The sequence below is a fragment of the Salmo trutta genome, chromosome 9 (assembly GCF_901001165.1).
Source record: "Salmo trutta chromosome 9, fSalTru1.1, whole genome shotgun sequence".
In the NCBI taxonomy this organism is placed as follows: domain Eukaryota; kingdom Metazoa; phylum Chordata; class Actinopteri; order Salmoniformes; family Salmonidae; genus Salmo; species Salmo trutta.
Window position 1 is genome coordinate 32,621,177 of NC_042965.1, and position 72,089 is coordinate 32,693,265.

At 44.1% G+C, this 72,089-nt stretch overlaps 2 protein-coding genes across 6 annotated transcripts; one reads left to right on the forward strand and one right to left on the reverse strand.

The window, feature by feature from the left end:
- Window positions 1-10,624: 10,624 nt before the first annotated feature.
- On the forward strand, window positions 10,625-22,737 carry pold2 (polymerase (DNA directed), delta 2, regulatory subunit). Of its 2 annotated transcripts, none has more exons than XM_029763497.1 (11): window positions 10,625-10,763; window positions 11,096-11,336; window positions 11,435-11,556; window positions 11,672-11,795; window positions 11,942-12,056; window positions 12,358-12,556; window positions 12,736-12,816; window positions 12,939-13,096; window positions 13,370-13,497; window positions 15,162-15,263; window positions 22,032-22,737. In XM_029763497.1, the coding sequence occupies exons 2-11, from the start codon at window positions 11,102-11,104 to the stop codon at window positions 22,190-22,192; spliced, it is 1,425 nt and encodes a 474-aa protein (XP_029619357.1). In that variant the 5' UTR covers window positions 10,625-10,763; window positions 11,096-11,101; the 3' UTR covers window positions 22,193-22,737. The 2 variants fall into 2 exon arrangements, with proteins under 2 accessions (XP_029619357.1, XP_029619358.1); XM_029763498.1 differs by having other exon boundaries at window positions 11,441-11,556.
- LOC115200423 (inactive carboxypeptidase-like protein X2) lies at window positions 22,557-53,035 on the reverse strand. Of its 4 annotated transcripts, none has more exons than XM_029763495.1 (24): window positions 52,193-53,035; window positions 41,837-42,037; window positions 41,245-41,292; window positions 40,918-41,090; window positions 40,476-40,632; window positions 34,613-34,696; window positions 33,148-33,225; window positions 32,463-32,528; window positions 30,428-30,505; window positions 30,115-30,224; window positions 27,858-27,997; window positions 27,683-27,767; window positions 27,320-27,464; window positions 27,082-27,173; window positions 26,788-26,911; window positions 26,495-26,691; window positions 26,018-26,194; window positions 25,664-25,836; window positions 24,956-25,501; window positions 24,735-24,865; window positions 24,357-24,496; window positions 24,158-24,257; window positions 23,762-23,928; window positions 22,557-23,666 (listed from the first exon to the last, which is right to left on the reverse strand). In XM_029763495.1, the coding sequence occupies exons 1-24, from the start codon at window positions 52,443-52,445 to the stop codon at window positions 23,295-23,297; spliced, it is 3,837 nt and encodes a 1,278-aa protein (XP_029619355.1). In that variant the 5' UTR covers window positions 52,446-53,035; the 3' UTR covers window positions 22,557-23,294. The 4 variants fall into 4 exon arrangements, with proteins under 4 accessions (XP_029619355.1, XP_029619353.1, XP_029619352.1 ...); XM_029763493.1 differs by having other exon boundaries at window positions 24,956-25,374; window positions 25,411-25,501; window positions 40,476-41,090; XM_029763492.1 differs by having other exon boundaries at window positions 40,476-41,090.
- Window positions 53,036-72,089: the final 19,054 nt, after the last annotated feature.

The window sequence follows — 72,089 nt, forward strand, 5'->3', positions numbered from 1 at the left end:
CGATGACATCATGAGGTAGGAAAATTATGTGGATATATTGAAGCAACATCTCAAGACATCAGTCAGGAAGTTAAAGCTTGGTCACAAATGGGTCTTCCAAATGGACAATGACCCCAAGCAAACTTCCACAGTTGTTGCAAAATGGCATAAGGACAACAAAGTCAAGGTATTGGAGCGGCCATCACAAAGCCCTGACCTCAATCCTATAGAAAATGTGTGGGCTGAACTGAAAAAAGCGTGTGCGAGCAAGGAGGCCTACAAACCTGACTCAGTTACACCAGCTCTGTCAGGAGGAATGTGCCAAAATTCACCCAACTTATTGTGGGAAGCTTGTGGAAGGCTACCTGAAACGTTTGACCCAAGTTAAACAATTTCAAGGCAATGCTGCCAAATACTAATTGAGTGTATGTAAACTTCTGACCCACTGGGAATGCGATCAAAGAAATAAAAGCTGAAAGAAATAATTCTCTCTACTATTATTCTGACATTTCACATTCTTAAAATAAAGTGGTGATCCTTTAACCAAGATGGCATAGCAGTGCAGACGTGGTTTGTCGTCCTCTCGTGTACTTTTGTATTTTTCGTCTTTTTTTGAGGTCAGGGCTTTGTGATGGCCACTCCAATACCTTGAATCTATTCTACCACGCCCAGAAATCTGCTCCTTTTATTCTCTGTCCCCAACACACTAGACGACCTGTTTTGATAGCCTTTCGCCGTACCCTCATCCTACTCCTCATCTATTCCTCGGGTGATGTGGTTAACCCAGGCCCTGCGTGTCCCCAGGCACTCTCATTTGTTGACTTCTGTAACCGAAAAAGCCTTGGTTTCATGGATGTTAAGATCAGAAGCCTCCTCCCTAAGTTTGATTTACTCACTGCTTTAGCACACTCCGCCAACCCTGATGTCCTTGCCATGTCTGAATCCTGGCTAAGGAAGGCCACCAAAAATTCTGAGATTTCCATCCCCAACTACAACATTTTCAGGGTCAAGATAGAACTGCCATAGGGGGAGAAGTTGCAATCTACTGCAGAGATAGCCTGCAAAGTTCTGTCATACTTTCCAGGTCTATGCCCAAACAGTTCGAGCTTCTAATTTTAAAAATGAATTTCTCCAGAAATAAGTCTCTCACTGTTGCCGCCTGTTATAGACCCCCCTCAGCTCCCAGCTGTGCCCTGGGCACCATATGTGAAATGATTGCACCCCATCTATCTTCAGAGTTCGTTCTGCTAGGTGACTTAAACTGGGATATGCTTAACACCCCGGCAATCCTACAATCTAAGCTAGATGCCCTCAATCTCACAGAAATTATCAAGGAACCCACCAGGTACAACCCTAAATCCGTAAACATGGGCACCCTCATAGATATTATCCTGACCAACTTGCCCTCCAAATACACCGCTGCTGTTTTCAATCAGGATCTCAGCGAGCACTGTCTCATTGCCTGCATCCGATATGGGTCCACGGACAAACGACCACCTCTCATCACTGTCAAACGCTCCCTAAAACACTTCTGCGAGCAGGCCTTTCTAATCGACCTGGCCTGTGTATCCTGGAAGGATATTGACCTCATCCTGTCAGTCGAGGATGCCTGGTTGTAATTTCCTCACCATCTTAAATAAGCATGCACCTTTCAAAAAAATGTAGAACTAAGAACAGATATAGCCCTTGGTTCACTCCAGACCTGACTGCCCTCGACCGGCACAAAAACATCCTGTGGCGGACCGCACTAGCATTGAATAGTCCCCATGATATGCAACTTTTCAGGGAAATAAAGAACCAATACACGCAGTCAGTCAGGAAAGCAAAGGCTAGCTTTTTCAAACAGAAATTTGCATCCTGTAGCTCTAACTCCAAAAAGTTTTGGGACACTGTAAAGTCTATGGAGAATAAGAGCACCTGCTCCCAGCTGCCCACTGCACTGAGGCTAGGGAACACTGTCACCACCGATAAATCCACGATAATTGAGAGTTTCAATAAGCATTTCTCTACTGCTGGCCATGCTTTCCTCCTAGCTACCCCAACCCCGGCCAACAGCTCCGCACCTCCCGCAGCTACTTGCACAAGCCTCCCCAGCTTCTTCTTCACCCAAATCCAGATAGCAGATGTTCTGAAAGAGATGCAAAACCTGGACCCATACAAATCAGCTGGGCTAGACAATCTGGACCCTCTCTTTCTAAAACTATCTGCCGCCATTGTTGCAACCCCTTTTACCAGTCTGTTCAACCTCTTTTCCTATCGTCCAAGATCCCTAAAGATTGGAAAGCTGCCGCGGTCATCCCCCTCTTCAAAGGGGGTGACACTAGACCCAATCTGTTATAGACCTATATCCATCCTGCCCTGCCTTTCTAAAGTCTTCGAAAGCCAAGTTAATAAACAGATCACTGACCATTTCGAATCCCACCGTACCTTCTCCGCTGTGCAATCCGGTTTCAGAGATGGTCACGGGTGCACCTCAGCCACACTCAAGGTACTAAACGATTTCATAACCGCCATCGATAAAAGACAGTACTGTGGAGCCGTCTTCATCGACCTTGCCAAGGCTTTCGACACTGTCAAACATCGTATTCTTATCGGCAGACTCAACAGCCTTGGTTTCTCACATGACTGCCTCACCTGGTTCACCAACATCTTCTCAGACAGTGTTCAGTGTGTCAAATCGGAGGGCCTGTTGTCCGGACCTCTGGCAGTGTCTACGGGGGTACCACAGGTTTCAATTCCCGGGCCGACTCTTTTCTCTGTATATATCAACGATGTCGCTCTTGCTGCGGGTGATTCCCTGATCCACCCCTACGTAGACGACACCATTCTGTATACATCTGGCCCTTCTTTGGACACTGTGTTAACTTCTTATGGGCAGGTGGGACTCTACCAACATCCGGTGAAATTGCAGAGCGCGAAATTCAAACTACAGAATTATAAATATTTAACTTTCATAAAATCACAAGTGTAATACATCAAAATAAAGCTTAACTTCTTGTTAATCCAGCCGCTGTGTCAGATTTCAAAAAGGCTTTAAGGCGAAAGCACACCATGCGATTATCTGAGGACAGCGCCCCGCATACAAAACCATGAAAAACATATTTCAACCAGGCAGGTGCGACACAAAAGTCAGAAATAGCGATATAAAAAATGCCTTACCTTTGATGATCTTCTTCTGTTGGTACTCAAAAAGGTCCCAGTTACATCACAAATGGTCCTTTTGTTCGATAATGTCCTTCTTTATATGCATAAAAACTCAGTTTAGCTGGCGCACTTCAGTCAATAATCCACCCAGTTTCCCTCCATCAAAATGCATACAAAATGAATCCCAAACGTTACTAATACATTTTTCCAAACAAGTCAAACAATGTTTATAATCAAACCTTAGGTACCCTAATATGTAAACAAACGTTAAAATTTAAGACGGAGTATCGTTATTTTCTTTACCGGAGAAAAATACCAAAGAACGCGTTCTCATTCACACGCTTGGAAACACTACAGCCAAAAATGGGAGCCACCTAGAAAAACTACAATTTCTGGCTAATTTTTCCAAAAACCAGCCTGAAACTCTTTCTAAAGACTTGACATCTAGTGGAAGCCCTAGGAACTGCAATCTGTAAGGACATCGCCTTATAATAAAAGTGACAGCCATTGAAAAAAGTGGTAGGCTGGGATGGTTTGTCCTCGGGGTTCGCCTGCCATATCAGTTCTGTTATACCCACAGACATTATTTTTAACAGTTTTAGAAACTTTAGAGTGTTTTCCATCCAAATCTTCTAATTACATGCATATCCTAGCTTCTGGGCCTGAGTAACAGGCAGTTTACCTTGGGCACGCTTTTCATCCGGACATGAAAATACTGCCCCGTACCCAAGAGAGGTTAACTAACCTCCAAACGAGCTTCAATGCCATACAACACTCCTTCCGTGGCCTCCAACTGTTCTTAAACGCTAGTAAAACCAAATGCATGCTTTTCATCCATTCGCTGCCCGCGCCCGCCCGCCCGCCCGACTAGCATCACTACTCTGGATGGTTCTGACTTAGAATATGTGGACAACTACAAATACCTAGGTGTCTGGCTAGACTGTAAACTCTCCTTCCAGCCTCATATTAAACATCTTCAATCCAAAATTAAATCTATAATCGGCTTCCTATTTCGCAACAAAGCCTCCTTCACTCACGGCCCCAAACATACCCTCGTAAAACTGAATATCCTACCGATCCTCGACTTCGGCGATGTCATTTACAAAATAGCTTCCAACACTCTACTCAGCAAACTGGATGCAGTCTATCACAGTGCCATCCGTTTTGTCACCAAAGCCCCTTATACCACCCACCACTGCAACCTGTATGCTCTAGTCGGCTGGTCCTCGCTACATATTTGTCGCCAGACCCACTGGCTCCAGGTAATCTATAATCAAATAAAATGTTATTTGTCACATACACATGGTTAGCAGATGTTAATGCGAGTTTAGCGAAATGCTTCTAGTTCTGACCATGCAGTAATATCTAACAAGTAATCTAACAATTTCACAACAACTACCTTATACACACAAGTGTAAAGGAATGAACAAGAATATGTACATAAAAATATATGGATGAGCGATGGCCTAGTCTATGCTAGGTAAAGCTCCACATTATCTCAGCTCACTGGTCACAATAACACCCACGCACTCCAGCAGGTATATCTCACTGGTCGTCCCCAAAGCCAACACTTCCTTTGGCCGCCTTTCCTTCCAGTTCTTTGCTGCCAATGACTGGAACGAATTGCAAAAATCGCTGAAGCTGGAGACTTATATTTCCCTCACTAACTTTAAACATCAGTTATCTGAGCAGCTAACCGATCGCTGCAGCTGTACATAGCCAATCTGTAAATAGACCACCCAATCTACCTACCTCATCCCCATATTGTTTTTATTTACTTTTCTGCTCTTTTGCACAACAGTATTTCTACTGCACATCATCATCTGCTCATCTATCACTCCAGTGTTAATTTGCTAAACTGTAATTACTTCGCTAATATGGCCTTTTTATTGCCTTACCTCCTCACGCCATTTGCACACACTGTATATAGACTTTCTTTTTTTCTATTGTGTTATTGACTGTACGCTTGTTTATTCCACGTGTAACTCTGTGTTGTTGTTTGTGTTGCACTGCTTTGCCTTTTCTTGGCCAGGTCGCAGTTGTAAATGAGAACTTGTTCTCAACTAGCTTACCTGGTTAAATAAAGGTGAAGTAAAATAAAAAATCCTAACTGATCTAAGACAGGGAATTTTTACTAGGATTAAATGTCAGGAATTGTGAAAAACTGAGTTTAAATGTATTTGGCTAAGGTGTATGTAAACTTGCGACTTCAACTGTATTACTGCTCTGTTGGAGCTAGGAACGCAAGTATTTTGCTACAACCACAATAACATCTGCTAAACGTGTATGGACCAATAACATCTGCTAAACATGTGTATGGACCAATAACATCTGCTAAACATGTGTATGGACCAATAACATCTTCTAAACATGTGTATGTGACCAATAACATCTACTAAACATGTGTATGGACCAATAACATCTACTAAACATGTGTATGGACCAATAACATCTACTAAACATGTGTATGGACCAATAACATCTGCTAAAAATGTGTATGTGACCAACAATCTTCCATTCCCCCAGTCACAAGGGGATTTATGGCTGACTTAAGAAGAAATCACCAACCCTGTTACTTTGACACTTAATTAGGCATTTACTATAGTCATTTTTTTAATCAAACCTCTTGATGGGAAAACTTGTTTTTTATGAAGTTGAACATGTGCTCTTTATGACAGAATGTTAACACCTCTCGAAAGGCGCCGAGTTGGTGGAACGACCCGAATACCATCACCTAAACAGTATCAATATGAAACACTCATTAGGTGCGAAATAGTTCAATTAAATAAACATTATCATTCTACAAACACGTCATACAAGAACTAGCCGCTACACACTAGCTCAGCACGGTGATTAAAACTAGTTTAGTTTCATGTCAAGTCAAACAGCAGTTACCTAGCCAAAGCCATCTAATGTACTACAGTCATCTTTACCTCTGCACTGTTTTGAGAAAAAGTTTTGGGTGTTCCCTGCAACTGCGCTCTCCATAAAGCCAGCCCATTGAGCCCAATACTGTGCGATTGCGACCCGCAATTTTTATTGCATTAGTTATCATACTATATCTCTCTACCCTCTCTTCTCCATATTCTGTGTGACAGCTTTTGTCTTAGTTGGCAGGAGGAAGTGACAGGATGATTTCTGTATTGCAAATGAAGTGTGGTTCCTATTGAGAAATGTCTAACAAATATGCTAACATATTAGTAATGTTATACTATTAGAATTGTTGTATGTGTCAGTGAAATAATCATTATTGACTGAGGTGAATGAAGCTACAGCACAGGAGGTTGGTGGCACCTTAATTGGGTGGGATGGGCTCGTGGTAATGGCTGGAGTGGAATAGGTGGTTTGATACCATTCCATTTACTCCGTCCCAGACAGTATTATGAGCCATCCTCCCCTCAGCAGCCTCCACTGAGCTACAGCAGTAAAGTGATAATGGCTGGAATAAATGTGGCTTGTTTTTGCTGTTCTCCAAATAGCATTAGAGTTTTTAAATTGAGTAGAAATGCATTAAATTAGCATCAATTTTATAAAGATTCCTCCCCCCTGGTCACTTTGCAATATTAAAGGTTTAGCTGAGATGATGCCCCTGAATATGTTTCTCAACTCCCCATATCTTATCTGGTGCTAGATATTGCAGTTGTGTCTGTTGCGGTGTTCAGTACCACCTTTCTTGAATAAGGGGACATTGCCACTAGAGCAATAAATAAAGATCACCACATATAACTCAACTTATAGAATCATACAGTGCATTTGAAGCTGATTTTCAGTCTCTCAGTCCCAGCTATGATGCACCTGTACTGACATCGCCTTCTGGATGATAGCGGGCTGAACAGGCGGTGGCTCAGATGATTGTTGTCCTTGATAATATTTTTGGCCTTCCTGTGACATCGGGTGCTGTAGGTGTCCTGGAGGGCAGGTAGTGTGCCCTCAGTGATGCGTTGTGCAGACCGCACCACCTTCTGGAGAGCCCTGCGGTTGTGGGAGGTGCAGTTGCCATACCCGGCGGTGATACAGCCTGACAGGATGCTCTCAATTGTGCATCTGTAAAGGTTTGTGAGGGTTTTAGGTGACAAGCCAAATTTCTTCAGTCTCTTGAGGTTGAAGAGGCGTTGTTGCACCTTCTTCACCACACTGTCTGTGTGGGTGGACCAGTTCAGTTTGTCAGTGATGCGTACGCGGAGGAACTTAAAACGTTACATCTTCTCCAATGCTGTCCTGTCAATGTGGATAGGGGGTTCTCCCTCTGCTGTTTCCTGAAGTCCACGATCATCTCCTTTGTTTTGTTGACGTTGAGTGAGAGGTTATTTTCCTGGCACCACACTCCCAGAGCCCTCACCTCCTCCCTGTAGGCCGTCTCGTCGTTGATGGTAATCAAGTCTACTACTGTTGTGTCGTCAGCAAACTTAATGATTGAGTTGGAGGCATGGGTGAACAGGGAGTACATGGGTGAACAGGGAGTACATGGGTGAACAGGGAGTACTCCAAGCAGTTAGAGCATTGGGCCAGTAACCGAAACGTTGCTGGATCGAATCCCTGAGTGGACAAGGTACAAATCTGTCGTTCTGCCCTTGAACAAGGCAGTTAACCCACTGTTCCCCAGTAGGCCATCATTGTAAATAAGAATTTGTTCTTAACTAACTTGCCTAGTTAAATATAGGTTAAATTTAAAAAAGTATAGCAGGGGGCTGACCGCGCACCCTTGTGGGGCCTCAGTGTTGAGGATCAGCGAAGAGGAGGTGTGGTTTCCCACCTTCCCCACCTGGGGTCGGCCCGTCAGGAAGTCCAGGCCCCAATTGCACAGGGCGGGGTTCAGCCCAGGGCCTTGAACTTAATGATGAGCTTGGAGGGTACTATGGTGTTGAATGCTGAGCTGTAGTCAATGAACATCATTCTTACATAGGTATTCCTCTCGTCTAGATGGGATAGGGCAGTATCCAGTGGATTGTCTGTGGACCTATTGTAAGCAAATTGAAGTGAGTCTAGGGTGACAGGTAAGGTGGAGGTGATATGATCCTTGACAAGTCTCTCAAAGCACTTAGTCATGTAATGAGTACTGTATTGTAAGGTCAGGGGAGGCATGATGGTAGAGATATCTCTGCTATGCACATAGTATCTCTGTGGTGCACTGTGCACACATCCTCACATTCAAACATTCTGATTATGAAAATAACCTTTTTCTAAACAGTTCTGCTCTACATGACAGGATTAGAGTGAGCCTAATGAGTCAAAACCGAATCAAATCGGTCAGGTCACTACAATGAGACCTTCAAATTATTATTTTTTCATTCAACTCAAACATCCGAGTGGTGTGTATAGACATAATAAACGAGCAGTATCAGTGACACTGGTAGAATCATCAATAAAACAAACATAGCTTACCGCAATGTGTGGTGGTTTCATTGATCAGGAAGTTATACCCTGATGAAGACAGCTTGTCTGTCGAAACGTTGGTTATTAGGTTATTAACTTATTGAATCTGAGCTTCTAGAGTGTGCGGCTCTCCTTTTCTTTTCAAGTGTTCTACTCCGCTAGAAAGCACCTCGCCTAAACAGGTGTGGGTTTCTTTCGCCTCCAGATTGATTTCTTGCTTTCCAGTGTTAATTTGCTGAATTGTAATTACTTCGCTACTATGGCCTATTTATTGCCTTACCTCCTTACTCCATTTGCACACACTGTATATAGATATTTCTATTGTGTTATTGACTGTACTTTTGTTTATCCCATGTGTAACTCTGTGTTGTTGTTTTTTGTCGCACTGCTTTGCTTTATCTTGGCCAGGTCGCAGATGTAAATGAGAACTTGTTCTCAACTGGCCTACCTGGTTAAATAAAGGGGAAATAAAAAAATAAAAAAATGACTGCCTCACCTGGTTCACCAACTACTTCTCAGAGTTCAGTGTGTCAAATCGGAGGGCCTGTTGTCTGGACCTCTGGCAGTCTCTTTGGGGGTGCCACAGGGTTCAATTCTCAGGCCGACTCTTTTCTCTGTATACATCAATGATGTTGCTCTTGCTGCTGGTGATTCTCTGATTCACCTCTATGCAGACGACACCATTCTGTATACATCTGGCCCTTCTTTGGACACTGTGTTAACAAACCTCCAGACGAGCTTCCATGCCATACAACACTTCTTCCGTGGCCTCCAACTGCTCTTAAATGCAAGTAAAACTAAATGCATGCTATTCAACCGATCGCTGCCCGCACCCGCCCGCCCGTCTGGCATCACTACTCTGGACGGTTCTGACTTAGAATATGTGGACAACTACAAATACCTAGGTGTCTGGCTAGACTGTAAACTCTCCTTCCAGACTCACATTAAGCATCTTCAATCCAACATTAAATCTAGAATCGGCTTCCTATTTCGCAACAAAGCATTCTTCACTCATGCTGCCAAACATACCCACGGAAAACTGACTATCCTACCGATACTTGACTTCTGCGATGTAATTTACAAAATAGCCTCCAACACTCTACTCAGCCAATTGGATGTAGTCTATCACAGTGCCATCCGTTTTGTCACCAAAGCCCCATATACTACCCACCACTGCGACCTGTATGCCCTCATTGGCTGACCCTCGCTTCATACTCGTCGCCAAACCCACTGGCTCCAGGTCATCTATAAGTCTTTGCTAGGTAAAACCCTGCCTTATCTCAGCTCACTAGTCACCATAGCAGAACCCACCCGTAGCACGCGCTCCAGGAAGTATATTTCACTGGTCATCCCCAAAGCCAACTCCTCCTTTGGCCGCCTTTCCTTCCAGTTCTCTGCTGCCAATGACTGGAACAAATATAAAAAAATCACTGAAGTTGGAGTCTTATATCTCCCTCACTAACTTTAAGCATCAGCTGTCAGAGCAGCTTACCGATCATTGCATCTGTACACAGCACATCTGTAAATAGCACACCCAACTACCTCATCCCCATATTGTTATTTATTTTTTGCTCCTTTGCACCCCAGTATCTCTACTTGCACATTCATCTTCTGCACATCTATCACACCAGTGTTTAATTGCTAAATTGTAATTATTTTGCCACTATAGCCTATTTATTGCCTTACCTCCCTAATCTTACCTCATTTGCACACACTGTACATAGACTTTTCTATTGTGTTGGCCTACCTGGTTAAATAAAATAAAGGTGAAATAAAATAAAAAATAAAAAAATTGGATCAGGAAGTAACATTTTTGGTTATTATGGCATGATCATGAATAATACTTCATTTATTACTGTATACAGTAATGTATGGGATTAGCAAATTAGAAAAAGAACCATTATTGAGAAGAAAAAGAACAGACAATGAGGGCATGACGCACACACAGGTGTGCTAGATTACGGTTGGAGTGAAAACCTACAGGACGGTCGCTCTCTAGGAACAGGGTTGGAGAGCCCTGGTTTAGAGGACGTATTATAAGACATTCAAGAACTACTCACAACTCAGTTTTGACCTTACAAACATGTCTGACTGTTTTGTCTGTTACGTAAGACGTTGTGCAACACGTACATGTTGTGTACGCGCCGGGTAACAGTCCAATTTCGCGGGACATACCTATGCTCTTTTGAAAGCACAAACTCCTCTCCACAAGTAAACGTGCATTTCAACAAAATCGCATTTTTGTCACGAATAAAAGGCCAGTAAAGGTAATGTAAATACTTTATTTAGCGCATTGACGTTTTTCTGTTTTCGCAGGACACTGCTTTTGTTGGCAACAACAAGACGTTAGCAGCTAGCTCAGGTAGCTAACTAACTGAAGCTAAAGTATTAGCGAGCTAACGTTATTAACCACACTCACATTTGCAGATCACGTTACAATCATTGTAACTATTCATGAGCTGAGTTGAGGTTTAGCTAGCAGTTGTGGAGATGGCATATGGACTGTTCAAACTACCTAAACTAGCAAGGATACCGTGCTCATTACAGCTGCAATGCATGATCCCATATCATGTGTTTAATTTGATAACTGTCTCCCCAGGCAGCCATGTTCTCTGAGGTAAGCGCCCCTCAGGAGGGTTCCTGTTCTCTTCTGTTGTGTCGTCCTGGCTCCGAGGACCAGGAGCCCTCTGTGTTTGACAGGGTCAAGCCGGCCTACTCACCCTGCTCTGAGCGTTTCAAGCTGGGGGAGCGCAGCTTCAACCGCCAGTATGCGCACATTTACGCCACACGACTCATGCAGATGAGCCCCCTGCTCACGGAGAGGGCTCAGCAGAAATGGGGTAAGTGCAGGGTTGACACTTAGCTCTCCAATTTGCTGCAACAGTTCATACACCATTACCTTGCTGAGAGTAAACTGTCCTGACTCCCTCCCTGTCAGGTGCAGATGTACGGATCAGGAAGTTGTGTGATCTGCAGATGGGTGAGCAGTGTTGCATTGTGGGAACCCTGTTCAAGCACATGGAACTGCAGCCGTCCATTCTGAAGGAAATCAGTGAGGAAGTAAGAAGTTGCTAACATAAAATCAGACTTTGATTGTCATGAAACAAACAGGATTGTTTGCCAAAGTCTGTATACTGGTTCTGGTAGTAACTCTTCAACTACATCTCTCTCTTAGCACAATCTGCTGCCCCAGCCTCCGCGCACCAGGTACATCAGCGACTCAGATGAGTTGATACTGGAGGACGAGCTGCAGAGGATCAAACTAGAGGGCAATATTGACGTGGACAAGTTTGTCACAGGTTTCTGTCTCCTCTGTACCTTCTACTTATTGTATCAGGATAGACAAGTTTGTCTCAGTTCTCATGATCATGTAGTAATTATGACCGCCTCCTTTGTTTTGTTGTTTTCATTATTTATGTTTCTCGCTCTCCTTTCTCACTCTTAGGTAGTGTTATTGCTATTTACGGTGCAGAGAAGAATGATGGGAAATTCACAGTGGATGATTTCTGTACTGCTGACCTCCCCCCGCAGACCCCCAGAACCACCCTCAGCTCAGACAGGTACACACAATACCTAACCTTGTGAAATGTCAAACTTTAGTAGTGTACCAGTATCACAACACTACAAAGGAAACTAAACAGGAAGCGGGCCTAAATTCTAGAGGAAAACAGTCGTAATGTTGGATTAAACAGCCTTGTGTTGTCACCCAGAGTCACATTTGTTTATTTTACAAGCTATATCACACAATATTTAACAAAAGTAGGTTTTAAAGGACCAAAGCATAGTCTGCTTTTTCTTTTTTGCCAAGGAAAATGTGGTATTGTGATAACACTAAACTGTAATATATTATGTTGTGCGTAGGTTTGTGCTGCTGTTGTCAGGTTTGGGTCTGGGCGGTAGTCATGCAGACAGTATGCTGGCTTTACAGCTGCTTGTTGACATGGTAACGGGTCACCTAGGTGACCAGGGGGAGCAGAGTGGTGCGTCGACAATCTCCAGGGTCCTACTGGCCGGGAACCTTCTGAGCCAAAGCACACAGGACAAGGACGCATCCACCAAGGTGAGGGGACTTATTTAGCTGTGACATCCATTCATTTCAGTTGATGAGAAAGTGAGCTATTACCGTAGCTAACACTTATCAAATCCTTATAGTAGAAATGTCTTGACTTAGAGGCTACTGGTTCATTTTGAACTGTCCAGTGTGTGTGATGTTTTCCTAACTGTGTATTGTCCCTCCAGGCTAAATACTTGACTAAGAAAACCCAGGCAGGCACTGTGGATGCCATGCGTCTGCTGGATGAGATGCTGATGCAGCTGGTGGTGAGTTCCAGAGATTCCTACCACCTACACCAGGGATGTCACAACCTGGGTAATATTTATCTAGTTTGCCATAGAATGTGCCATTCATTCAGTTATCTGACGTGTGTCCTCCTCTCTTCTAGTCGTCAGTACCAGTGGATGTGATGCCGGGCCAGTATGATCCTACTAACTATACCCTGCCCCAGCAGCCCCTACACCACTGTATGTTCCCCCTCTCCTCCACCTACCCCACCCTGCTGCTGGCCTCCAACCCACACCAGGCCACCCTGGACGGGGTGAGGTGAGTCAACAACCCTGGGGCTTCTGGACCTAGGGCTGGGAAACATTTTGTTTCGACCAACTTCACAAAGCTTTCTCTGTGGAAGAGTAATGTGGTCACTGTTTTCAAATGGGATTTTGTTATTGCCATAACCTTTTGCATTAAGCTAGAAAATGTATTTCCTGATGCCCTTTGTACTACAGATATGTGCTAGCTAGGTTTAAGTTGGGTTGTGTATGTCATGTGAAGTTGTCTGTAAGGAGCCAATGCAAAGGTCTTTCCTGTGTGCCGTAGGATCCTGGGGACGTCAGGGCAGAATGTGAAAGACATCCAGAAGTACAGCAGCATGGACAGTCACCTGGAGATACTGGAGAACACACTGAGGCTTAGACACCTCGCCCCTACTGCACCTGATACACTGGGTATGAACACACACCTCCCCCCTACTGTACCTGATACACTGGGTATGAACACACACCTCACCCCTACTGTACCTGACACACTGGGTATGAACACACACCTCACCCCTACTGTACCTGACACACTGGGTATGAACACACACCTCACCCCTACTGTACCTGACACACTGGGTATGAACACACACCTCACCCCTACTGTACCTGACACACTGGGAATGAACACACACCTCCCCCCTACTGTACCTGACACACTGGGTATGAACACACACCTCCCCCCTACTGTACCTGACACACTGGGTATGAACACACACCTCACCCCTACTGTACCTGACACACTGGGTATGAACACACACCTCACCTCTACTGTACCTGACACACTGGGTATGAACACACACCTCACCCCTACTGTACCTGACACACTGGGTATGAACACACACCTCACCCCTACTGTACCTGATACACTGGGTATGAACACACACCTCCCCCCTACTGTACCTGATACACTGGGTATAAACACACACCTCCCCCCTACTGTACCTGATACACTGGGTATGAACACACACACACTTCATACCTGACCCGTTGGGTAACAACACACACACACACCTTATACCTGACCCACTGGGTAACAACACACACACACCTCATACCTGACCCACTGGGTAACAACACACACACACCTCATACCTGACCCACTGTGTAAGACCACACACACACCTCATACCTCACCCACTGTGTAACAACACACACACACCTCATACCTGGCCCACTGGGTAACAACACACACACACCTCATACCTGACCCACTGGGTAACAACACACACACACACACACCTCATACCTGACCCACTGGGTAACAACAGACACACACCTCATACCTGACCCACTGGGTAACAACACACACACACACCTCATACCTGACCCACTGGGTAAGAACACACACACACCTTATACCTGACCCACTGGGTAACAACACACACACACCTCATACCTGACCCACTGGGTAACAACACACCTCATACCTGACCCACTGTGTAACAACACACCTCATACCTGACCCACTGTGTAACAACACACCTCATACCTGACCCACTGGGTAAGAACACACACACACCTCATACCTCACCCACTGGGTAACAACACACCTCATACCTGACCCACTGGGTAAGAACACACACCTCATATCTGACCCACTGAGTAACAACACACACACACCTCATACCTGACCCACTGGGTAACAACACACCTCATACCTGACCCACTGGGTAACAACACACCTCATACCTGACCCACTGGGTAAGAACACACACCTCATATCTGACCCACTGAGTAACAACACACACACACCTCATACCTGACCCACTGGGTAACAACACACCTCATACCTGACCCACTGGGTAACAACACACCTCATACCTGACCCACTGGGTAACAACACACCTCATACCTGACCCACTGGGTAACAACACACCTCATACCTGACCCACTGGGTAACAACACACCTCATACCTGACCCACTGGGTAACAACACACCTCATACCTGACCCACTGGGTAACAACACACCTCATACCTGACCCACTGGGTAACAACACACACACACTTTCTCCCTCACTCTCTCCGGTTATACAGACTGAGGTACATGGCTTATCTTGTGTTGTTCTCTCAGGGTGTTATCCGTTCTACCTGAAGGACCCTTTCATCCTGGAGGAATGTCCTCATGTCTACTTCAGTGGCAACGCCCCCTCCTACCAGGCCAAACGCATCACAGGTGAGTCCCCACCGTTATGGAAACCTGGCATGACTGTTTATTCACATTGGAGCATTGCACTGTGCTGGTCCAGTATTACACACTGATAGTTGACAGTTGCCTGTCCTTTCTACACTGAACAAAAATATAAATGTAACATGCAACAATTTCAAAGATTTTACTGAGTTACAATTCATATAAGGAAATCAGTCAATTGAAATAAATAAATTAGGCCCTAATCTATGGATTTCACATGACTGGGAATACAGATATGCATCTGTTGGTCACAGATACCTTAAAAAAAGGTAGGGGTCGTGGATCAGAAAACCAGTCAGTATCTGGTGTGACCACCATTTGCCTCATGCAGCGTGACACATCAGGCTGTTGATCAGGCTGTGGAATGTTGTCCCACATTAGGGCTGTGGCAGTCATCAAATTTTGTCAGCTGGTTATTGTCATGCAAAAGACTGCCTGTCTCGGTAATTTACCGTGAATTAAGATTAGCACGTTTAGTCTCCAGGCTTCCACACATACACGCCAGCTGATGCATGCCTTAATAAAGTGGAATAAACTAGTTGAATGTACACCATCACAATAAATCCTTGATTTATTTTGGTCAGGTCTAAAACATTATGATATAATTAATTGTTTTACACTTTGGCATCCGCCAAACCCAGGTTAGTCCATCGGACTACCAGATAGTGAAGTGTGATTTATCACTCGAACGTATTTCCACTGCTCCAGAGTCTAACGGTGGCGAGCTTTACCCCACTCTAGCCGACGCTTGGCATTGCGTATGGATCATCTTAGGCTTGTGTGCGGCTGCTCGAAGGAAACCCATTTCATGAAGCTCCAGACGAACAGTTCTTGTGCTGACGTTGCTTCCAGAAGCAGTTTGGATCTCGGTAGTGAGTGTTGCAACCGAGGACAGACTATTTTTACACGCTTCTGCACTCAGCAGTCCTCTGTCAGCTTGTGTGGCCTACCACTTCGCGGCTGAACCGTTGTTGCTCCTAGACGTTTCCACTTAACGATAACAGCACTTACAGTTGACCGGGGCGGAAATTTTACAAATACTTGTTAGAACGATGGCATCCTATGACTGTGCCACGTTGATAGTCACTGAGCTCTTCAGTAAGGCCATTCTACTGCCAATATTTGTCTATGGAGATTGCATGGCAGTTTGCTCAATTTTATACACCTGTCAGCAACGGGTGTGGCTGAAATAGCCGAATCCACTAATTTAAAGGGGTGTCCAAATACACAAAAGTATTTCAGGTAAATAGAATAGGAATTGTCCTACTGTAGGCCTATGTTATCAGGCTATGCATCATACTGTAGGCCTATGTTATCAGGCTATGCATCATACTGTAGGCCTATGTTATCAGGCTATGCATCATACTGTAGGCCTATGTTATCAGGCTATACATCATACTGTAGGCCTATGTTATCAGGCTATGAATCATACTGTAGACCTATGTTATCAGGCTATGCATCATACTGTAGGCCTATGTTATCAGGCTATGCATCATACTGTAGGCCTATGTTATCAGGCTATGCATCACACTGTAGGCCTATGTTATCAGGCTATGCATCATACTGTAGGCCTATGTTATCAGGCTATGCATCATACTGTAGGCCTATGTTATCAGGCTATGCATCATACTGTAGGCCTATGTTATCAGGCTATGCATCATACTGTAGGCCTATGTTATCAGGCTATGCATCATGCTGTAGGCCTATGTTATCAGGCTATGCATCATGCTGTAGGTCTATGTTATCAGGCTATGCATCATGCTGTAGGTCTATGTTATCAGGCTATGCATCATACTGTAGGCCTATGTTATCAGGCTATGCATCATACTGTAGGCCTATGTTATCAGGCTATGCATCATGCTGTAGGCCTATGTTATCAGGCTATGCATCACACTGTAGGCCTATGTTATCAGGCTATGCATCACACTGTAGACCTATGTTATCAGGCTATGCATCACACTGTAGACCTATGTTATCAGGCTATGCATCATACTGTAGGCCTATGTTATCAGGCTATGCATCATACTGTAGGCCTATGTTATCAGGCTATGCATCATGCTGTAGGCCTATGTTATCAGGGTATGCATCATGCTGTAGGCCTATGTTATCAGGCTATGCATCATACTGTAGGCCTATGTTATCAGGCTATGCATCATACTGTAGGCCTATGTTATCAGGCTATGCATCATACTGTAGACCTATGTTATCAGGCTATGCATCATACTGTAGGCCTATGTTATCAGGCTATGCATCATACTGTAGGCCTATGTTATCAGGCTATGCATCATGCTGTAGGCCAATGTTATCAGGCTATGCATCATGCTGTAGGTCTATGTTATCAGGCTATGCATCATGCTGTAGGCCTATGTTATCAGGCTATGCATCATACTGTAGGCCTATGTTATCAGGCTATGCATCATACTGTAGACCTATGTTATCAGGCTATGCATCATACTGTAGAACTATGTTATCAGGCTATGCATCATGCTGTAGGCCTATGTTATCAGGCTATGCATCATGCTGTAGGCCTATGTTATCAGGCTATGCATCATACTGTAGACCTGTGTTATCAGGCTATGCATCATACTGTAGACCTATGTTATCAGGCTATGCATCATACTGTAGGCGTGTTCATTTATCTGACAATATATGTTTAAGTCCCGTGCCATTTTTTTATATGATTTTATAGTAAGAAGAATATAATTAGAATTTAGCTGAATAAAATAGAAAGGATATTTTTTTCCATTGCAGAGTGAGTTTGCGTATGAAGTGAATATATTGAGCATAAAAGTGATCATTTGAAACAGGTCCTATATGCTAGATTTAGTTATTTGGTAACTTTAGTTGTGAATGATACAAACCTTAGAAATCAACATATACGGACTGCATGGTGCGACTATAGGCTATTAATGATTTGAGAAAGTAGCAAAAAAAGTTTGCGCTCTGTTCCTTGCCTCAGGCTGCACAGTTGTTCTCTCAAGTGATCATATTTTCACCCATCAGACTATTCTCAAATCAAATCAAATGTATTTATATAGCCCTTCTTACATCAGCTGATATCTCAAAGTGCCGTACAGAAACCCAGCCTAAAACCCCAAACAGCAAGCAATGCAGGTGTAGAAGCACGGTGGCTAGGAAAAACTCCCTTGAAAGGCCAAAACCTAGGAAGAAACCTAGAGAGGAACCAGGCTATGAGGGGTGGCCAGTCCTCTTCTGGCTGTGCCGGGTGGAGATTATAACAGCACATGGCCAAGATGTTCAAATGTTCATAAATGACCAGCATGGTCAAATAATAATCATAGTAGTTGTCGAGGGTGCAACAAGTCAGTAACACAAGAGTAAGTGTTAGTTGGCTTTTTCATAGCTGATCTTTGAGAGTATCTCTACCGCTCCTGCTGTCTCTAGAGAGTTGAAAACAGCAGGTCTGGGACAGGTAGCACATCCGGTGAACAGGTCAGGGTTCCAGCAGGTCTGGGACAGGTAGCACGTCCGGTGAACAGGTCAGGGTTCCATAGCTGCAGGCAGAACAGTTGGAACTGGAGCAGCAGCACGGCCAGGTGAACTGGGGACAGCAAGGGGTCATCATGCCAGGTAGTCCTGAGGCATGGTCCTAGGGCTCAGGTCCTCCGGGAGAAAGAAAGAGAGAATTAGAGAGAGCATATTTAAATTCACACAGGACACCGGAAAAGACGAGAAATACTCCAGATGTGACAGACTGACACTAGCCCCCCGACACATAAACTACTGCAGCATAAATACTGGAGGCTGAGACAGGAGGGGTCAGGAGACACTGTGGCCCCATCCGATGAAACCCCCGGACAGGGCCAAACAGGTAGGATATAACCCCACCCACTTTGCCAAAGCACAGCCTCCACACTACTGGAGGGATATCTCCAACCACCAACATACCATCCCGGGACAAGGCCGAGTATAGCCCACAAAGATCTCCGCCACGGCACAACCCAAAGGGGGGCGCAAACCCAGACAGGAAGACCACGTCAGTGACTCAACCCACTCAAGTGACGCACCCCTCCCAGGGACGGCATGGAAGAACACCAGTAAGCCAGTGACTCAGCCCCCGTAATAGGGGTAGAGGCCTGACTGGTGATATTCCTGTTTGAGGAGCATGCTCTCGCTGCCTGACTGGTGATATTCCTGTTTGAAGAGCATGCTCTCGCTGCCTGACTGGTGATATTCCTGTTTGAGGAGCATGCTCTCGCTGCCTGACTGGTGATATTCTGCCCAAACTGTATGTCATGGGCTCTCCAACCTTGTTCCTGCAGCTACCCAGTGCTTAATATGGGAAACCACGTGAAATTTGTTCGGGAACATCGATAGTAACATGTTTCCGCAAACAAAATATATTTCAGTAAACTTGTCTGCGTGCTGGAGAATGGATTAAAGGAGAGCGAGGAGGATTTGGAAAGGCATGGTGGTGAGATTCTGTATAGCTAAAGGTAATGTCACCCAATTAATTATGAAAATATTTTAAAAAATGCCTTATTACTAGACTATTCAAATACAAATTCACTATAATTGAAGGCTAACTCTAAGCCGCCCTTCAGTCAATGAACCAACCGCTTTGCTTAGGGCTGTACGTTCCCTCCCAGACTTATGGATAGACATTTTGGTTTAGCATAAGGTAACCAGTCCATCCAGTATGCATAAAAGTACAGTCCACACTCAAAGGCAATTACTGAAATTCTGTTTGATTTTGGAGTATAGGTTAGACTAATTGTGTACCAAAGACATCTTAAATATGTTGAGTTTTTCTGCCATGGTTATATGGGGTAGGCTATGTATTGTACGGCACAATCATCATTTTAATTCCGTTTTTTTTTCCGGGCCTGGGCTCATTAAGCCTATGCATAAGCTCTAATGAAGCCCCCTAATACAGCCAGGTCATCTGATTAGCTGGCTGCCTCGGACAGATGTGCATATTTCGAGTTGTAACCGAACACGTGGATGTCATTTTAAGGCAGCCTCCCGCACCTCTGATTCAGAGGGGTTGGGTTAAATGCGGAACACATTTCACTAAACTGAAAACATTGACTAGGTATCCCCTTCCTTTAATATGCTTGAAGGTGTTTTGAATGAATCATCACCTTATAAAGCGCTGTCCGTTGAGTTTAGGCTTTGAAACAACATCCACAGCAACCATGTTTTACAGTTTCAACCCCCTGTTGAACTTTTCTTCAAATTGATCAGCATAGTGAGGTGAGTTTTAAAAGTATGATAGGCCTAAGTGTTGGATATTATTTTTGATTGCGTTTGCTTTGATGTCAGTGGTTTGAGGGACAATAGAGTCCTGAGTACCAGGCCATTAAGACCTGATGGTAATTAGCAGGTTGGGTACTACCAAAGCATGTCCAGGGTGCATAAAGGAGATTACCATGACTCAACGGTCACATGGAATTTTACTGCGGTCATGACTGCTGTTGTGGCGGTAATACAGTTACTGCAGCAGCCCTTGTCCCACTGCTCTTCAATGGCTGTGTGAAGTTTCTGGATATTGGTGGGAACTGGAACATGCTGTTGTACGTGTCAATCCAGAGCACCCCAAACATGCTCAGTGGGTGACATGTCTGGTGAGTATGCAGGACATGGAAGAAACTGGGACATGTTCAGCTTCCAGGAATTGTGTACTGATCCTTGTGACATGGGACCGTACATTATCATGCGAAACATGAGGTGATGGCGGCGGATGAATGGCACGACAATGGGCCTCAGGATCTCATCACGGTATCTCTGTGCATTCAAATTGCCATCGATAAAATGCAATTATGTTTGTTGTCTGTAGCTTATGCCTGCCCATACCGTATCCCCACTGCCACCATTGGGCACTCTGTTCACAACGTTGACATCAGCAAACCGCTCACCCACACGATGCCATACTCTGTCTGCCATCTGCCCGATACAGTTGAAACAGGAATTCCTCCTTGAGGATCACACTTCTCCAGCGTGCCAGTGGCCATCAAAGGTGAGCATTTGCCCAATGAAGTCGGTTACGACGCCAAACTGCCGTCAGGTCAAGACCCTGGTGAGGACGATGAGCACGCAGAAGAGCTTCCCTGAGACGGTTTCTGACAGTTTGTGCAAAAATTCTTCAGTTGTTCAAACCCACAGTTTCATCAGCTGTCTGGGTGGCTGGTCTGACGATCCCACAGGGAAAGAAGCCAGATGTGGAGGTCCTGGGCTGGCATGGTTACACGTGGTCTGTGGTTGTGAGGCTAGTTGGACGTACTGCCAAATTCTCTAAAACATTGGAGGTGGTTTATGGTAGAGAAAAACATTCAATAAGCAACAACTCTGGGGGACATTCCTGCAATCGGAATGCCAATTGCGCGCTCCCTCAACTTGAGACATCTGTGGCATTGTGTTGTGTGACAAAACTGCACATTTTAGAGTGGCATTTTATTGTCCCCAGCATAAGGTGCACCTGTGTAATGATCATGCCATTTAATCAGCTTCTTGATATGCCACTCCTGTCAGATGGATGGATGATCTTGGTAAAGGAGAAAAGCTCACTAACAGGGATGTAAACACTTTGTATGCAACATTTTCTGGGATCTTTTATTTCAGATCATGAAACATGGGACCAACACTTCACATGTTATGTTGAATTTTTTTGTTCAGTGTACATTGTATGGGATCTTTTGCGATCTATGTATGTTTTAGCAACTGGTGTACTGTAATTGCATGGGTGACATGGGGTTTAATCTAATGACCAGTTACATGCCCCACCCTCCCTAGGTGCTGAAGGTCAGGAAGTCCTCCTGGTGGCTATCCCAGAGTTCAGCAGCACTCAGACAGCCTGCCTGATCAACCTCCGGACTCTGGAGTGTGAGCCAATCCGCTTCTCTTCCTTCTCTGCTGGTGATGACGAGGAGAGTGAGATGAACATCAGCCACTGAAGGAGCAACAGTCACTCAGTCTGCTGCCAGTCCTCAGCCCCTTCCCCTGGTCCTCAAATGGAATCAGGTTGTACACTATCAAAATGTTTAAAGTGTCTGCTGAAGTCTCATTGGTTTCTCTTGATCAGCAAAGATATCAGTCATTATTTTTTTTATATATATATATATATATATATATTAGTAAATATGGAGGTTCAATGATGCTGTTTGAGTAGAAGGAAACGTGTTGCTAATGAAACGGACTGTCTAATGAAGCGCTTTGTTTGTGTGCCGGTGCCCAGACTCCTGTATTTGTCAACACATATCGTTTCCATTTTAGTACGGTAGATGATGTCATGAAGAAAAACAAAACACAAATTCTGTACGTAAATGAGCCTTTATTCATTGAAAAAATAACTTTCCTCAGCTAAGTTATGAGGAACATTTCAGAAAATCTCTCGTTCTCTCTCAACCTTCAACTAACATTTTAATGTCTGTCGGTATTATGGTTTTGCTGTCATGGGTGAAAATAATGTAAATAAATCCACACTTTTATAAGAAATAAACTTTGCTTCTTTGTTTTTACTCTTCAGGGGTGGAGGTGGTAAAAATACATTTAATTTACAACCAGTAGCAGATCGAAATGATCTCTGAAGCACGTTCTCTAGGAAGGCATTGGATTGGTGTAAAAGGACTTTCCCAGATATCAGTACTGACATTTTCATTTGTGTTGAACTTCGTATCAAAAGACCTACTCGAGCGGTTATACAGAACACGGACATTAGCTTGTGTGCCTGACTGTATTCAACATCATTGTTCCTTTTGAGTTTCTGTAAATATACCTAAATGCTTCTTGTGGCCCTTTTGTAGATCTGAAAGAATGGATGGGTTCAGTAATATAGGAGGGGGAGAGTCAGTCTATCCTATTGGAGTTTAAGCCATATTGCTTAAATGTATCCAGTCCATTCAGATGTTCAAGGGGTTACTTAATTGTCCAGGAATTGAGTTAACAGTCTGGGCTTGACTGACAAATTGGTCCTGTTCAACTTCTTCCTTCCGTACCTTGATTATTTTAAGGAAGTGGGGAGGAAGGATGTATTGGAACAAGGTCTTGGTGTTACCCTTAGTAATCGTCGATCTCGTAGTTGTAATCCAAGATGGAGTCTGTGAAACCTTCTGGCGCCGATGTTTGCCCCTCTCCTATGAGCCACGAGTCGTACCAGGCAGTGGTGGGCTCCGCCTCTGTTGTCGTGGGAACCGGCGTGGTTGTCGGCGGCAAAGTCGTTGTCGATCTCATCAGTTTCTGTTGTCGTAGACGACGGAGGCGGCCGAGCCTCCGCTTTTGCTGGCGCATGCGACTCGTCTCGGGTTCATTGGCGGCAGCGCCGTTGTTATGCACCACACGGCTGTTACCGTTGGAGGCGGTGTTCCGTCGTGTTCCACCGTTGCCGTGGCTGAGCAGGCGGATGGGCTTGTTGCCGTGCAGGGCCATGATCTGTTAATGAATAGATAGCATTTATATAGCGCTTCATTGGCTCTCAAAGGGCTAATAGGTAACCTAATTATAATTGTAGGTGTAGCAGTACCCACCTGTTTGATGCGGTCCCAGTTGGACTTGGCCAGGTTAAAGCTGCAGGTAGTTGCCCCTGGCTCGTAGCCCACCACACACAGCTTGGTCAGGGGGGTGAAGCCTTCTGCCCGCACCGTCACACGGTACTCACCTGGGTTCAACAAGCGCCAGTAGTCCCCTGTTACAGCTGTGGAGGGAGCAGAGGGGTTAGACTCCACACTCAGTGAGGATAGCAGGCTCTTGGAGTGCTTTTGGTTTGTTCAGGGGCAAAGGGACAGCAGGCTGTTACCAATAGTGCTCACCTGAAGTTTCATGAATCTGCCAATATGGCGGTGCATGGCAACACTGATTTGTTAAGCAGTAATGCAGGAGGCAGTATGGGGTATGGCTGACATGCAGCCAGACACTGTACCCACCTGTAGTGACATCATGGTTGACCCCCTCTACAGACACTGTGGCATTAGGGATGGGGTTCCCCTCTTTGTCTTTCACCACGCCCCTGATCCCACGATGTACCTGGGTGAAGTGAAAACCAAGGGTCAAAAGGTCACGGTCACTATACAGCCACTCCATGACTAGGTGTGTTTGGTAAAGTGTGAGGGGGTGTGATATTACCTGCTCCATGAAGGTGAGCATGGCCTCTCTGTTCTTCTCCCACTCAATGACCAGCTCAGTCTGATGAGGGAACTTATCACAGCCCAGGAACACTGACAGCTCCAGACAGTTAGTGTGCAGGTAGCTGAAGTCATTCATACCTGAGGACGGAGGAGGATAGGGGGGAGGGAGAGACAAAGGTAGCAATTATTGGCCACCAGAGAGTGGCATTATCCTCAAAAGTGGGTACTTTACTCTGATTACTGCTTAATGTTTCATTACACAGTTTAACCTTGTTGAACTACTGAATGTAATGTTGACTATCGTAACAAATTCCTTATTGAACAGCAGACAACAATGTAATGAAAAGGGATGTTGTCGGTTTGACTGTGTACTCACTTCCTGTGATGGGCTTCCACTTGGCACGGTTGATGATTCCGACGCCGCCCGTGATGTCATCGCTGTGACAGGAGCCGTGGGAAGTGTATGTCATCGACAGGTGAGTGGAGGCGTAGGAGATAGCCAACCACCTGATGGCCCCACACACACACACACACACAAATAGTCAGATATGTGGGATAATCTGATTGTTGACCTGTGGTTACCTTCAGGCTACACACCTGAAAAGGGAGGCGTCTGCCGTGGTCCTGGGTTCATCCTCAGGCTCTGCTTCCGGATGTCCCCCTCTGTCATCCTCCTCTTCCTCTTCCCTGTGGCCATAGCCATGCCCCCTCCACTCCTCCTCCGGCTGCTGGTATCCCCTGTTCTGCCGGTCTTCTTCTGGTTCCTGGTATCCCCTGTTCCAACGGTCCTCTTCCGGCTGCTGGTATCCCCTGTTCTGCCGGTCTTCTTCTGGTTCCTGGTATCCCCTGTTCCACCGGTCCTCTTCCGGCTGCTGGTATCCCCTGTTCCACCGGTCCTCTTCCGGCTGCTGGTATCCCCTGTTCCAACGGTCCTCTTCCGGCTGCTGGTATCCCCTGTTCCAACGGTCCTCTTCCGGCTGCTGGTATCCCCTGTTCCACCGGTCCTCTTCTGGTTCCTGGTATCCCCTGTTCCACCGGTCCTCTTCTGGTTCCTGGTATCCCCTGTTTCTATCATCATCCTCTGGCTCCTCACGGTCGTAGCCCCTATCCCAATCTGTCCCTCTGTCATACTCGTCCTCGTACCTAGAAGAATGATTTAGTTGATAGTTTATTTGATTTCATGTCATTATTGCTCTGCCAAAAAGAGAGTGCAGGGAGAGTGAGTGGGAGAGAGTGGGAGTGGGCGAGAGAGTGGGAGTGGGCGAGAGAGGTGAGAGAGAGAGAGAGAGGGTAAGCGCCTCGTACTGTCTCTTCTTGCGGCTGTGTGCCCTGTCTCTCTCGCTGGTGCTGGCGGCCTTGGTTAGGCGGTGGTTGTCGTAGGGGTAGGCCACTACCCTTTCCCCTCCCTGGAAGTTGGCCCCCAGTACAAACGGGTGGTTCTCCATCCACGAGATGATGGCTTGAGTCTCCACAGCTATCTGCAGGACAAGAAGAACAAACAGCAGCTGTCATGTTGAGGCGATAGACAGAGAAAGAGGACTTGCTCGTACTGTCTCTGCTCTTCGTCTCTGCTCTTCACACATCTACATTTATTTTCTTCTCCATCCTCTCCCTCCTTCCCTCCCACCCTCCCCCAATCCCCTCCCTCCCTTCACACACCTTGTCGTCCCCCACGGAGTCAGCAGGGATCTTGACATGGTGATTGGGGGTCAGTTTGGGCACCATACCCTTGTCCTCTGCCTCCCACAGAACACTGTTCAGGTCAGGGAAGTTGTGGAAGATGTCATGGCCGTCCTCCGTCCAGTGGCCTGTGGTCCAACCACTCAGCTCTGAACCCTGTGGTGGCAATGGGACACAATGTTATGGAGAGAACCCGACAGAACGTCCTTACAGAACGTCTTAGGATTTGCTTGAATGTGTCTAGTCCTGTCTTGTTTAAAATATCTTCTCTTAAGAAAAATACATTTGGGTGCCAGACTGTTCCTGCATGCAACAATACTTGCCTACAGCAAGTTGGCTAAATCAGAAACTGTCTGGCACCTAACTTTTCCTTTTCTTTTTAGAAAAAAACATTTTCACCCGGGAAGACTAAAGGAGGTACAGGTGGTAATACCATGTATAGTGCCCAGTACTAACCGCTATGAGGGCCTTCTCCTGTCCGTCAGGATTCAGAGAGGGCACCAGGTGGGTACGTATTCCCTCCACCAGGCGGCGCACTCTGGGGTTGCCGTCTCTGTACTCCTTACAAAGGTACTGCATCAGAAGAAGAACCATCTCCCGCCCTGTCGCCTCATTTCCATGGAGACCAGCTGTGTATCGGAACTCTGGCTCACCTAAGGGGGAAAAACACAGATCGTCATAGTCTTTCCATGCTAAAGAGGACACAAGTACAGAGCTTTCTGTGGAAGAAAGTATCTGTTTGTTCCCACCTATCTCGTGTTCTGTGGGGTTGCCTGATATCACCATGGCCACGATGTCTAGTCCATTGGAGCTGCGGCCCAGGCTGTACATACTGGTGATGTTGGGACACTCCTCAGACACAGACTTCATCAGCTACAGTAGAGACACAGTGGAAAGCAGAGGTCACCAACCCTGCTTCTGGAGACATACAGTCTGTGCAGGACCTTGTTACAGTCAATCATCAGTGTCGAGACAGTGTTGAAGTCATTTGTAACATTAGACCTGAATCCAGGTCATGAAGGTGGTACTCATCACCATCTCACCGTGACCATATCTGAGTAGTTGTGATGTCTGAAGTCCAGGTACTGGACTGGAGTCACCTCATTCTGCAGCCTCTGGTAGGCACTGGTGGGGTCTGAGGAGACACACACACACACACACACAGCATGAGTGTTTGTGTGTGAGTGTGTGTGTGTGTGTGTGTGTGTGTGTGTGTGTGTGTGTGTGTGTGTGTGTGCGTGTGTGTGTGTGTGTGTGTGTGTGTGTGTGTGTGTGACTCACCAGGCAGTGGGCATCCCAGCACCTCCAGCCTCATACAGCAACTGCCGTTCCAGCTCTGAGGGATGACTCTGATGTAGCGAGCTAGTATGGGCTCAGCTAACTGATTCAGCACTGGGGTGTCCTTATCAGAGTTACCAAAGAACAACTGGGGAGAGAGAAAGGAAGAGAGAGAGAGAGAGAGAGAGAGAGAGAGGAGGTAAAGAGATGGAGAGAGAGAGAAATATAGGACTCGATGGCCAGACACAGTAAACATTTGCGCCCCATGAAGAGAGGATCAGAGTGAACCCTTGGGAGTCATGGTCGTCCATTCTCTGCTGTCATTACTGAATTGAAACAGTGTAGCTGTGAGGCTAACAGACTCACCCAGTCAGAGTAACCGTCATTCATGGTCGTCCATTCTCTGCTGTCATTACTGAATTGCACATAGTACGATGTCACAAAGTCACTCCTGGAACACAAAGTTTAGCCACCATTTTATTTAAATCTCTGTCGATAAAACATGTGCTTCCGTGTGTGTGTGTGTGTGAGTGTGTCTTACTCATTGCGTGAGTCTCGTCCTTGTGTTATGATCCCAGTAAACTCTGTTGCTCTGCGAGCGTCAATCTCAAACCAGTGAATGTTGTCCTCTTGGTTAGGACACCACGCCCCACCACGCATGTCCTCCTCATCCTCTGAAGCCTGGAAACCATACCGTTTTAGAGATTAGGGATGAGGGTTTACCCTCAGGGTTAATGTGTGAGGGTTTACCCTCAGGGTTAATGTGTGAGGGGTTACCCTCAGGGTTAATGTGTGAGAGGTTACCCTCAGGGTTAATGTGTGAGGGGTTACCCTCAGGGTTAATGTGTGAGGGGTTACCCTCAGGGTTCATGTGTGAGGGGTTACCCTCAGGGTTAATGTGTGAGGGGTTACCCTCAGGGTTAATGTGTGAGGGGTTACCCTCAGGGTTAATGTGTGAGGGGTTACCCTCAGGGTTAATGTGTGAGGGTTTACCCTCAGGGTTAATGTGTGAGGGTTTACCCTCAGGGTTAATGTGTGAGGGTTTACCCTCAGGGTTAATGTGTGAGGGTTTACCCTCAGGGTTAATGTGTGAGAGGTTACCCTCAGGGTTTATGTGTGAGTTTTTTTTAATTTATTTTATTTATTTAACCTTTATTTAACCAGGAAGGGCTCATTGAGATTTAAAATCTCTTTTTCAAGAGCGTCCTGGCCAAGATAGGCAGCGCCAAGTCATTACAAAAATTACAGACAAACAACATGAAAAACTACAATTAATCTAGTAAAAACCATAGAATTAACAAAGAATATTCAAAAATCAAAAACAGCAAATTAAAAACATTGACATGTCAGGGAATCAGTCTCAAGATCATTCATCAGTGATTTAAAAATACCAATCGGGACAAGTTCTTCCAGTTTAAAAGTATTTTGTAAGGCATTCCAAGACGATGGCGCAGAGTACATAAAAGCCCTTTTACCAAATTCAGTTCGGACATTTGGAACAGTTAGCAGGATAAAGTCCCGCGAACGAAGAGAGTACCCACCACATTTCTGAACAATAAAAATGCCCAAATAAAAAGGTAGTAAACCCAAAATGGCTTTGTATATAAAAGTATACCAGTGACTGAGCCTACGAGTGACTAGAGAAGGCCAGCCAACCCTGGTATACAAAGTGCAGTGGTGCGTAAGGGTTTTGCAGTTTAAAATAAATCTCAAAGTGCCATGGTAAAGGGTGTCAATTGATCTCAAACACTGAGCGGAAGCATTCATATATAAAATATCCCCATAGTCTAGTAAAGGCAAAAATGTAGCTGATACTAGCCTCCTTCTGGCTTCAAAAGAAAAACAAGCCTTATTCCTAAAATAAAATCCTAATTTCAGCTTCAATTTTTTTGTAAGTTGTTGAATATGCATTTTAAAAGAGAGGCCATCATCAATCAAAATTCCAAGATATTTACATGAGGTTACAACCTCAATCTCCTTGCCCTGACAGGTAGTAATAGGTGAAAGGTTCAGAGGTCTATTTCTTGCTTTAGAAAACACCAGTAGTTTAGTTTTGTCAGTATTGAGGATAAGCTTCAATTGAGACAGGTTACCCTCAGGGTTAATGTGTGAGGGGTTACCCTCAGGGTTAATGTGTGAGGGGTTACCCTCAGGGTTAGTGTGTGAGGGGTTACCCTCAGGGTTAATGTGTGAGGGGTTACCCTCAGGGTTAATGTGTGAGGGGTTACCCTCAGGGTTAATGTGTGAGGGTTTACCCTCAGGGTTAATGTGTGAGGGTTTACCCTCAGGGTTAATGTGTGAGGGGTTACCCTCAGGGTTAATGTGTGAGGGTTTACCCTCAGGGTTAATGTGTGAGGGTTTACCCTCAGGGTTAATGTGTGAGGGTTTACCCTCAGGGTTAATGTGTGAGGGTTTACCCTCAGGGTTAATGTGTGAGGGTTTACCCTCAGGGTTAATGTGTGAGGGGTTACCCTCAGGGTTAATGTGTGAGGGTTTACCCTCAGGGTTAATGTGTGAGGGTTTACCCTCAGGGTTAATGTGTGAGGGTTTACCCTCAGGGTTAATGTGTGAGGGTTTACCCTCAGGGTTTATGTGTGAGGGTTTACCCTCAGGGTTCATGTGTGACGGGTTACCCCCAGGGTCAGGGTTCATGTGTGAGGGGTTACCCCCAGGGTCAGGGTTCATGTGTGAGGGGTTACCCTCAGGGTTCATGTGTGAGGGGTTACCCCCAGGGTCAGGGTTCATTTGTGAGGGGTTACCCTCAGGGTTAGTGTGTATGGGTTAAGGATGAGGGTTACCTGCATGTTGAGCCGTGCCCTGCCCTGGCTGTAACGGTGGTGAGACATGGAGGAGGCCAGCAGCTGGTCTGATTCTATCCTGTGAGACTCCATACCCAGTGGTGGACACTCTGCCACCAGAGGAAAACATCTCAGTCACACACACTTCACAAACATTCATAACCACACTGGAAAACATCAGACAGTATGCTAATGGTTTCTGGAAACCCATTATGTCAAATAAATTGAATTATTATACTAGTCAGATTACAAAAATGGTGAATATGAAGATGACATGGAGATAAAGGTATTTGGATGTTAGTAGTTGACTTACTTTTGGGCTCTTTGAATACGGGTGGTTTCTTCTTGGCTTTTTCCCTATCTTCCTCCTCCCTCCTCTGCTGAGCTCTCTCTGTTAAAGAACACCCATAGTCAATCACTAATTACCATTCCAGTAATCGAGTGTGTGTGTGCGTGTGTGTGTGTGAGCTCGTTAAGAGTGTTGGGCCAGTAACTTAAAGGTTGCTTCTTTGAATCCCCGAGGTGAAGAAGCAACCTTTCAGTTAGGTGAAAAATCTGCCCATGTGCCCTTGAGAAGGCACATATCCCTAATTGCTCCTGTAAGTCTCTCTGGGTAAGAGCGTCTGCTCTTGAAAAGGTGCCTGTGCCGTGCCAGCGTGTGTGTGGCCAAATCCAGTAATGCCTCAGAGGACCCACATGCCTCTGGGTTCCTTTCTATCTCTCCAAATCCAGGAATGTGCTGATTTTAAATTCACATGAATTTTATTGTATTCAGTAAATCTAGAGACAGGGTACAGCATACTCCATAAAGTGGCAGACAGACAGACACACCCGTTTTATGACTGTTTCAGTTGAGTGATTTTGATCACAGACACATTTAACCTCAAGGATCCTTAAAGATTATCTGTCATCCCTTTACTGGTTAATCCCACACTGAAAACACAGTACATCTGTCATCCCTTTACTGGTTAATCCCACACTGAAAACACAGTATATCTGTCATCTCTTTACTGGTTAATCCCACACCCTGTATATCCCACATTGAAAACACACTATATCTGTCATCTCTTTACTGGTTAATCCCACACCCTGTATATCCCACATTGAAAACGCACTATATCTGTCATCCCTTTACTGGTTAATCCCACATTGAAAACGCACTATATCTGTCATCCCTTTACTGGTTAATCCCACACCCTGTATATCCCACATTGAAAACGCACTATATCTGTCATCCCTTTACTGGTTAATCCCACATTGAAAACGCACTATATCTGTCATCCCTTTACTGGTTAATCCCACACTGAAAACACAGTACATCTGTCATCCCTTTACTGGTTAATCCCACACTGAAAACACAGTATATCTGTCATCTCTTTACTGGTTAATCCCACATTGAAAACGCACTATATCTGTCATCCCTTTACTGGTTAATCCCACACTGAAAACACAGTATATCTGTCATCCCTTTACTGGTTAATCCCACATCCTGGCTATCCCACATAGACAAATGTTCCATATTAAGATTATACAGTTCCGGTGGTTGTAACTTGGTCACAGTGCACGAGGTACAGAAAGAGCTGCTGGTTAGATCTCCATCTCTGCCTTCCTTCTCTAACCGGGACTCTGTGCTCCTCGGTTTCTATCCCTTATCTTGTTTTTTTCTCTCTTTTCATTCATCTTTCCTGTTAGTACTGTAACGTCTCTTGGCTGGCCCATCCCTCCCTCTTTCTCTGCTCCACTCCAGCTCATAAATAATTCAAACGGTACAGGGTACCACTCTACCCCAGGCCTTTCTACCCTACCATCCTTCCTTCACAACACATTTCTACGGTTGAGATTTGTCCTGTTCTGGAGAGAATTAACTTTTGTCCCTCATCTGCAAGTCTTAGCAAGTGAAGCCCAGGCAGAGACAAACATCTGTGTTTTGGCTTTAATTGGAACCATGAACCACATGGGACTGATAAACCTCCTGTACATGAATCTATGACTAACATGACATGTTCTATCTGTGGGCCATATGTTCATCTGATTGTCTGGGAGCTTTGACAGTACAATGTTTGGCATTGCAGTGTTACTAAGTTTTACTTGTTGCAATGTGTGGTTGTTTTATCTCCCTTAATTGAATGCACTGATTGTTAGCCACTCTGCATAAGAATTACCAAAAATATTTAGTCTTACTGCTAAATTACCAAAATGTAAACGTAATGTCAAATATTACTGTATGATGAGAAGTATCCACAACCTAGGACAGATGGACGGACAGAAGGACAGATAGATCAGTCATTCAGATCATAATGGAACAGACAGATCACAGATCATAATGGAAAATATGCTGTGCATCATACCTCTATCCTCTCTCTCCTTTTCTTTCCTTTGTCTCTCCCTCTCCTCCTCCTCCTCCTGTTTTTTCGCTGTAGTAAACAAAGGAGTGAAATACTTCAATGGGTGAATCCATTTTCCCCACCTCCCCATTACAGTTTAGAGTAAATACTGTGGGGTGTATTCAGATGTGAAACATTCAAAATGTTGCAGATAAAATACAAACAGCTGTCATGATTCCCTATTCTATCTGACAGATAATCCATCACAACAGGTGTGAACAAAGCATTCAACTTTTTCCCCTCTCCCTTTCTTCATGTTTGCCACATAACCATAAACATAAGTGTTTGAAGAAAGGATCAATTCCATTACTTTGCTTATTTTGCAGTTTGTAACTTCAGCTGGCAAAGTCTCGCTAAACCCAAATTTATGAAGAAGATAGCAGACCATGTAACTGAAACAGTCTGACAATTATATACGTCTCTTGTTCATTCTTGTGGGGAATGAGAGAGTGTAGGCCCATTACTTTGACTCTGTGGTAGTGGTCCAATTCTTTATTGTGTCTATCTAATCTTTCATTTACTGCAGGGTCCCAATGAAATGAAAAACAGATTTCTATTGGAGATTTGGCCATGGGTTCATGTTACAGTTCATTTCGTGTGCGTACATGTGTGTGTGTGTGTGTGTGTGTGTGTGTGTGTGTGTACATACTCTCTCCACCACTATATCCATAGTCATACTCCTCGTACCATGGGCTTTCATAGGTAGGTGGTGGTGTAATAGAATCCTCTGTTTCAGAGGGAGAAAATACAACGTTAGAACAGTCTTAGTATACTGTATCAGAGGGAGAAAACAACGTTAGAACAGTCTTAGTATACTGTATCAGAGGGAGAAAACACAACGTTAGAACAGTCTTAGTATACTGTATCAGAGGGAGAAAACAACGTTAGAACAGTCTTAGTATACTGTATCAGAGGGAGAAAACAACACAACGTTAGAACAGTCTTAGTATACTGTATCAGAGGGAGAAAACACAACATTAGAACAGTCTTAGTATACTGTATCAGAGGGAGAAAACACAACGTTAGAACAGTCTTAGTATACTGTATCAGAGGGAGAAAACAACACAACGTTAGAACAGTCTTAGTATACTGTATCAGAGGGAGAAAACACAACGTTAGAACAGTCTTAGTATACTGTAGCCTGGGTAACACATTGTTTCTGCATTGATTCAACAGTACTACCCCACTGGGCACAAACTGGTTGAATCAATGTTGTTTCCACGTCATTTCAACAAAACGATTATATGTGATGACGTTGAATCAACGTGGAAAACTGATTGAATTTGCAAAAAGTCATCAATTTAAGGAATTTTGAGAATGTTTATTTTTTTCATCCAACTTTTAACCTACTATAAATCCAATGACATGGTTTTATTGATTTCACGTTGAATTAACGTTAGTTGACAACTCATTCAAATGTAAATCAAAACTAGACGTTGAACTGACGCCTGTGCCCAGTGGGACATAACTGCCCTGGCAAAACCACAAGTTTGCTCAAGCAGAAACCTGTCTGGTAGTACTGTTCTCTTTTTACTAAACAACATGCCAGAGACTCTCTTTGGTTTTATGTGTGCTTTCCAAAGCTCTCTGAAGCTATGGCTATTTAACTAAAGGCCTTGAAAATACAGTAATACAGTAATCTTCCAATACAGTGATGGTCAAATATCTGCAGCAACAACAGACCAACGTTTGGACCAACGTAAAGCTAGTGAAACTCACTGCCTGTTATTTGCCTAGTTAAATGTTTAATTTACATTTACAAGGAATATAACAGAGCAGCCATCTTGTGAAAGGCTTCTCGATCAAAAACAAAACCATGAAAAGCCTTTGATTGTGTGGAACTAAACTCTCACCCACTCACTCTCATTTAAAAGCAGAGCTATGATCTAGCTAGCCTGATGTGATTCCCTGAAGTTAGACGACGGTTCAGCGTATCCCACACTAAAACAGGGGTTGTCTTTCATTCTTAGAAAGGAGGAACACCCGCATACACTGTGGCTCTCTAAGCACTGACTGACTGACTGACTGACTGACTGACTGACTGACTGACTGACTGAGATACATTTACAGTACGTATTGATTGATTCATTGATTGATTTAATTATGTAAGTTACCTGTGACAGCGTAGCTCAAGTCGTCTTTCTCTGTGGGGACGACCTCTTTACCATCAGGGAAAGGAAGATTCTCGGGCACCTCATCTGTTATTGAACAGAGAGAGTGAGAGAGTTAGAGAATGAGATAATGAGAGAGTGCGATAGTGAATGAGAGAGTAAGAGATTGAGAGGGCGAGAGAATGAGAGCGAGAGAGAGTGAAAGTGTGAGAGAAAGAAAGGAGAGAGCAAGATTGAAGAGAGTGAGATAGAAGAGGAAGATGAGAGTGAGGAAGAAAGGAATGAGACGGATGAAGAAGTACGAGTAGAGCGCAAGAAGAGAAATGAGAGGATGAGAACGGAGAGAGATGATGGAGTGATATGGTGAGAGAAATAGAGGATGAGAACGGAGAGAGATGGAGTGATATGGTGAGAGAAATAGAGGATGAGAACGGAGAGAGAGATGGAGTGATAGGGTAGAGAAATAGGGATGAGAACGGAGAGAGCTGATGAGTGATATGCGTAGAGAAATAGAGGATGAGAACGGAGAGAGATGATGGAGTGATATGGTGAGAGAAATAGAGGATGAGAACGGAGAGAGATGATGGAGTGCTTATGGTGAGAGAAATAGAGGATGAGAACGGAGAGAGATGCTGGAGTGATATGGTGAGAGAAATAGAGGATGAGAACGGAGAGAGATGATGGAGTGATATGGTGAGAGAAATAGAGGATGAGAACGGAGAGCGATGATGGAGCGATATGGTGAGAGAAATAGAGGATGAGAACGGAGAGAGGATGACTGGAGTGATATGGTGAGAGAAATAGAGGATGAGAATGCAGAGAGATGATGGAGTGATATGGTGAGAGAACATAGAGGATGAGAACGGAGAGAGATGGATGGAAGTGATAGGTGAGAGAAATAGAGGATGAGAACGGAGAGAGGATGATGGAGTGATATGGTGAGAGAAAATAGAGGATGAGAACGGAGAGAGATGATGGAGTGATATGGTGAGAGAAATAGAGGATGAGAACGGAGAGAGATGATGGAGTGATATGGTGAGAGAAATAGAGGATGAGAACGGAGAGAGATGATGGAGTGATATGGTGAGAGAAATAGAGGATGAGAACGGAGAGAGATGATGGAGTGATATGGTGAGAGAAATAGAGGATGAGAACGGAGAGAGATGATGGAGTGATATGGTGAGAGAAATAGAGGATGAGAACGGAGAGAGATGATGGAGTGGATATGGTGAGAGAAATAGAGGATGAGAACGGAGAGAGATGATGGAGTGATATGGTGAGAGAAATAGAGGATGAGAACGGAGAGAGATGATGGAGTGATATGGTGAGAGAAATAGAGGATGAGAACGGAGAGAGATGATGGAGTGATATGGTGAGAGAAATAGAGGATGAGAACGGAGAGAGATGATGGAGTGATATGGTGAGAGAATAGAGGATGAGAACGGAGAGAGATGATGGAGTGATGGTGAGAGAAATAGAGGATGAGAACGGAGAGAGATGATGGAGTGATATGGTGAGAGAAATAGAGGATTAGAGAACGGAGAGAGATGATGGAGTGATATGGTGAGAGAAATAGAGGATGAGAACGGAGAGAGATGATGGAGTGATATGGTGAGAGAAATAGAGGATGAGAACGGAGAGAGATGATGGAGTGATATGGTGAGAGAAAATAGAGGATGAGAACGGAGAGAGATGATGGAGTGATATGGTGAGAGAAATAGAGGATGAGAACGGAGAGAGATGATGGAGTGATATGGTGAGAGAAATAGAGGATGAGAACGGAGAGAGATGATGGAGTGATATGGTGAGAGAAATAGAGGATGAGAACGGAGAGAGATGATGGAGTGATATGGTGAGAGAAATAGAGGATGAGAACGGAGAGAGATGATGGAGTGATATGGTGAGAGAAATAGAGGATGAGAACGGAGAGAGATGATGGAGTGATATGGTGAGAGAAATAGAGGATGAGAACGGAGAGAGATGATGGAGTGATATGGTGAGAGAAATAGAGGATGAGAACGGAGAGAGATGATGGAGTGATATGGTGAGAGAAATAGAGGATGAGAACGGAGAGAGATGATGGAGTGATATGGTGAGAGAAATAGAGGATGAGAACGGAGAGAGATGATGGAGTGATATGGTGAGAGAAATAGAGGATGAGAACGGAGAGAGATGATGGAGTGATATGGTGAGAGAAATAGAGGATGAGAACGGAGAGAGATGATGGAGTGATATGGTGAGAGAAATAGAGGATGAGAACGGAGAGAGATGATGGAGTGATATGGTGAGAGAAATAGAGGATGAGAACGGAGAGAGATGATGGAGTGATATGGTGAGAGAAATAGAGGATGAGAACGGAGAGAGATGATGGAGTGATATGGTGAGAGAAATAGAGGATGAGAACGGAGAGAGATGATGGAGTGATAGATGGATATGGTGAGAGAAATAGAGGATGAGAACGGAGAGAGATGATGGAGTGATATGGTGAGAGAAATAGAGGATGAGAACGGAGAGAGATGATGGAGTGATATGGTGAGAGAAATAGAGGATGAGAACGGAGAGAGATGATGGAGTGATATGGTGAGAGAAATAGAGGATGAGAACGGAGAGAGATGATGGAGTGATATGGTGAGAGAAATAGAGGATGAGAACGGAGAGAGATGATGGAGTGATATGGTGAGAGAAATAGAGGATGAGAACGGAGGAGAGATGATGGAGTGATATGGTGAGAGAAATAGAGGATGAGAACGGAGAGAGATGATGGAGTGATATGGTGAGAGAAATAGAGGATGAGAACGGAGAGAGAGATGATGGAGTGATATGGTGAGAGAAATAGAGGATGAGAACGGAGAGAGATGATGGAGTGATATGGTGAGAGAAATAGAGGATGAGAACGGAGAGAGATGATGGAGTGATATGGTGAGAGAAATAGAGGATGAGAACGGAGAGAGATGATGGAGTGATATGGTGAGAGAAATAGAGGATGAGAACGGAGAGAGATGATGGAGTGATATGGTGAGAGAAATAGAGGATGAGAACGGAGAGAGATGATGGAGTGATATGGTGAGAGAAATAGAGGATGAGAACGGAGAGAGATGATGGAGTGATATGGTGAGAGAAATAGAGGATGAGAACGGAGAGAGATGATGGAGTGATATGGTGAGAGAAATAGAGGATGAGAACGGAGAGAGATGATGGAGTGATATGGTGAGAGAAATAGAGGATGAGAACGGAGAGAGAGATGATGAGTGATATGGTGAGAGAAATAGAGGATGAGAACGGAGAGAGATGATGGAGTGATATGGTGAGAGAAATAGAGGATGAGAACGGAGAGAGATGATGGAGTGATATGGTGAGAGAAATAGAGGATGAGAACGGAGAGAGATGATGGAGTGATATGGTGAGAGAAATAGAGGATGAGAACGGAGAGAGATGATGGAGTGATATGGTGAGAGAAATAGAGGATGAGAACGGAGAGAGATGATGGAGTGATATGGTGAGAGAAATAGAGGATGAGAACGGAGAGAGATGATGGAGTGATATGGTGAGAGAAATAGAGGATGAGAACGGAGAGAGATGATGGAGTGATATGGTGAGAGAAATAGAGGATGAGAACGGAGAGAGATGATGGAGTGATATGGTGAGAGAAATAGAGGATGAGAACGAGAGAGATGATGGAGTGATATGGTGAGAGAAATAGAGGATGAGAACGGAGAGAGATGATGGAGTGATATGGTGAGAGAAATAGAGGATGAGAACGGAGAGGAGATGGAGTGATATGGTGAGAGAAATAGAGGATGAGAACGGAGAGAGATGATGGAGTGATATGGTGAGAGAAATAGAGGATGAGAACGGAGAGAGATGGAGTGATATGGTGAGAGAAATAGAGGATGAGAACGGAGAGAGATGATGGAGTGATATGGTGAGAGAAATAGAGGATGAGAACGGAGAGAGATGGAGTGATATGGTGAGAGAAATAGAGGATGAGAACGGAGAGAGATGATGGAGTGATATGGTGAGAGAAATAGAGGATGAGAACGGAGAGAGATGGAGTGATATGGTGAGAGAAATAGAGGATGAGAATGGAGAGAGATGATGGCGTGATATGGTGAGAGAAATAGAGGATGAGAACGGAGAGAGATGGAGTGATATGGTGAGAGAAATAGAGGATGAGAACGGAGAGAGATGATGGAGTGATATGGTGAGAGAAATAGAGGATGAGAACGGAGAGAGATGGAGTGATATGGTGAGAGATATAGAGGATGAGAACGGAGAGAGATGATGGAGTGATATGGTGAGAGAAATAGAGGATGAGAACGGAGAGAGATGATGGAGTGATATGGTGAGAGAAATAGAGGATGAGAACGGAGAGAGATGGAGTGATATGGTGAGAGATATAGAGGATGAGAACGGAGAGAGATGATGGAGTGATATGGTGAGAGAAATAGAGGATGAGAACGGAGAGAGATGATGGAGTGATATGGTGAGAGAAATAGAGGATGAGAACGGAGAGAGATGATGGAGTGATATGGTGAGAGAAATAGAGGATGAGAACGGAGAGAGATGGAGTGATATGGTGAGAGAAATAGAGGATGAGAATGGAGAGAGATGATGGCGTGATATGGTGAGAGAAATAGAGGATGAGAACGGAGAGAGATGGAGTGATATGGTGAGAGAAATAGAGGATGAGAACGGAGAGAGATGATGGAGTGATATGGTGAGAGAAATAGAGGATGAGAACGGAGAGAGATGGAGTGATATGGTGAGAGATATAGAGGATGAGAACGGAGAGAGATGATGGAGTGATATGGTGAGAGAAATAGAGGATGAGAACGGAGAGAGATGGAGTGATATGGTGAGAGAAATAGAGGATGAGAACGGAGAGAGATGATGGAGTGATATGGTGAGAGAAATAGAGGATGAGAACGGAGAGAGATGGAGTGATATGGTGAGAGAAATAGAGGATGAGAATGGAGAGAGATGATGGAGTGATATGGTGAGAGAAATAGAGGATGAGAACGGAGAGAGATGGAGTGATATGGTGAGAGAAATAGAGGATGAGAATGGAGAGAGATGATGGAGTGATATGGTGAGAGAAATAGAGGATGAGAACGGAGAGAGATGGAGTGATATGGTGAGAGAAATAGAGGATGAGAACGGAGAGAGATGATGGAGTGATATGGTGAGAGAAATAGAGGATGAGAACGGAGAGAGATGATGGAGTGATATGGTGAGAGAAATAGAGGGGTACTGGAGAGTAAGATACTGTAGGAGTGGAAATATGGACACAGTAACGTAATGAAAACCTGTTGTAACTATCACACAAAGTACAGATGAGCTGAGCTATGAATGTCACTGACAGACCTTCATATGAGATGATCTTTCCATCATCTGATTAAAACTCATTGGTTAAAGCAGCATTTCTCAAACTCGGTACTCTGGACTCCAAGGGGCGGAAGTTTTGGTTTTTGCCCTAATACTACACAGATGATTCAAATGATCAAAGCTGGATGATTAGTTGATTATTTTAATTAGCTGCGTAGTGCTGGGGCAAATACCAAAACGTGCTCACCTTGGGGTCCTGGGGACCGAGTTTGGGAAACCCTGGGTTAAAGACTCCAGGTGGTTTGATATAGAGAGGAGCTGGAGAAGAAATGTACAAGTCCAAATTGTTCAGTATGTGCTGTTATAAACTAATAGCTAGTATGTAAAATACTTTACTAACTACTTGGAAATTACTATTCAAGTTATTTCAAAATTAAATTTTATAGTTGTTGGTTCCTTTATCCCATTCATCCATCCATTCAGTCATTCAGTCAGTCAGTCATTCAGTCAGTCATTTTAGGAAACTGAGGTTTAAACATACATTTGGGTTCCCAGTAGTCTTCATCTCCCGTGTCCACCTTTCCATCCACCACAAGAGGGGTGTGTGTGGCCGTCGGGTCCTCTCCCTTCCAGTAGTCATTTTCTGGGTCGACCACTGGGCCTGCAGGCTCCTCCTCCTCTCCCTTCCAGTAGTCGTCCTCTGAGTCAGTCTCTGGGGTGGCTGGCTTATCATCATCAGGGTTCCAGTACTCATCCTCTGAGTCAGTCTCTGGAGTGGCTGGCTTATCATCATCAGGGTTCCAGTACTCATCCTCTGAGTCAGTCTCTGGAGTGGCTGGCTTATCATCATCAGGGTTCCAGTACTCATCCTCTGAGTCAGTCTCTGGAGTGGCTGGCTTATCATCATCAGGGTTCCAGTACTCATCCTCTGAGTCAGTCTCTGGAGTGGCTGGCTTATCATCATCAGGGTTCCAGTACTCATCCTCTGAGTCAGTCTCTGGGGTGGCTGGCTTATCATCATCAGGGTTCCAGTACTCATCCTCTGAGTCAGTCTCTGGAGTGGCTGGCTTATCATCATCAGGGTTCCAGTACTCATCCTCTGAGTCAGTCTCTGGAGTGGCTGGCTTATCATCATCAGGGTTCCAGTAGTCATCCTCTGTCAGAGGGACACAGGACAGTAGATGTAACATTATTATTGTGTAGAAAATCCATATACTTTTCAATGGTACAAATAAGATCAACATTTTGATTGGTATTAGAAGACTGAGGCACCAGCTTCAGAGAAATGATGTGATAACATCTGCACTCACCGCTGTCTAAATAGGGGAAGTCCGGGTAGGGGTCAGGTTCTGTGGGAGCTTCAGAGGGAACAGAGAGCACAGTCTTACAAACAACTTAGCACTCACACAATAGAAAATAACTGTATATCTAATTTACCAATTCTAGTCTGTTTTAAAAAACCAGTGAGGTCAAAAATGTGATTTCCTGTGTTTCATATATACAGTATTTACACACTATGAAGTTGGAATAATACTGTGAAATTGTGAAAATTACGATAATACTTTTTTAGCGTTAGAGCTGTTTAAAAAGATTGCCTGAAATTTTAGCCTGTTTAGGTGGGATGGCGTTTTGGCCTGCCTGGTGACATCCCATCCAAACCTCTCTGCCAATAACAGCTAATTGCCAGTTTTCCCCTCCACTCAGAACACTCCCAGGCAGTCCTAGCAAAATTCTTGCTTGAGAAATTGCTCTTTACTAAGAAGCTGTTTTTCGTTTATTTTTTACAATTTTAATTGAAAATAATCACAGTAAGGTACTTAATTGTTACCCAGAAATGATTTGATACTGAGATGAAAACGGCTGCATTGAACCTTTAACTAGAGTGGTGTGTAACTAAATTACCTGGTTCTGTGTACACCTCTGTGGTAGTGGTCGGTGGTAGTGTGGTAGTGGTTGGTGGTGGAGTTGTTGGTGCTTTGCCGCGGCGGCCTCCCTTGTCCTTCAGCTTTTTGTCTGCTTTAGACTCCTTGTTCTTCTTGTCCTTCTTGCCCTTTTTTTTCTTCCCTTTGCCCTCCTCCTCCTCTGGGGCTCTCCTGACCCGGGCTTGGAGATGGACGAAGAAGCAAAGGAAAGTGAATAAACTCGATCATGTTGACCCCTGAGGGCCCAATATGAGGCCTTACAGCTCCTACCACTCCTATTGCAGACAGATATGTAAGTTGCTCTGGATGAGAGCATCTGCTAAATTACTCAATTGTAAATGTAATATAATGAAAATGTTGAAATTGATAGGACAATATGGCATTCAAACAACAGCTATAAATCAACACCAACGTTCTGCAATTGAAACAGAATGATGAGAGAGCGAGAGACAGAGAGAGCGAGAGAGACAGAAAGACAGAGATCCCAGTCCAGACGTGTACCAGGAAGTGAGTCTGCCAGACAGCATCACTAGCAGGGGGCACAGCTGAGCTAACGTCTGGCAGACAGGATGTGTATGTGTGTGTGGTGGAGGGGAGATGACGGTGTCCTGTGCAGAAGAAAGCCTCCTCTGTTCTCTCTACAAAAAAGGTTTGGGGTAGTTTTCCCCCTTTTTTCCCCCAATTTCGTGATATCCAATTGGTAGTTAGTCTTGTCCCATCGCTGAAACTGCCCTACGGACTCGGGCGAGGCAAAGGTCGAGAGCCATGCGTCCTCTGAAACACAACCCTGCCTAGCCGCACTGCTTCTTGACACGTTGCTCGCTTAACCCGGAAGCCAGCCGTACCAATGTGTCGGAGGATTCACAATCCAGTTGGCGACCAAAGTCAGATTGCAGGCGCCCAGCCCGCCACAAGGAGTCGCTAGAGCATGATAAGACAAGGAAATCCCAGCCAGCCAAACCCTCCCCTAACCCAGACAATTGTGCTCTGCCTTATGGGTCTCCCGGTCACGGCCGGTTGTGACACAGCCTGGGATCGAACCCGGGTCTGTAGTGACACCTCAAGCACTGCGATGCAGTTCCTTAGACTGCTGCGCCACTCGGGAGGCCCGAGACACACAAACCTCAAGGAGAGGAACTGTAGCGACATCATCACACTCATGGTCAAGGAGATCTGGGCTTATCTCAGTGTTACCACATTATGTCCCATTCGAATATTCCAAAATCACATACTAGGACTGTAGGTTTCTATTTGATGTGGAATGGATAACGAAGCTGTTCTTCTTTCTGGCCCTTTCTCTGAATAAACATATTTACAGAATTTTGCATGCTATGAATAATATGTGGATGTAATTATCCTCTTGTGCTGCTTATGGTGCTGCCTCAATTGCCACTGGAGGGCATTGTACTGTATGGTATTTTAATGTAACATATTGGGAAGCAAAAAGTTGTGTAAATCCAGAAGTCAGTGGAGCCTCATTGGCATTTCACTATCTCTCTTCATGGCTGTCTGAATATCAGTGCCAGTGACATAACTGTGGAACGGAGGCTGTCTTCATGGAAAATATTCCTCTCCATTAGTAAACCCAGTCAAACTGTAATGACATGCTGTCAGGGCATTATCAACATTGTCCCGTCTGACTCTGTGTGGTTGGTAATTCTCATATCTTCTCAATTGTGGACAAATAGGTAAAACAGTAGTAGCAACTATTTCATAGCACACTACAAACTATGTAACAATGTCTACCTACTCTACAACATACACTGAACCAAAAAAATGTATGTGACATGTTAAGAGTTGGTCCATGTTTCATGAGCTGAAATAAAATGTTCCATATGTTGTGAATGGGTTATGTTTTACCCTGGCTATATCTGCTACATGATTTATGTTAGATTCATTTGGGGACGGAATGTTGGTAGAGCGCCGCAGCGATGCTTCTCTCCAACAGAGAAGCGCGCTGGGAATAAACAACCAAAATATGTTGCAACCTTGCCTTTGACAAAGTGGGAGCTGCTTATCACAGGGCGGTATCAGCGCTCACCTAAAAAGCCCAAATGCCACTGTTTAAGAGAAATTGACATTGTTTTTGGGCAGAACTATGTGAGGCTTAATGTGATGTTTGAGGTGAATCTTGGTCAGTTTAGTTCACAAAATGCTACCCTCGTCAATCTGCCGCCACAGTCATGTGAAATCCATAGATTTATTTAAATTTACTGATTTCCTTATATGAACTGTAACTCAGTAAAATCTTCAAAATTGAGGCATGTTGCGTTTATATATTTTTTCAGTGTGGTTACACAGTACCTACTAACTAATATAATTACCATATAAATACATGGTTTTAGTGCAACCAAATTGGGAAATTGTACTGATTCAACCAACAGATGTGTGTGCTGAAGTTTACTCGATTTTAAGCTGTGAAACCTCGGAAACAAATGTACTTTATGATTAAAACTTCATAATCTCTGTCTGAGGGTGATTCCTTCCACTGTAGAGTGGGGTTCTGTGGTCACTGTTCACCCATGATTACAGCACAATCAGTGGAAAAGAAAAGTTGACTGTACAAATCTGTTTGCAAGATGCTCAGCTCAGAGCCCAGCCAGGTCTGTTACTGCAGCAGCTGACTAAATCTTCCCCAGTCCCAGTCTCAGTCTCAGTCCCAGTCTCAGGCCCAGTCTCAGGCCCAGTCCCAGTCCCAGTCCCAGTCCCAGTCTCAGGCCCAGTCTCAGGCCCAGTCTCAGGCCCAGTCCCAGTCCCAGTCCCAGTCCCAGTCCCAGTCTCAGTCCCAGTCTCAGGCCCAGTCCCAGTCCCAGTCCCAGTCCCAGTCTCAGGCCCAGTCTCAGGCCCAGTCTCAGGCCCAGTCCCAGTCCCAGTCCCAGTCCCAGTCTCAGGCCCAGTCTCAGTCCCAGTCTCAGGCCCAGTCTCAGTCTCAGTCCCAGTCTCAGGCCCAGTCTCAGGCCCAGTCCCAGTCCCAGTCCCAGTCCCAGTCTCAGGCCCAGTCTCAGTCCCAGTCTCAGGCCCAGTCTCAGTCTCAGTCCCAGTCTCAGGCCCAGTCTCAGGCCCAGTCCCAGTCCCAGTCCCAGTCTCAGGCCCAGTCTCAGGCCCAGGTATACTTTGCTCTGCTCTGGTGCGTGCCAAGAGACACGGTCCAGATGGGTATGACAAAAGACAAAAGAAACATCTACGTGAGAATGCTGTTCATTGACTACAGCACAGCGTTCAAAACCATAGTACCCTCCAAGATCATCACTAAGCTAAGGACCCTGGGATTTTATTTTATTAGGATCTCTTTTAGTCCTCATTTGGACTGATCTTCCAAGAGTCCTTAAACATTAAAATACAATTTATAACACAATCATATTTTCACATATATCACACTGTTACAAACAGACATAATACACTGACATATTGACCAGATAAATACTCTAACAGTCTGAAAAGATTGATTCTTCATCTACCATAGTCCAGCACAGCTTTCCTATGTATTATATTTAAATGGTTTTAAAGTATTGTTTGAATTTATATATTGAAAAGTTTCTGGTTTGCTCAGATAAATTATTCAATTTCTTTATTGTTCTAAATCGAAATGTTATTTTGCCTATTTCCCTTTTCTGTCAAGATAACACATAGATGGTGGACAATCTATTCCTAGTATTTACTGAATGTCTCTCTCTAACTGAATACTGTTGTGAATAGAGTTTGGCCGTTTTAAATGGTGTATATTATAAAATAAAATAAGCATGTTTTTTTCAATTATCTTGTTGACTGATGACCAACCAAGAGCATTGAGCATGACTACAACCGAATAACCATATCTCCACCTTAAAACAATCCTTGCTGCTTTGTTCTGTTCAATCTGCAGCCTCCAAATTTAACTTGTGGAAGCATTTCCCCAGAACACAGAACAGTAGATCACCCGACTCCCAATTAATGCTTGGGTTGTTTACTTAACAATCTTTCCCAGTAAATATTTAGCTATTCTTTTGATCATGCATGCATTTTTTAATTTTTTTTTCTCCATAGATGAGTTATTTGAGACGACCATGGTAAGCAGTTGTCTAGCTGCACTCCTAGTAGTTTGGTTTCTGCCACTGCCTAAATTTGTACTCCCCCCATACTTAATTGTATCCCATGCTGTGTTGGCCAGTTCCTAGTGGAACAGACCAACATAACTTTGGTTTTCTTAGTGTTTAAAACAAGTTTGTTCCGGCAAACCCACTCCCTGATATTTTCCAAATCTACTTGTTGAGCTTGCTGTACCTGTTGAACCGATTGGAAAAAGAGGACCGAGCACGCCCCCATTCTCATCGACGGGGCTGCGGTGGAGCAGGTTGAGAGCTTCAAGTTTTTTGATGTTCACATCACAGAGGGCACGACAAAACCTATTCCACCTCGGGAGACTGAAAAGATTTGACATGGGTCTTCAGATCCTCAAAAGGTTCTACAGCTGCACCATCGAGAGCATCCTGACTGGTTGCATCACTGCCTGGTACGGCAACTACTCGGTCTCAGACCGCAAGGCACTACAGAGGGTAGTGCAACCGGCCCAGTACATCACTGGGGCCAAGCTTCCTGCCATCCAGGACCTCTATACCAGGCGGTGTCAGAGGAAGGCCCTAAAAGTTGTCAAAGACTCCAGCCACCCTAGTCATAGACTGTTCTCGTTGCTACCGCACGGCAAGCGGTACCGGAGCGCCAAGTCTAGGTCCAAGAAGCTTCTAAACAGCTTCTAACCCCAAGCCATAAAACTCCTGAACACCTATTCAAATGGCTACCCAAACTATTTGCATTGCCACCCCCGCCCCATCCCTAATTCACCGCTGCTACTCTCTGTTGTTATCTCCTATGCATAGTCACTTTAATAACTCTACCTACATGTATATATTACCTCAACTAACTGGTGCCCCCGCACATTGACCTTGTACCGGTACCCCCCTGTATATAGTTTCACAAGTGTTATTTTACTTCTTCTCTTTAATTACTTGTTACTTTTATTTCTTATTCTTATCCGTATTTTTTAAACTGCATTGTTGGTTAGGGGCTCATAAGTAAGCGTTTCAATGTAAGGTCTACACCTGTTGTATTCGGCACATGTGACTAATACAATTTGATTTGATTGTCTTGCTGTATAAATTGAAGTATCATCTGAAAACGTAGTGGTTTGAGTTTCAGATAAGGCATAAGGAAGGTTGTTGGTATATATTAAGTAAAGAAGTGGACCAAGGCAGCTGCCCTGTGGTATGCCACGGTTTAAAGCATGAGGGGAAGAAAATGAACCATTGATATAGGTGGTCTGTTTCCTGTCAGTTAGATATGACTGTACCCAATTCAATGCTACCTCCTTAAAACTAAAATGCAATAATTTTGTCAAAAATATTTAATGATCCACTAAATCAAATGCTGCACTAAAATCTAAAAATAGTACACCCACAAACCTGACATTATCCATAGCATTGAGCAACTGGTCAGTCATGTCAATCAATGCAGTGGTAGTGGAATGGTTTTTGTTATTGGCTGTAATCAGATAATTATTTTCCATGTACTCCCATATTTGTCTACTCACAATACCCTCCAATATCTTACTGAGTGAAGAGAGTAGACTAATTTGTTGACTATTGGCAGGAGTAATGGGTTCTTCGCTGTGTTTTGTGATAGGACATATTTTAGCATGCTTCCATACATTTGCAAACGTCCCCTTTTTCAGTGACCAATTAAATATGTGTTTCAGTGGAGCTGCAATCTGGGGAGCAGCATAGCGAAGTAAAATGTTTTCCATAAGATCATAACCTGTAGATTTACCATCTGGTAATGACTTCAAGAGGTTTAACACCTCCTCCACTGACACCAATTGTAGTCTAAAATAGCCTGTTTTTTTGCTCATAATATGATCATCAATAGCTTGTTTAGAAGAATGGGTGTTTACAGTATCCCTCAGTAAATACATTTTCTTTGTAAAAAAATCTGCAAAATGTTAGGCAATATCAGATGGTTTTGTTATTGTTCTCCCGTCGACCTCCACACTAGATGGGCATGATGAAATAGATGTACCAAGTAAGCCCGTAACTGTATTTCATACCTTTTTAGGATCATTAAAAAAAGAAGTAAAATAAAAAAAAATTCTTACCATTTAATTTAACTGCATAATTACGTAGTGTTCTATAATTCTGTTAATCAATTTGTAGTTTAGATTTGGCTGCTAAGACTTTTGCTATATTTCCCAGTTCATCATCAATCTATGGTGATGGACGAGCCCCAACTGTACTCTTTCTTACTGGGGCATGATGGTCCATTACCTCAGTGAACAAATCAATAATTAGCTCACTGATTAAACACCTCCCTCTGCAATTGGATACTGGACTTTCTGATGGACCGTGGTGAAGGTAGGCAAAAACACAACTGCCACGCTGACCCTCAATACGGGGGTCCCTCAGAGGTGCATGCTTAGCCCCCTCCTGTACTCCCTGTTCACCCACGACTGCATGGCCACACACGTCTCCAACACCATCATTAAGTTTGCTGACGACACGACGATGGTAGATCTGATCACCGACGCTGATGAGAGCCTACAGGGAGGAGGTCAGAGACTTGCCAGTATGGTGCCAGGATAACAACCTCTCACTCAACGCCAGCAAGACAAAGGAGCTGATCGTGGACTACAGGAAACGGAGGGCCGAGCACGCCCCCATTCCCATCGACAGGGCTGTAGTGGAGAAGGTCGAGAGCTTCAAGTTCTTCGGTGTCCACATCACTAAGGACTTATGGTCCAAACACACCAACACAGTCGTGAAGAGGGCACTGTAATGCCTCTTCCCACTCAGGAGTCTTAAAAGATTTGTCATGGGCCCTCAGATCCTCAAAAAGATATACAGCTGCACCATTGAGAGCAGCTTGACTGGCTGCATCACACCTTGGTTTGGCAACTGCTCGGCATCCGATTGCAAGGCGTTACAAAGGGTAGCGCGTACGGCCCAGTACATCACTGGGGCCAAGCTCCCTGTCATCCAGCACCTCTTTATCAGGCGGTGTCAGAGGAAGGCCCTACAAATAGTCAAAGACTCCAAAGTACCGTCTATTCTCTCTGTTACTGCACGGCAAGCGGTACCGGAGCACCAGGTCTGGGACCAAAAGGCTCCTGAAAAGCTTCTACACCAAAGCCATAATACTGCTGAACAGTTAATCAAATGGCTACCCGGACTTTCTGCAATTCACCCCTACTTACCTACATTACATGTACAGTACCTGTCAAAATTCTGAACACACCTACTCATAGAGCGCGAGATGCAATGGAAATGTTGCACATGGGGAGAGAGGGTGGAGAAGGAAGCTTGGCTCCACCCTCTCTCTATCTCTCCCCACCTGCAACATTTCCATTGCATCTCGCGCTCTACACTTGTCTGTCCAATTTATGTAAATAGCTTGCCCGCTCCATAGCAAGCTTCTCTATCTGAAGTAATTTAATGTTGAGCTAAATGTAAAAAATACACACCTACTCATTCCAGGGTTTTTCTTTACTTTTACGATTTTCTACATTGTAAAATAATAGTGAAGACATCAAAACTATGAAATAACACATATGGAATCACGTAGTAACCAAAAAAGTGTAAAACAAATCAAAATATATTTTAGATTTTAGATTCTTCAAAGTAGCCACCCTTTGCCTTGATGACAGCTTTGCACACTCTTGGCATTGAGTAGGTGTGTCCAAACTTTTGACTAGTGATATACAGAAGATAGCCCGATTGGTAAAAGACCAAGTCCATATTATGGCAAGAACAGCTCAAATAAGCAAAGAGAAATGACAGTCCATCATTACTTTAAGACATGAAGGTCAGTCAATCCAGAAAATTTTAAGAACTTTGAAAGTTTCTTCAAGTGCAGTCGCAAAAACCATCAAGCGTTATGATGAAACTGGCTCTCTTGAGGACTGCCACAAGGCAGGAAGACCCAGAGTTACCTCTGCTGCAGAGGATAAGTTCCTTAGAGTTACCAGCCTCGGAATTTGCAGCCCAAATAAATGCTTCACAGAGTTCAAGTAACAAACACATCTCAACATCAACTGTTCAGAGGAGACCACATGAATCAGGCCTTCATGGTCGAATTGCTGCAAAGAAACCACTACTAAAGGACACTAATAAGAAGAAGAGACTTGCTAGGGCCAAGAAACACGAGCAATGGACTTTAGACCGTTGGAAATCTGTCCTTTGGTCTGATGAGTCCAAATTTGAGATTTTTGGTTCCAATTGCTGTGTCTTTGTGAGATGCAGAGTAGGTGAAAGGATGATCTCTGCATGTGTGGTTCCCATCGTGAAGCATGGAGGAGGAGGTGTAATGGTGTGGGGGTGCTTTGCTGTTGACACTGTCTGTGATTTATTTAGAATTCAAGGCATACTTAACCAGTATGGCTACAACAGCATTCTGCAGCGATATGCCATCCCATCTGGTTTGCGCTTAAAGGGACTATCATTTGCTTTCAACAGGACAATGACCCAACACATCTCCAGGCTCGAGGGCGCCAGGCTGCCTTTCATTACGCACACCTGTCACCATCATTACGGGCAGCTGCACAATATTGGACTCACCTGGACTCCATTACTTTGTTGATTACCCCCTCTATATTTGTCTGCTCTTCAGTTTGTTCCCTGTGTCAGCATTGATGTCGTTATTTTTCCCCTGTCCAGACGCTGTTCCTGATCTGTTTCATGTCTGTTTCATTAAATGTTCACTCCCTGTACCTGCTTCTCGTCTCCAGCGATGATCCTCACAGTAAGGGGTAGCAGGTAGCCTAGTGGTTAGAGCATTGGGCCAGTAACCGAAAGGTTGCTAGATTGAATCCCCGAGCTGACAAGGTAAAAATCTGTTATTCTGCCCCTGAACAAGGCCATCATTATGAATAAGAATTTGTTCTTAACTGACTTGCCTAGTTAAATATATATATATTTTTAAAGTACATTCAAAAAAAGTAAGGGCTATTTGACCAAGAAGGAGAGTGATGAAGTGCTGCATCCGATGACCTGGCCTCCACAATCACCCGACCTCAACCCAATTGAGATGGTTTAAGATGATTTGGACCACAGAGTCAAGGAAAAGCAGCCAACAACTGCTAAGCAGATGTGGGAACTCCTTCAAGACTGTTGGAAAAGCATTCCAGGTGAAGCTCGTTGAGAGAATGCCAAGAGAGTGCAAAGCTGTTATCAAGGCAAAGGGTGGCTACCTTTATAGAATCTAAAATATATTTTGATTTGTTTAAAACTTTTTTGGTTACTACATGATTCCATATGTGTTATTTCATAGTTTTGATGTCTTCAGAAAATTGTAATAATAAAGAAAAACCCTTGATTGAGTAGATGTGTCCAAACGTTTGTCTGGTACTGTACATAGTAATTCAATCAATCACCTAATCAAACCTACATGTGCATTCGGAAAGTATTCAGTGTTATTGCGTGTAGATTTAATCCATTTTAGAATAAGACTGTAACAACAAAATGTAGAAAAAGTCAACAGGTCTGAATACTTTCCGAATGCACTGTATTACCTCAATCAATCACCCCAACTACCTCGTACCCAAGTACACTGACTCGGTACCGGTACTCCATGAATATAGCCTGTATATAGCCTTGATATTGTTATTTTATTGTGCTACTATTTTGATCTATTTGCTAATTTTCTTACTTTTTAACTGCATTGTTGGGAAAAAGCTTGTAAGTAAGCATTTCACGGTAAAGTGTACACTTGTATTCGGTGCAGGTGTCAAATAAAATGTGATTTGATTTTGTGAGCTGGAGACAAACAGGTGAGAGTGGTGTGTGCAGTATATGTGTGTGTATACTGTTGGACAGGTCATAGTGACTGAACAGTGCCTGGGTAATTCAGGAAACCGCCGGCTTCTTTTGAAACCCATGCTCTCCATTCATCTTCCTCCTCCACCTGCCATGTTCTCTGTGCCTTATCCCTGTCCTCTGTGCCCTGTCCCCTGTCTGACGATGTAACATAATGTTCTCCAGTCCTGCTCCTGGAAGGAGGCATCTGTTCCAGCCCAAAAACCAGACGATGTAGATGATTTTTTTTATTAATGGTTTCATCATTAGTTGATAAGGTGTGTTATTGCTGGGCTGGAACAAAGTCCTGCACATCTTGTGAGTCTCCAAGACTAGGATCCAAGAACACTAGTGTAACACAAGCCAGGGGTTCCAAAACAGTTTTCAGATTCTTCTTGAGACCCACCAAGTAGATAAAACCATCCATGTTTCTAGCCAGAACTCAATTTGGACCTGCCAGTGGGTCCCAACTCTCCACTTAGTAACATGTATTATAATAGGTAGGTTGGCTTTGTTCTTACCTGGTACGGCTTCTTCCTCTGTGGCTCTCTTTGTGTTGCCAGTCTGTCTTTGTGTCTCTGTGAGCTCCTGTTCTTTAGCCGGCTCATCCTGGGACTCCTCTCCATGTAGGGCCTCCATTCCTCCGTCCATCCCTCTCTCCTCCACAGCCTGGCCTATAGAGACTATGCCTCCTGTGTTCTCACCTCCTCTGAGCAGTAGCACACAGCATAGGCCCAGCAGAACCAAACACACTACTGCAGTATGACCCCCCATCCTCCCTACTCTACAGTACCTACCTCAATGTTCCACAAAATACTTGATCAGTATTCCGATCAAGTATTCCACCACAGTATTCTACTTCAGAATTAAAGTTATTGCTAAAGTTCCAGCTCAGAACCCTACTCAGAAATTCTACCTCAGTGTTCTAAATCAGCATTCTACAAAATAATTATACCTCACCAAAACACCTCACTGTTCTGTCTCAGGATTCTACTCCTGTGTTCCACACCTTCACTCTAGTGAGGAATATTCTGGAGCTCCACGCGTACTACAAGCCACAGCCAAACCCACTTACTCAAAGCATGAGGCAGGGCTGAACACAGAGAGGAGGGAGGGAGGAAGGGAGGGAGAAAAAGCAGACCAAAAACAATGGCTGAGGGAGACAGAGAAAAAATCACCTTCACCTGGCTGACGAGTTGGAACAGGTGCCAAGATCAAAAGGAGATCTCAGCACAGATTGAGCAGAGCAGCTCACTGGAGAAGCCAGGAGAGGGAAGGCAGAATCCAGGTTGGCTCTAGAGATTTGAAAATAGAGCTTAGTCCTGTAGCAGAGTGCTTCTACCAGCTCTTCCCTCCGCAGACTGCCACAGACAGGCACGAATGGAAAGGCTCCCAGGACACTGGATTCCAGAAGAGGAGAGGGGGAGGGGAAAAGAGTGGAAAGAGGGTGGGGGAGGACAGAATGTGTGTGTGCTAACAATACTGAACCCCACAACATCTGTGGACTCATGGAGTGGGCTTAGTTCAAAGCAAATGAAAACAATAAAGAACATATTCCACCTCAAACTGGATTTTTTTTTAGGAATGTCCTGCTCTCCTTACTATCCTGATTTCAGGGGAACTGTAGCATTCTTTCCTTAGGATGTAGCTCAGCAAAGTCTCTCATTAGTTTGAAGGAAAACTCATTCCCAGCCAAGGAGAAACACACACACACACACACACACACACACACACACACACACACACACACACACACACACACACACACACACACACACACACACACACACACACACACACACACACACACACACACACACACACACACACACACACACACACACACACACACACACACACACACACACACACACACACACACACACACACACACACAGAGAGACACAGGGAATAACTATTTGAGCAGATGACAGAAGTTTGCCCTTTTCGGGGCTTTGTGTTTTCTTTGCTCTGCCCTGTGGCCTTCCCCTAGAGAAGAAGTCTCCACTCCAGTACCTCGGGTTAACTGAGACGAATGAATTGGAAAACAAACTGAATTGGAAATGTGTTTTTCAGCACTAAATGATGGTGCTGCAAACAGAAACAGACAGCCTAATAATTCAGAAGAAAAAAAAACAGTTACAAAAATAAATCAGATTCTAAGCAGGATTGTTTAGATGGTGAGTAGTAGTAGTATCTCTTGAGATTTGGCCAAAGGGGCTTAATTATAAATGTGTTTAGAGTTACAACTCACAAATCAAATTATAAGCATCTGGTTGGAAATGACTCAAAGTGAGTAAGAGGGCTTTGGTTTTGTCCAAAGTACTCTGATTCAAGTCTACCTTCCCGTACGCATCACAGATTGACCTTTTTTTATGGAGAGACAGTAGTTTTTCCATGACACACAGTTTATTACCAACAAGCTGTGATGTTGGGGGATAAGGGTAGGACAAACATTGCAAGTACATGAGGACCATGCCACGCGGTAGAGGAACAATTTATATTGCTCAGATGTCATATTGACCTTTATTCCAGACAAGCATGCATTTAATGTGTGTGTGTGTGTGTGTGTGTGTGTGTGTGTGTGTGTGTGGTGTGTGTGTGTGTGTGTGTGTGTGTGTGTGTGTGTGTGTGTGTGTGTGTGTGTGTGTGTGTGTGTGTGTGTGTGTGTGTGTGTGTGTGTGTGTGTGCGTGCGTGCGTGTGTGGATGGAGATAACTGTGCTGTTAAACCTGATAGATGACTAGGTGATGAGTCCTACTACTGTAGTATGTCTGAATAAAACATCTCATCTCTGCCATTTTTATACACACACAAAGACCTCCCTGCGTGATGAGGTAATTCACTTTGCTATGGAATTATAATGGTGACAGAACTACATGAGTTTGTATTTAGAATTTTGTTGTCACACATTGAGATTCGTGGTTGCAAGTACGCTACGCAAATGTGTAATTTAATTTTGCAAGCTGCCCACTCAAGAAAATGTGTGAAAGATTTAACAAGGGTCGCAAACCTGTAACTTGACATTTGAATACATTCAATAAGATTTGCAAGTATCATTTATTTTCAGAATTATTACAAGTCCATTTACGAGTATGAATATTCTGCTGTGAACCAAAAATACACGCTGGGAGTTTTGTCACTGTTGTCATGCTAACAAGAGATTAGTAAACTTGTAAAACATTTTATAAATTTGTAGACAGACATTTGCAGGTGGAAATGTGATTTGCGCTCTGCGAGCAGTACCTTTTACTCCTGACCAATCAGTCCCTCTGACAAAACCACAATTGACGAACCATTGGCTTGATTGTTCCATCAATCAAATCTCAGAAATTAGCTCCCCACATGAGAAAGAGAGGATGAGGTAAATTACCGAAAATGATCTACTTGAAAGTAATCGTCTCTTTTATCTGTGTTCATCAAAAAAAAAATGGTGAAAGGGCATGACAGTAGTTTGCTCATCATGTGAAACATAATGGTACATTTCAGACGAACTCCAGACCAGCCATTGCATTGACAGCCGCTATTGTGTTAGCTAGCTAGCTGGCCTCTGACATTCATCCAAGTTTTACTATCAACAGGCTAGCTTTATCAGGCAGCTTTAAACTAATATATTTTCTAGTTAGTTAACCATCTGGTTGATGAAGTTGATTGGAAATGCCATTAGATAGTTAAATTGAAACAGCTGGGGGAAATCTAGCTAGCTAATTCCCATCATCATCATCACTGCAGCGTAGCTAATGTTAGCTAGGATCCTAGAAAATATTAAATATATATTTGAAGCTATATTTTAAAGACTTGTTACTGACTTTTGAACACTTGTCGAACTACTTCATTCCACTGCTTGTTTATTGTTTAATTGGTGACTGAAAAAGTTGGCAATAAAAATGCCCCTCCCAATTTCACTGCAAATAGATTAGCTAGCTAAAAGTAAACTCGTGACAACTTGATCATGCTTATGAATATGTAAAACTGTCTACAAAACTATGGTACATTAAAGGTATTTGGGGTTCTCAGCGACTTGAACCAGAACTGAAATTTGAGCAGTGAGGTTAATTTCTTCCCCCCTGCTCTTTTCCTCAGGTTGAAGCACATCCCTAACACCCAGACTGATCTAAAGAACTTGGGAACTTCCCAGCCACCAGGAAAATCATATTTTTCTTGGAGTTTATTCACAAGTTTAGATAGAAATAGATCCACACGTTATTTTCCTTCATGCAGAATTGTCGCTAAACTTTTAACTTGGAAAGCTCATTCAATAATACAGACGTGGGTGATTTCTGTCCCAGGGGACTGAACGGTGTGCACATTTTTGTTCTATTTAGACCACAATTAGTTGAATGAGGTGTTAGTGAAGTCCTGGAACAAAACCCTGTACACTCCTGTGTAAAGAACCTATGGCTGCCATGACTTCAATTGAATAAATACAAGTAACCATTTTTTTGTTGTTAATCTATACAGATGTGTCACATGTAATTTCCAGGAGACTGGTGGAGATGGATGCAACCATAACCCAATGCAGTACATTTCCCTGCATCCAGGTTGAGTACTGCTACCAGCAGGAACATGGAGCACTCCATGTCAGTAACTCATGCATATTTTATATATATATATATATATATGGATAAATATATATATATCCACTCATATGAATGGTGAATACATTTTTATTCATGTATAAAGGACATCACACAGGTGTGCCAACTAAAATATATATCCCAGACGAGACTGAAGAATAGGACAAATAGGCTGTGTTTAGATAGGTAGCCCATGCCTGATCTTTTTTTCACATCTCTGAAAAAGAGCTGATGTGAAAAGATCTGATGTAATTGGTCAAAAGACCAATTAGTGGAAAAAAGATCAGAATTGGTTTGCCTGTCTAAACACAGCCAGGGACAAGAGAATATAAATGAATTATTGTGTTTGTAGCTGTTTCTATGAATTTTAGTGGTCTCATACAGTACATGTTAGGGCAGCGGGTAGCCTAGTGGTTAGAGTGTTGGACTAGTAACTGAAAGGTTGCAAGATCGAATCCCTGAGATGACAAGGTAGAAATTGGTCATTCTGCCCCTGAACAAGGCATTGAAAATAAGAATTTGTTCTTAGCTGACTTGCCTAGTTAAATAATAAATACATATTAAATGGCTATGAGATAAGGAGACTCTTGCTCTAAGCAAAGGTAAGGTACCACTGAAGGCCCCAGACTTCAGGCAGATAGCTTGACGCACGTGTCACAATCCAGGCCCTTGTCACAGCATGAAGTGGCCTGTTAGGGAGATGATAATGAATACATTATGTACGTTTCACCATCAAATCCATGTTAGCATTTACTGCATGTTGCTGAACAATCCAACCATTTTGTTAGTGTCATTGATATAAATGGGCAATTCAAATACAATATCCAGTTCATAAGCATTGACTGTAATACCTATAGGGTCCTTTGGTGGTCTGGCAGCATGCTGCTTTCTAGTGATATTTTGGTATTTATTAGGATCCTCATTACTCTTCCTGGGCTCCACATGAAACATGACATAATACAATATCAGGTTAAGAGGTAAGACCCAGATGCAGACTGTGTAAAAGTAACAATGTTTATTACAGCAACAGGGGCAGGCAAACAACAGGTCAAGGCAGGCAGGGGTCAATAATCCAGAGTAGTGGTGCAAAGGTCCAGGACAGCAGGCAGGCAGGCTCAGGTCAGGCAGAGGTTGGTAATCCAGAGGTGGGGCAAAGGTACAGGACAGCAGGCAGGGTGGTCAGGCTCAGAGACAGGGTCAAAACCAGGAGGGCGAGGAAAAAGAGAGACTGGTACAAGCAGGCGCTGAGCCAAACCACTGGTTGATTTGACAAACAAGACGAACTGGCAACAGACAAACAGAGAACACAGGTATAAGTACCCAGGGGATAACGGGGAAGATAGGCGACACCTGGAGGGGGGTGGAGACAAGCACAAGGACAGGCGAAACAGATCAGGACGTGACATACTGTTACGTTCCCCAGTTTCTGTACTGTTGTGGGTTTGTATGTGTGTGTGTATATTCAGGAGATGGCTTCCTGGATTCCTGAAGCAGCTGATTGGTCGGCCCCATCGCTGATTGGAGCTCTGACCCCTCCCTCTCGTCAGGGGATACAGCTGTCTCTTAATTACCAACTCCTTCTCCAGCTTGATTAAAAGCCAGTGTTCCTTCGTTAGGGAAAATACTTTATTTTTTATGCCCTGTGTTGGTTGTTGTGGCGGTCAGTGAAAGTTTTGTTGATATTATTTTGTAGCCGCTCCTTCAGAGATATGTGTATGCCAATAGGACTTAGTGTTTTTGGTTAATTGAAAGTGTTCACGTAAATTATTCAGTTTCATTTGTTCCCAGGGGGAAGGGGAACGCACCTTGGGAGTGTTTAGACAAGAGGCCTGTGGGCATACATAACCTGTAGTATATAATCTGTCTATGCACACTAGGTAAGACCTGGGCGGACCAACCCCTGTATTTTGGTTAGCGCGCCAGTTGGTGCGGCTAGGTAAGAAGTGGGAAGGTAGGTGAGGTAGGAGAGGGGAATCTAACTTTTACTTTCTTTGCTTTGGTTCCATCCTGCCCCTTTTCCCCACATTACAGGGAATGTATTATTCCTAAACACGGTAAACAGTGTTTTTCTCTGCCTCTGTCGTCCTTCCCCGCACCTGCTATCACATACTTTTTTTCACTCCACGGGGAGTTGATGTAGCGGGGTGTTGCGTTCCCTCCTCCAAGAGGCGTACGTAACACATACATAGTACAGAACATTATTAGTCAAGGACTGAAATAAAAACATTTTAAATGTCACACACAGCCTACATCTCAGTACATACAATATCTAGGTCTAATAAATAGTACAGTGCAAATTACAATGCAATATAAAATGGCTTCCTCTTACTCCCTCTCCACCTGAAATGCAATAACAAAAACATGAATAACATTAATCCAACTTTTTCATTTACCAATTAATCAATTAACAGGCAGTGAAATTAAGTAGTTTGACAAGTGTTCAAAAGTCAGTAACAAGTCTTTAAAACAGCTTCAAATATACAATGTGAGCAAATGAGGTGAAATAAGGGAGGTAAAGGCAAAAACGGCCATGGTGGCAAAGTAAATACAATATAGCAAGTAAAACACTGGAATGGTAGAATTGTAGTAGAAGAAAGTGCAAAGTAGAAAATAAATAATGGGGTGCAAAGGAGCAAAATAAATAAATACAGTAGGGGAAGAGGTAGTTGTTTGGGCTAAATTATAGATGGGCTATGTACAGGTGCAGTGATCTGTGAGCTGCTCTGACAGCTGGTGCTTAAAGCTAGTGAGGGAGATAAGTGTTTCCAGTTTCAGAGATTTTTGTAGTTCGTTCCAGTCATTGGCAGCAGAGAACTGGAAGGAGAGACGGCCAAAGGAGGAATTGGCTTTGGGGGTGACCAGAGAGATATACCTGCTGGAGCGCGTGCTACAGGTGGGTGCTGCTATGGTGACCAGTGAGCGGAGATAAGGGGGGACTTACCTAGCAGGGTCTTGTAGATGACCTGGAGCCAGTGGGTTTGGCGACGATTATGAAGCGAAGGCCAGCCAACGAGAGCGTACAGGTCGCAGTGGTGGGTAGTATATGGGGCTTTGGTGACAAAACGGATGGCACTGTGATAGACTGCATCCAGTTTGTTGAGTAGGGTATTGGAGGCTATTTTGTAAATGACATCGCCGAAGTCGAGGATCGGTAGGATGGTCAGTTTTACGAGGGTATGTTTGGCAGCATGAGTGAAGGATGCTTTGTTGCGAAATAGGAAGCCTATTCTAGATTTAACTTTGGATTGGAGATGTTTGATGTGAGTCTGGAAGGAGAGTTTACAGTCTAACCAGACACCTAGGTATTTGTAGTTGTCCACATATTCTAAGTCAGAACCGTCCAGAGTAGTGATGCTGGACAGGCGGGCAGGTGCAGGCAGCGATCGGTTGAAGAGCATGCATTTAGTTTTACTTGTATTTAGGAGCAGTTGGAGGCCACGGAAGGAGAGTTGTATGGCATTGAAGATGGCGTAGCAGTCAGACGTCTTTGTCCTTCGTCTTGTCGTGTCCCATGTATATATCTTTTTCTTCGCATATCTTTTTTATATTTTTCTAAACCTCAACTTCAAAATACTCTCCTGCAACCCACCTCACCCAATGTGGTGTGGATCTGTTTTTTCTAAAGTATTTTTATTTACCTCGGAACCGGAATCCCCCAACAGAAGCTAGCCAGCTCTCTAGCTACTAGCTAGTAGTCAGCTAACCACTGCTCGTGGTCATCAGCTAACCTTTAGCTCGGAAAGCTCTCGCCAGTTTGTACAACGCGACTCAAACCAGAGAATACCGGACCTATTTTCTCTCCAAATCCCCAGATTCCTACCGCAAGCTCAGAACCTTTTCACCGGATCATCGCAGCTAGCTAGCTGCAACTTGAGTGACTACTCCTGGCTAACGTCTGTCCCGAAGCAAGCACCAATTAGCCTGGAGCTAGCCCATGCTAGGCCAATTCTCCCGGCTAGCTGAAGAGGCTCATCAGCCACTCCTGGACTACAATACCCGGACCCCTTCTACCGCCAGAACGGGGCACGGAACCCCGCCGATCCATCACAACTGGACTACCGACGTAACCTGCTCGAGGGGGTACTCAACTGGCCCCTACGCCGCGACGTCCCCTGAATGCCCATCTGCTAGCCTGCTAGATGCGGCCCGCTAGCTGTCTAGAGCATATTGGACTGTTAGCTGAATAGATCCATTGGCCAATTTTTTGGGCCACTATACCCATTTTGCCAATTGGACTTGGACCCCTCTGCTACTCGGAACCCTACTAATCCATCACGACTGTTCTATCGACGTCACCGCATGCGGAGGCTAAAACAGACTTTCCTCCATCGCGACGTCCTTCTAAGGCCCTTCCTCTAGCTTGCTATCCCCGGCCTGCTAGCTGTCTGAAACGCCCTGTCTCCAGCCAGCCCAAACACTCACTGGACCCCTATGATCACTCGGCTACGCATGCCTCTCCCTAATATCAATATGCCTTGTCCATTACTGTCCTGGTTAGTGATTGTCTTATTTCACTGTAGAGCCTCTAGCCTTGCTCAATATGCCTTAACCAACCATTTAGTTCCACCTCCCACATATGCGGTGACATCACCTGGTTTAAACGTCTCTAGAGACAATATCTCTCTCATCATTACTCAATGCCTAGGTTTACCTCCAATGTAGTCACATCCTACCATACCTTTGTCTGAACATTATGCCATGAACCTATTCTATCGCACCCAGAAACCTGCTCCTTTTACTCTCTGTTCCGAACGTACTAGACGACCAGTTCTGTTAGCCTTTAGCCGTACCCTTATCCTACTCCTCCTCTGTTCGTCTGATGTAGAGGTTAATCCAGGACCTACAGTGCCTAGCTCCACTCCTACTCCCCAGGTGCTCTCATTTGGTGACTTCTGTAACCGTAGAAGCCTTGGTTTCATGCATGTTAACATTAGAAGCCTCCTCCCTAAGTTTGTTTTATTCACTGCCTTAGCGCACTCTGCCGACCACCAAAAACCCAGAAATTTCCATCCCTAACTATAACGTTTTCTGACAAGATAGAACTGCCAAAGGGGTCGGTGTTGCAATCTACTGCAGAGATAGCCTGCAGAGTTCTGTCTTACTATCCAGGTCTGTACCCAAACAATTCAAGATTCTACTTTTAAAAAATCCACCTTTCCAGAAACAAGTCTCTCACCGTTGCCGCTTGCTATAGACCACCCTCTGCCCCCAGCTGTGCCCTGGACACCATATGTGAATTGATTGCCCCCCATCTATCTTCAGAGCTTGTGCTGCTAGGTGACCTAAACTGGGACATGCTTAACACCCCAACCATCCTACAATCTAAGCTTGATGCCCTCAATCCCACACAAATTATCAATGAACCCACCAGGTACAACCCCAAATCCGTAAACACGGGCACCCTCATAGATATCATCCTAACCAACTTGCCCTCCAAATACACCTCTGCTGTTTTCAACCAAGATCTCAGCGATCACTGCCTCATTGCCTGCATCCGTAATGGGTCTGCAGTCAAACGACCACCCCTCATCACTGTCAAACGCTCCCTAAAACACTTCAGCGAGCAGGCCTTTCTAATCGACCTGGCCCGGGTATCCTGGAAGGATATTGACCTCATCCCGTCAGTAGAGGATGCCTGGTTATTCTTTAAAAGTGCCTTCCTCACCATCTTAAATAAGCATGCCCCATTAAAAAAAATTGAACCAGGAACAGATATAGCCCTTGGTTCTCTCCAGACCTAACTGCCCTTGACCAGCACAAAAACATCCTGTGGCGTTCTGCATTAGCATCGAATAGCCCCCGTGATATCCAACTTTTCAGGGAAGTTAGGAACCAATATACACAGGCAGTTAGGAAAGCTAAGGCTAGCTTTTTCAAGCAGAAAATTTCATCCTGTGGCACAAACTGCCAAAAGTTCTGGGACACTGTAAAGTCCATGGAGAATAAGAGCACCTCATCCCAGCTGCCCAATGCACTGAAGCTAGGAAACACTGTCACCACCGATAAATCCACTATAATTGAGAATTTCAATAAGCATTTTTCTACGGCTGGCCATGCTTTCCACCTGGCTACCCCTACCCCGATCAACAGCTCTGCACCCCCCACAGCAACTTTCCCAAGCCTCCCCCATTTCTCCTTCACCCAAATCCAGATAGTTGATGTTCTGAAAGAGCTACAAAATATGGAAAAATATATCAGCCAGGCTAGACAATCTGGACCCTCTCTTTCTAAAATGATCTGCCGAAATTGTTGCAACCCCTATTACTAACCTGTTCAACCTCTCTTTCGTATCGTCTGAGATTCCCAAAGATTGGAAAGCTGCTGCAGTCATTTCCCTCTTCAAAGGGGGAGACACTCTAGACCCAAACTGCTATAGACCTTATATATCCTACCCTGCCTTTCTTAAGGTCTTCGAAAGCCAAGTTAACAAACAGATTACCGACCATTTCGAATCCCACCGTACCTTCTCTGCTATGCAATCTGGTTTCAGAGCTGGTCATGGGTGCACCTCAGCCACGCTCAAGGTTCTAAACGATATCATAACCGCCATTGATAAGAGACATTACTGTGCAGCTGTATTCATCGACCTGGCCAAGGCTTTCGACTCTGTCAATCACCACATTCTTATCGGCAGACTCAACAGCCTTGGTTTCTCAAATGATTGCCTCGCCTGGTTCAACAACTACTTCTCTGATAGAGTTCAGTGTGTCAAATCGGAGGGCCTGTTGTCTGGACCTCTGGCAGTCTCTATAGGGGTGCCACAGGGTTCAATTCTTGGGCCGACTCTCTTCTCTTTATACATCAATGATGTCGCTCTTGCTGCTGGTGATTCTCTGATCCACCTCTACGCAGATGACACCATTCTGTATACCTCTGGCCCTTCTTTGGACACTGTGTTAACTAACCTCCATACGAGCTTCAATGCCATACAACTCTCCTTCCGTGGCCTCCAACTGCTCTTAAATGCAAGTAAAACTAAATGCATGCTATTCAACCGATCGCTGCCCGCACCTGCCTGCCCATCCAGCATCACTACTCTGGACGGTTCAGACTTAGAATATGTGGACAACTACAAATACCTAGGTGTTTGGTTAGACTGTAAACTCTCCTTCCAGACTCACATTAAGCATCTCCAATCCAAAATAAAATCTAGAATCGGCTTCCTATTTCGCAACAAAGCATCCTTCACTCATGCTGCCAAACATACCCTCATAAAACTGACTATCCTACCGATCCTCGCTTTGGCAATGTCATTTACAAAATAGCCTCCAACACTCCTGTTACATTCCCCAGTCTCTGTGTTGTGGTTTTGTATGTGTGTGTTTCAGGATGGCTTCCTGAAATTCCCCCCAAGCAGCTGATTGGTCGGCCCCATTGCTAATTGGAGCTGACCCCGCCCCCTCGTCAGGATACAGCTGTATCCCATTAGACTCCTTCTCCAGCTATATAAGCCAGTGTTCTGTTGTTCAGAAGAAAGCTGAGGGTTATATCATATGTTGGTTCTTTCTCAGAAAGAGATTTGGTATGTACTATGTTAGTTGTTGCTGAGAGAGCTAATGGTTATGTTCTGTGTCAGATAGAGCTTATTTGATGTCCTGTGTTGTTTCTCAAGAGTTTTTTGGGTGAAATTGTTTGTAATATTCTGTTTAATTTGTTCCAGGGGGGAAGGCACCTAGGGAGTGCTTAGGCAAGAGGCCCGTGGGCATACATAACCCGTAGTATTCACTGTCTATGCACACTAGGTAAGACCTGGGTGGACCACCCCCTGTATTTTGGTTAGCGCACCAGGTGGTGCTAAGTAAGTAGTGGGTAGGTAGGAGAGGGGGCTTTGATATTTACTTTCTTTGCTTTGGGTCCGTCCAGCCTCTTTTCCCCAAAAATTATCGTGTGATGGAATAAATTCCCTGTAAACGGTAAATTCTCTGCCTTTTGTCATCCTTACTCGCACCTACAATCCCACACCTTTTTCACTCCGCGGGGAGTTGAGTTGTAGCACGGTGTTGCACGCCTCTAGGAAGAGGGAACGCTTAACTCTACTCAACAAATTGGATGCAGTCTATCACAGTGCCATCCGTTTTGACAACAAAGCCTCATATACTACCCACCGCTGTGACCTGTACACTCTCGTTGGCTGGCCCTCGCTTCATACTCGCCGCCAAACACACTGGCTCCAGGTCATCTACAAGTCTCTGCTAGGTAAAGCCCCGCCTTATCTCAGCTCACTGGTCACCATAACAGCACCCACCCGTAGCACGCGCTCCAGCAGGTATATCTCACTGGTCACCCCCAAAGCCAATTTTTCCTTTGGCCGCCTTTCCTTCCAGTTCTCTGCTGCCAATGACTGGAACGAACTGAAAAATCTCTGAAGCTGGAAACTCATATCTCCCTCACTAGTTTTAAGCACCAGCTGTCAGAGCAGCTCACAGATCACTGCACCTGTACATAGCCCATCTGTAAATAGCCCATCCAACTACCTCAAACCACATAATGAATTTATTTATTTATCTTGCTCCTTTGCACCCCTGTATCTCTACTTGTTACTATCATTCATCTTCTGCACATCTACCGTTTCAGTGTTTAATTGCTATATTGTAATTACTTCGCCACTATGGACCATTTATTACCTCCCTTATCCTACCTCATTTGCACACACTGTATATAGACTTTCTACTGTATTATTGACTGTTTGTATATTCCATGTGTACCTCTGAGTTTGTGTCGAACTGCTTTGCTTTATCTTGGCCAGGTTGCAGTTGTAAACGAGAACTTGTTCTCAACTAGCCTACCTGGTTAAATAAAGGTGAAGTAAAACATTTCATAAATAAAATTGATGATGGTGGGAGTTGGCTAGCTAACTATCTTTCCCCCAGCAGTTTCAATTTATCTAGCTAGCTAATGGCATTTATAATCAACTCCATCAATCAGGTGGTTAACTAACCATCAAATGTATTTGTTTTCACCTCACATTTAAAGCTGCCTGATAAAGCTAGGCTGAACGTCAGAGGCCAGCTACTGTAGCTAACGCAATAGCGGTTGTCAATGCAATGGCTGGCAAACTACTGCAATTCCTTTTCACAAAAAATATTGAACACAGACAAAAGAGATTACTTTCAAGTAGATCGTTTTCGTTTAATTTACTTCATCCTCTCTCATGTGGGGTGCTAATTCCTGAGATTTGATTGATGGAACAATCCAGCCAATGACTAGGATGTTGTGGTTTTGGCAGAGGGAACTGATAGGTCAGGAGTAAAAGGTGCTGCCCCCACAGTGCAAATCACATTTTCACTAGCAAATATCTTTCTACAAATTTACAACAAAATGTGCTAATTTACAAAGTGACAGAACTGCAAGTGTATTTGCAAGTGTATTTTTGATTCACAGCAGAATATTCAAACTCGTAAATGGATTTGTAATAATTCTGAAAATAAATTCTACTTGCAAATCTTATTGAATGTATTCAAATGTCAAATTCCACATTTGCGAATCGGATTTACAACCACAAATCTCAATGTGCAACCACGAAATTCAAAATACAAACACACGTAGTTCTGTCATTATAATCCCATACTTTGCACGCTACTGGAGAGAAGAGCAGAGAAATATGCCAATATGTAAATACTGAAAACCTGGCAGACAATAGATAAACATGTAATGGAAAGTTAGATTTCAGAGGGCTCTGCTAACTGCGGTTGTCTCTATGCTCTTGATGGGAATTCAGTCTGTGTCCAGGGATGACGTTCCAGCCAAAGAATGCTGCAGATTTCGGTTCAGACTACATTAAACTCAAACTGAGAAGCCAGCCTATTAGTAAAACTCCAGTGACTGGAGTTTTACTAATTTCACAAGAGAGCAGAAACAAAACGTCAAACCCCAGGAAAGGTGGGCCCTAGTATGTGGTTTTCCCATGCTCTCATGTCCTACCCATCACTGAAGGATTTCCCTGGGGGCCCAATGCAGAGATTATAAATACGAATAAAAATGTAAATCAATCTATCTGAGATTGCTGAAAAATAATGTCAACACATAAAAACTAGCTGTTCTTATTCTACCAAGGTACACACAGCATCCCATTTTCTCTCAAAACATTCCTTCCAACTTTGCAAATGGGATCATTACTGTATCTGACTCAGTGTAGTTTCCATCTCTCTCCCCTCACTCCCTCCCATTCTCTCTCTTCCTGCTGTCTGTAAAAGCATCATGTCATGATTTTCTTGAATTTCTCTCCAAGTGGGATTATTGACTGCATGGCATGATACTGATTAGACCAAAATGGACGTCAGCCAAAAACAACTTCCACCATTATTAAACTCATTATCATAATGTGCTTAACCTGTGAAAACAGTGAATGAAGTAAACGTCCCATCGTTTGTGATGAAATATAAATTAGATAGTGGGCACTGGGCATTCAAATATCTATTTTGCACTAAAAATCATTTGTGAACTGGAAATAGAGTTTGTGGACTGGATTGCAGTTGATAAGGACAAAGGGACAACATTGGACAAAACAGCCTGACCCTGATGTGTGATGATGACTGATTAGTGTGTTTTCAAGCTATTGAAAGATGTTTGACAGATGCGTGGACTTGCGAGTCCTCATGACTCATTGAAACAACACACGACACTCCTGCAAACAGGCGCGCACACACACACACACACACACACACACACACACACACACACACACACACACACACACACACACACACACACACACACACACACACACACACACACACACACACAACACACTCACCACGAATGAAATACACTTTGTTCAACTTGCAAGTTTTTTTAAACCTAATCAATGAATGGGACACAGATAGCCATTGTAGAGTAGCGATACCTTCCAAGCCAAGTTGGAAAAGCATATTCACCTATTCATCCTCATGTCACTACCATGTTGATCATTGCTGATTACTGACTGACTCAGCATGTTGTCCGTCACAGGATAATAGGAGTTGAAATGGCTTCCTTCCGTTAGGTCTGTTCCTTGAACATATCACTACAGTTGAAGTCGGAAGTTTACATACACTTAGGTTGGAGTCATTAAAACTTGTTTTTCAACCACTCCACAAATTTCTTGTTAACAAACTACAGTTTTGGCAAGTCGGTTAGGACATCTACTTTGCATGACAAGTCATTTTTCCAACAATTGTTTACAGACAAATTATTTCACTTATAATTCACTGTATCACAATTCCAGTGGGTCAGAAGTTTACATACACTAAGTTGACTGTGCCTTTAAACAGCTTGGAAAATTCCAGAAAATTATGTCATGCCTTTAGAAGCTTCTGATAGGCTAATTGACATCATTTGAGTTAATTGGAGGTGTACCTGTGGATGTATTTTCAAACGCCTGAAGGTACCACGTTCATCTGTACAAACAATAGTACGCAAGTATAAACACCATGGGACCACGGAGCCGTCATACCGCTCAGGAAGGAGACGCGTTCTGTCTCCTAGAGATGAACGTACTTTGGTGCAAAAAGTGCAAATCAATCCCAAACAACAGCAAAAGACCTTGTGAAGATGCTGGAGGAAACAGGTACAAAGGTTTCTATATCCACAGTAAAACGAGTCCTATATCGACATAACCTGAAAGGCCGCTCAGCAAGGAAGAAGTCACTGCTCCAAAACCGCCATAAAAAAGCAAGACTACGGTTTGCAACTGCACATGGGGACAAAGATCGTACTTTTTGGAGAAATGTCCTCTGGTCTGATGAAACAAAAACAGAACTGTTTGGCCATAATGACCATCGTTATGTTTGGAGGAAAAAGGGGAGGCTTGCAAGCCGAAGAACACCATCCCTACCGTGAAGCACGGGGGTGGCAGCATCATGTTGTGGAGGTGCATTGCTGCAGGAGGGACTGGTGCACTTCACAACATAGATGGCATCATGAGGCAGGACAATTAAGTGGATATATTGCAGCAACATCTCAAGACATCAGTCAGGAAGTTAAAGCTTGCTCGCAAATGTGTCTTCCAAATGGACAATGACCCCAAGCATACTTCCAAAGTTGTGGCAAAATGGCTTAAGGTCAACAAAGTCAAGGTATTGGAGTGGCCATCACAAAGCCCTGACCTCAGTCCCATAGAACATTTGTGGGCAGAACTGAAAAAGCATGTGCGAGCGAGGAGGCCTACAAACCTGACTCTGTTACACCAGCTCTGTCTGGAGGAATGGGCCAAAATTCACCCAACTTATTGTAGGAAGCTTGTGGAAGGCTACCTGAAACGTTTGACCCAAGATAAACCATTTAAAGGCAATGCTACCAAATACTAATTGAGCATATGTAAACTTCTGACCCACTGGGAATGTGATGAAAGAAATAAAATCTGAAATAAATCATTCTCTTGACTATTATTCTGACATTTCACATTCTTAAAATAAAGCAGTGATCCTAACTGACCTAAGACAGGGACATTTTTACTAGGATTAAATGGCAGGAATTGTGAAAAACTGAGTATAAATGTATTTGGCTAAGGTGTATGTAAACTTCCGACTTCAACTGCATATCTGTGGTTCTGTTGATGTCTATTCCATGACATCAACTTCTATGTCATGCTTTTGACTGCAACAGTACCTCAGCAAACAGTCCTGAGCTCAGCGTCTACAGGGGCAGGAAACAATGACATGAGAGAGAGGGAGAGGGAGTGAGCGTGAGAGAGGAGGTAGAGAGAGAAGGAAAAAGGGGTGAGAGAATGTCAGTGTGTGTGTGTGAGAGAGAGAGAGAGATATGCTGTGTTCCAGAAGGCTCTCTAGGTACACATGGAAACCGATCTTTAAACTACCCCCAGCTTCATGCCTTCATTCTCCCACTCTTCCTTTAGACTTGTAACATTCTGAACCCCTCCTAAACCTTCTTAGATGTCTAACATACACAGCTACAGTCTGGCAGCTAGAAAATAAAACACTTTTGCATGCTTTAAAATACTTTTATCATCTCAAATTTACAGTAGGTGGAGACCGCATTGCCATTTATAAAAAAAATGGGTATGGGTAGGCGAGAGGGGGAGGGAAAGAGGTGGAGAGACAGTGAGAGTAGCCGACCCAGCCTTTATTGCCCCAGGACCTCTGAAGAGTAATGCATTCCAAACAAGCTATCACAGTATGTTTTTATAAGATGCATTTCCTGTGGTCTGAGCATGTTGGTGTTGGCCAACGGTTCTATTATAATAACAGTGGATGTTGCCTGTGTAAAGTGATTTCCCATAAGCACAATGATGACTGTGTATAGTGCAGAGTTTTAGGGGTGTTGGGAACTGAAAATATGAAATATCCTTATTCATGGCACCGAAGGAGAGGGGAATGTATGATGTTTACATTCTTCCAGGATATGTTATCGTCAGACATCAGGGATCCTATGGAAGGAGAAGAGACACAGTCTGGTACGAGTCAAGGTGATAGCTGTGAGTTGGGGAGGAGTGAGCACTTTGGGGCCAAGTTAGATGAAGTGAGGAAGAACAGATACCACTAATCTTCTGGTTAGCAACAGGGGTGTATTGGCTGTTCAGATGTATAGGAGGAGCTCAGCATGGGAGAAAGGGTTAAATACCAGAGCTTGTGTGAATATGTTCCTTGTCTTATGCAACTGTATGACCCAATTGGTGAATAGAGTTGGTTTAAACTATACTAATTGTCCGTGAGTTTTAATAGGTTCATTTAGAACCTAACATGTCCCATTGAAGTGGGACTTGAACCAGTGACCCTGTGGTTATAGCAAGTGCAAACGCCTGTGCCATTTTGCAGGTTCCTACAGTACCTTCACTCTGTCAGGGCAGGTTGGTCTCTCTGTGGCGCATGGTTGGGGAATCATATCACTAGCTGCAAATAGGCTGTGATAGACATCAGGCTTTAAAGAAAGTGTTCTCCTGTTCGGTCTAAAGGTAGCAAACCTGTGAAATGTAGAAGAAATACTACTATAGAATTTGGGAACTATGGAGTTACCCATCTGGCTTTGGTTGGCCAATGACTGCTGGAACAACCCTCTGACCTGATCTGAAAAACTGCACTGTTAGGGTGTATGCTCTGCTGTATGCTCTGCTGTATGCTCTGCTGTATGTATGCTCTGCTGTATGTATGCTCTGCTGTATGTATGCTCTGCTGTATGCACAGTTTACAAGGAGTGTGGGAGACGTTTAAAACATTATTACGGTGCAAAAGCACCTCCAATTGCTTGTTAAGTGTAATTTGTCTACCCTTTTGAAAAGGTAAACTAATGTGCTCCGAGGCATTTACATTTACGTCATTTAGCAGACGCTCTTATCCAGAGCGACTTACAGTAGTGAATGCATACATTTCATAAATTTTTTTCTTGTGCTGGCCCCCCGTGGGAATCGAACCCACAACCCTGGCGTTGCAAACACCATGCTCTACCAACTGAGCTACAGGGAAGGCTATAGGGTTAAACATGTTTTGATTTTTTATTATTATTCATTTTTTTAACCTTTATTTAACTAGGAAAGTCAGTTAAGAACACATTCTTATTTACAATGACAGCCTACCCCGGCCAAACCCAGACGATGCTGGGCCAATTGTGCGCCGCCCTTTGGGACTGAGATGCAGTGCCTTAGACCGCTGCGCCAGCCAGGAGCCCACAGTTTTAATAGCGCCTGCCTGTGTGTCTCGGTTTACTCCACCCTAATAGCCCACTGCATGAGACGAGGTCTCCTTTCAGGACTACAGACAGACAGAACTGGTGGAGGCCCAATTCTTTCCCCATAAATGAATTGACATTTGTTACAGTACCAGTGGAATGCATATCAAGCCAAATACAGTAACAAAAAAAAAAGAAACCTCTCATTGCTTGAATATGAAGACAACACTATACAAAATATTGATGAGAAACCATTGTGTCTGGCTCTACTGTAGATAGAAGCAACAGGTGCTGTCTGGTTGGGTCTCAGATCGGTCTTTCCTCTCTTGTCCTCCACTCTGGCTTGGCTAGAGGACGCCAACGCCTCTTTATTAGAGAAAACAAGTGAGCATGACAAACGGGTCGGCGCTCTCTGCATCTGTCTTCATTTTCTTTGAAAACATCTGTCTTCATTTTCTTTGAAAACACATCCAGACAGATCTGTTTGTACCGAAAGAGCGAGACAAAAAAAAAACAGCAGTCAACATTTACGTCATTTAGCAGACACTTATCCAGAGCAGCTTACAGTCGTGAGTGGATACATTTTCAGACTTTTTTCAAACCCACAACCCTGGTGTTACAAACGCGGTACCTGTGGCACAGATGGTCTTCAGCCTAACGGATGTGAAGGCGTCTGATGTCAAAGAGTTGTTAAGGTGCTCCAAAACAGACACTCTCTCTAACCTGCCTGGCTTCTCTCTCTACTACCTCTCCTTCTCTGGCAGAGGAGAGGTTTGAGCCACATTACAGCTCCGTCTGTCTGTCTGGTCTACCCATGTGCATGACTGAGTCACATATTCCTGAACAGAAGGAAAGACACTCTCACAACAGGTCAATAAACTAGAGCGGCAGTGACATATCTGGCAAACAAGCCAATACACTGGAGCTGTGCTTAGGGATGTAATAGCGGAGGACTGGCAACACTTAGGTGTTCATACACTGTGTCCATATTTAGTCACACAGAAGCAGGTTTGGATCTGTGAATCTGAAGTGAACCAGAGAACCCAGCCTCCCTTCAGGGCCACAGCGTGAAACACAAACGCTCCAAAGACACTTTTGTTGATCTGGCTGAAATATGCAGAACTAGAGGAGATGTCTTATTTCATCACACGTTGTATAACCCACAGGACATCACATGAAGGGACAATGGGGAGGGTAAAGTAGTATGATATGTGTAGTAATCAGGGTTGGGTTCAAATCCATTT

Bases quoted from the DNA above. Each gene is read 5' to 3' on its own strand.
- pold2 (XM_029763497.1), top strand. From the start codon at position 11,102: ATGTTCTCTGAGGTAAGCGCCCCTCAGGAGGGTTCCTGTTCTCTTCTG. The intron at 11,796-11,941 runs GTTTCTGTCTCC...TCTCACTCTTAG, and splicing joins CGTGGACAAGTTTGTCACAG to GTAGTGTTATTGCTATTTAC. The intron at 13,498-15,161 runs GTATGAACACAC...TTGTTCTCTCAG, and splicing joins TACTGCACCTGATACACTGG to GGTGTTATCCGTTCTACCTG.
- LOC115200423 (XM_029763492.1), bottom strand. From the start codon at position 52,445: ATGGGGGGTCATACTGCAGTAGTGTGTTTGGTTCTGCTGGGCCTATGC. The intron at 41,091-41,244 runs GTGAGTGCAGAT...TCCCTCTGACAG, and splicing joins CTTCCCCTATTTAGACAGCG to AGGATGACTACTGGAACCCT. The intron at 24,258-24,356 runs GTAATATCACAC...CACTTCACCCAG, and splicing joins TGCTCACCTTCATGGAGCAG to GTACATCGTGGGATCAGGGG.